The sequence below is a fragment of the Benincasa hispida genome, chromosome 12 (genome assembly GCF_009727055.1).
Source record: "Benincasa hispida cultivar B227 chromosome 12, ASM972705v1, whole genome shotgun sequence".
NCBI classification, from domain to species: domain Eukaryota; kingdom Viridiplantae; phylum Streptophyta; class Magnoliopsida; order Cucurbitales; family Cucurbitaceae; genus Benincasa; species Benincasa hispida.
The window spans coordinates 47,844,732-47,916,820 of record NC_052360.1 but is presented as its reverse complement, the minus strand read 5'-3'; the positions used below and the strand labels follow the sequence as shown (position 1 = coordinate 47,916,820).

Below are 72,089 nucleotides of genomic sequence, written 5' to 3'. Positions count from 1 at the left end.
TAGACGTGAAGGTTGCAGTGCGTTTCGATGGAGAAGACGAAACGGTGGTCACATCGTGTAGCTAGAGTTAAACGATCGTTTAGATTTTGCTACCGTTCATGTAGAGTTTTCTGTACGATTGTGTAGCATCTGCTAAACAATCGCATAGCTAATGCTACAGTGATCATGTAAAGCTGTTACTCGATCCAGTTGCATTGGTTGCATGATCGCGTAGACGCTCGAGGGATAAACGATCGTGCGGTATTTGATACTTGATGCAAGGCATGGATGCTAAACGATCGTGTGGACTATCATACTCATCGCATAGTCAATAACTACACGATCACATAGTATACGATACTCGGCGCATGCTATTTGATCGTGTAGACTATCATGCTCATCGCATGCTTCATGATTGCATGGTATGCGCTACTCGATGCACATTACACGATCGCATGGACTTTCATGCTCATTGCATAGTCCAAAGCTACGCAATCGTTGCTACACGATCGTTTATACTCGACGCTGGTTGGTCGACGATCAGGAGGTTTGCTACATTATCAAGCTTCAAGGCTTCAAGGCGGGTGGTTCAAGACCCAGTTCACTTATTCTAGACCAGAGGAGTCAAGTTTTTGTTATAGATTAGCTTTTTTTTTTTCCCGTTTTGGGATTTATTATCCCGATCCATCAACTTTAATAAAATATGCATATGATGTCTGTTTATCTTATATGCCATAATGTATGTCATATAATTTTAACACCACTATAGGTTATGCATTTTTTTCATGCATCATTTTATATTATAAATGTTATAATATATTAGTATGCATGATTAAATTACTTAAAGCATGCTTATGCATCATATAATATAAGAGTTATAATATATGCATGCATTATAACATATCCATGCACCATTTAAATTATAAATGTTATAATATAAGGTTGAATGTATGTGTGGATTGTATGCTATAGTTTAATTCATTACTTGTTTATATAAAAGTTATATATTAGTAATGAATGAACATTGCATGAAGCATGACACTACCTTAGGTTAATTTATAACTGTTATAAATAACTTATGTATGTATAACTTCCAATGTTGTTTGGTTTTAATTGTTTCATTTCTTATAAATATTATAATAAATGAAATTACAATTAAAATCAATAATAAAGAGTTGCATGAAAATCTTAGGCTTTAATCATCTTTTAAAAGTGTTTTAAAATTTGATTGAGATGGACCTAAGATCACGTTTCTAATAAGATTAGAAATCTAAGTTTAATCTTTTAAACCAGTTTAATAGGATTAAATTGATTCCCAATAAAAGATTAAATATGTAACAAATGTATCTATAAGAGATCTTTTGACTAAGGCTGGTTCTGGGTAGGCTGGGGTATTAAGTCGATGGAAACGTTGCACCTCTACATGGGAACCTATCTGGAAAGGTAAATTAGATAGAGTTGTTACATGCATGCAAATTTGATGAAAATTTGTTAAAGAGTTTAATAAGACTTGAATCAAAGTTGTTTAATCATCAAAAGCAAGTGTTTTTTTTTTTTAGCAAATTAAACAAATCACTTAGATAAAATCAGTAGCCGGATTTTCTAAGTTAATGACCCAAGGTAGAATATTTAATGGGAGGTAAATGAGGTATATGATACTTCACTTTAACCTCTACACGTTTCTCCTAAAAGTTCACACAGTGAGATCTATTCTCGGCCTCAAGGCACCCTGGGTGTTGTTGGGATTGGTGCCTAATTCTCCTGGAGTCTCGTTGTTTTGTAAAGATGCACATTGTTTAATGAATAAAATAATTGTTATTTATTTCTGGCATTTACTCATATCCAATAAACAAAGGTTCTTGGTTATCTTATGTGAACTTAAGCATGTATATGTGATATACAAGTGGATCATGACTTAAGTGATAAACTAAATAGGTCTGTAGTATAAGGATTAAGGTGGGATACCTGATCCTGGTGACATACGGATACGACCCGCTTTTTAGAGGTTTGCAAGTGTTGTAAACTACTACAGATGATTGATCCTGACCATTCATGTGGAGATGTGCGAGCGGGGGTGTCCTATACAAAGAGTTTGTATAAGACCTGGACCACGAGATGACTAGACTCTGTACAAAACGCCATTGATACTAGAGAATTACATCTCACCTAAACGACCATAGGTGACATGACCTCAATCCTGAGTGTTTTAGGAACTTCTGCCTTTGAGGGTGGTCCTTTGATAAGTATGGGTGAGAGTGGCAAGATTGCCAACTCAACATGCCTACCTTTTAGGGGACTTATCTGATCCGGGAGCTTGGAACTCAATCCCCAATATGGAATTCACTCCTTTCCCGAAGTAAGGATAAGTAGAGAGATTGCTCCCTTAAAGGCTGATTCTAGGGCTTGAACATAGTGGTCACAACTTCTCTTTGGAAGAGAAGACTTAGTCATAGTAGGACTATGACTTATGTTCATTAGAGGGATCAATGGTACTTAAGGAGACAGATGTAACTACAGGGGCATAACGGTTATTGGCTCAACTGTACTTACGAGCGATCTGTGAAGGGTTGTCGTACTGTTGATTGGTTAAGATGAACACATAATATATTTGTGGTAAGGAGAGTTCAACTGTCGGTCTTTAGTGGAGTGCCTGGCAGTTAACGGATGGTGGATCCCATGGCTAAAGAGTTTAGTCAGTTATTCACGTACCGTTGGAGCTTCGAGCTACAGGTCCATAAGGTCCCCTTGGTAGCTCAATCGATTCAGTTGAGGACAAGTTCTTGGTGTTTATTTGAAATGTTCAAATTGACAAGAGGTATTTTGATTATAAATGATATAATTGGTTTGATGTATGAGATACATCTAGTAGAGGATTGATGTAAATGAGATTACATTAAGTACCATGGAATATAAAAAGAACTATGGTTTATATGTTTCATGAGATGAAATATTAAAACTATAGGTCATAAATGTAGTATGATAAGTTGGTTATCATTTATATTTATAATAATATTAATTATTGGATACTTAATTCTTTTTCTTTAATAACAAATTGAGTGGGTGGTTATTGGATTCACAGTAACCGCGAGTTTAAAAGGAAAATGGTTTTCCTTATTTTAGTAAGATTTACAAAAGGTTTTTCATAAAAAGTTTTGATATTTCTCTCTCGACGAAAAATGGATCCCACGGTAGTCGTCAAGTAAATACGGATTTACTGAACGACGGCTAGACGAGCTAAACGATCGTGCAGTGCCGAGCTAAACGATCTTGCAATATTTACTAAACGATCGCATAGTTTTGCTAGACGATCGCTTGCCCTAAGTAAACGATCGTGTAGAGTCTGTAGGCGACAGGCCGAGCTAAACGATCACATAGCTTTTGCTAGACGATCGCTTGCCCTAAGTAAACGATCGTGTAGAGTCTGTAGGCGACAGGCCGAGCTAAACGATCACATAGCTTTTATCTAAATGACTTGGGCACATGCGACCTATACATAGGTCTCGCATCCTCCCACTTGCACACAGTCGTGTAACGCGATTGGTGTTTCTCCTATGTCTGCCATCATACCCATAGTTCATAAAGATCCTAACTCCTTGATTTCTCACACCTGAAATACCAAGGTATGCCTTGTTGGTGGTTCAGACTCAACTCGACACGTCAAGGTTTTCTACAAGGCCCGTCGTGCTGTTGCTTTTGAGGAGTTCGTTGACTGAGGCGATCGTGAGGGAGTTCATAAACAGTTGCAAAGTGTTCGTGTGCTTGTGTTCATATACTGTTTTGCAGTCGTGAGATCGAGCATTCGAGTTGCTGTTGTTCGAGCGAACGTGCGCAAAGAAGTGTGGAATGCAATCTTCAAATGTGCATAGATATTTTCTCTTTGTGCCAATTTGTATTTTTTCATGCTAATGAAAATTTTTGTATGATTTCGGCATAACACCACTTGTTTGAAAGTTGACTGTAAATGTATTGGTTATCACTGATTGTGATTTGAATAATCGTTCTTATGCTGCTACTCAATAGAAATCTCATATCAATTTCCTTCAATTGGTATCAGAGCCAGATTCTCTGATATTCCATATTACAGATCCTGAATTAAGAGCATGTTTTCAAATCCGCTGATGGATTTCTGCATTGTGAAAAATATAGAATGTTTGGGTTAAATTGGCCTTTTTTGTTAAAGCTTTCGGTAATTGACAGAAGTTGTAATTGTAAGGGTCCTTGTATTTTTTGGCGAAAATTAACATCAACAATCCAAGTATTAATTTCAAAAAGTTTGAGTTCTGTCGAGTCGTTCCGTGAATGAATGCTTTGGTGCATTGGGCGAGCATTCTTCACGAAGAAAGAAGATCTAAGGCGATGGTCGATTTGTAGCCTCAAAGGTAAAGTGATCATTGGATTTAACTAAGTGATTGTTTAGATATTTTTCTAGACGATCGTGCATATTTCTAAACGATCGTTGAGCACTATTGCCTAAGCGATCTGGGGTATATCAATTTTACGATATATCGCTGTTACGTGGTTGCGCGATCGCGTAGGCGTTTGAGGTAAGACCGGATCATAGCGGAGCGAAATGACGATGCTCGTCAATTTTAGTAGAAGGTGCGTGCTAGACGATCGTGTAGTTAGCAAGCTTCATTGTTTAGTTACTACCTATGCGATCGTGCATATGCGATACGGAGGCGCTAGCTAAGCGATCGCGCTTCATGGCATCGTAGTTGCTTAGACGATCGCGGAAGGCGGGCTATGTTTGGAGCGCGCTAAGCGATCGTGTACTTTAGGCTTCATCACTTAGTAAAGGTACACGATCGTATGGTAATATCTAAATGGTCGTATAGTGAATGCTAAACGATCGTTTAGCTATGGGAGAGCTGGTAAATGATAGAGCAAAATGTTTGTTTTATCGTGTAGACAATCGCGGGGTGCTTAATACACGATGGTTGGTTGGAGAAATGATGCTTTGCTCGAGCGGTTCAAGACCCGGTTCGCCTGTTTGAACCGGAGACTCCTTGTCTTTGTAATAGTTAGCTTTCCTTTTGTGTTTTTAAGGAAATTTTACACGGTTCATCAACATTGGTTGTTTATACATGTGATGTATGGTACTTATATGCCAAAGTGTTTGTCATATAGTTAAAACCCATCTTAGGTTGTGCAATTACTCATGCATCATATATTATAAATGTTATAATATTGCATGAAGAAATTACTTGAAGAAATGTTATATCATATATTATAAATGTTATAATATTGCATGAAGAAATTACTTTGAAGAAATGTTATATCATATATTATAAATGTTATAATATTGCATGAAGAAATTACTCATGCATCATCATGAAATATAAGAGTTATATTTTGCATGCAATGAGCATTATCATGCATCATCCTTTTATTATAAATGTTATAGCCTAAGGGTGAATGGAAGCATGTTTTTCTTGTTTCATTGTGGTTTTGTATAAGTGTTATATAAAAGAAGTAGCAATGAATGGACAACCCATTGAGCATGACACTTAGGCTATTTATAAGCGTTATGAATGCCTTGGATGTGTTAGCTTAGCATTGTGGTTATTTCCGTTTATAAATGTTATAAAGGAAATTAGACCTAAAATCAATAACTTAGAGTTGCATGCGGACTTAGGGTGAACTCAAGTTTTTTAAAAGGGTTTTAAAATTGGATTGAGATAGACCTAAGTTCAAGAGGTTCTAAAGAGTTTAGTAACCTAGATTAATCTTTTAAAATTGGTTTAATAGGATTGAATTGGTTAAAATAAAAGATTAAATTTGTTGTAAACCTATCTATTAGGGACCTTTTGTCTAAGGCGAGTTTTGGCTAGGCCGGGGTTCTTAAGTTGATAGAAACGTAACACCCTTACCTGGGAACCTACCTGGAAAGGTGAATTAGATAGATTTTCAATAACCTTACGACGATTTGTTCAAAGACTCCGTTAAAGAGTTTAATGGATGATGATCAAAAGTTGTTCAATTATCCAAGGTAAATGTTACTCTTGGGAAAACCTAAAAGTCACTTAGTTAAAATCCTTAGCCATGTTTTTTTCTAAGTAAGCAAAACCCTAGATTATAAAATACCTAGTGGAAAGAAGAGGCGTATCTGATATGTCTATGATTCCACTCACGTTTCTCCTTGTATGTACACACCGTGACATTCATGCTTGGCCTCGTGGTACCCAGGATGCATCCCCCTTCGGATGGTGTTTGTATGAGTCAATATCAAGGTGAACGGTGAGAGCGTTTATAATAAGTGGGTGAATGGTGTGTGTCAACACGTCCTATGGTCTCTGTCATTGGTTCATACCATGAGATCATTCTGTACGCCCTCATCTTGCCTTCAGACCGTCCCCCTTCGTATGGGTTTTGTGTAGTTGGTCAATATCAAGGTGAACTCCAGAAAGGATAGAGTCGCTTTAGGTTTTGCCTCAATCGGATTTTTCCCCTTCGGATTGGCCTTTTGGGACGGACCTCTAAGGCTTAAAATGGTGGGTCACACTTACGAGAGATTTTTAAGTAAGTTAATGATCTCATGGCCAAATCAATGATGGCTAGCCGTTATAGGAGCAAGAGTTGTTATGGTATTAATGACTTTTTGAGAACTTCTCAATTCAGAGGAGGGATAATTGACCTCCCTTCGGCGGCTTTTATCCTAAACCTTTGAAACGTTATTGCGAAACTAGATGTCACACGGGGTTCATGTTAGTTTTGCTAAAACCTTATTGGATGTTGTTTTGTTTTTACAACAGGTATTTACTTAAAACTTAACGTAGGTCATTGTGTTTTTCTTTTTAGCAACTCATTAGATTTTTCATTTAAAGCTTTTAAAAGGACCGGTTATTTACAGTGGAAAGAATCGTGTGAAACGAATTTCATGGCAAACGACCTCCATCCCACTACTTTCCAAAAGAGGAGACAAGACAGTAAATATGATTTGTTGGTTTTGGAGACATGTTTGGTAAAGAATGATGATTCTGCCTGGATCCTCGATTCAGGTGCTACCAATCATGTCAGTTCCTCTTACCAAGGATTCAGTTCCTGGCAAACGTTGCCATATGGAGAGATGACTCTTTGAGTCAGTACTGGTGAGGTTATGTCAGCTATTGCAATAGGCAGGCAGAAGTTATTTATTGACAGGAAACGTTATCTGTTGTTAGATAATGTTTTTGTAGTTCCTCATATATAGAGGAACTTGATCTCGGTTTCTTGTCTCATTGAACAAGGCTATACCGTCTTCTTTCTTAAAATAAAGTGTTTATTTTCAAGAATGGAATGGAGATTGGTTATGGTTCAATGGAAAATAACTTATATGTACTAAGGCCGTTAGTCATAAAAGCCTTGTTTAACACTGAAATGTTCAGTATGACAATAATAACTAAAAGGCCAAAAGTTTGTCCAAAGGAAAACACCCATCTTTGGCATCTTAGGTTTGGTCACATCAACCTCAATAGGATTGAGAAGTTGGTGAAAAGTGGACTTCTAAAGAGTTTAGAAGAAAACTTCTTGCGGGTATGTGAATCATGCCTCAAAGGCAAGATGACCAAACGACCTTTTACTGGAAAATTTTACAGAGCCAAGGAAGTTTTAGAGCTTGTACATTCAAACCTCTGTGATCCGATGAATGTTAGAGCTCGAGGCAAGTATGAATATTTCATCTCTTTCATAGATGATTATTCAAGGTTTGGGTATCTCTTCCAAATGCAACGTAAGTCTAAAGCCCTTAGCAAGTTCAAGGAGTATAAGGCTAAAGTTGAAAACTTGTTTGGTAAGAAGACAAAAACACTGCGATCTGATCGTGGTGGAGAGTATATGGATCTCCAATTCCCGAACTATATGATAAAACATGGAATTGTGTCCGAACTCTCGATCCTTTGTACACCTCCGCAGAATGGTGTATAAAAGGAGAAATAGAACCTTGTTAGACATGGTTCAGTCTATGATGAGTTATGCTCATCTTTCAGACTCGTTTTGGGGTTATGTAGTGCAGACTTCATATTATATCTTACACAACGTTCCCTCGAAAAGAACACCTCTTGAGTTATGGAGAGGCCGTAAAAGTAGTTTACGCCACTTTCGGATTTGGGGCTGTCCGGCACATGTGCTAGCGGCTAACTTGAAGAAGTTGGAACCATGTTCGAAGGTTTGCCTCTTTGTGGGCTATCCCAAGGAAATGAGAGGAGGATATTTCTATGATCCGAGTGAGAACAAAGTGTTTGTTTTCACTAATTCTATCTTCTTGGAAGAAGATCACATGAGGGATCATAAGCCACGAAGTAAGCTTGTTTTACGTGAGATCTCAAGTGAGACTGAGACTGTTGAGGGTTCAACAAGAGTCGTTGAGCAGCCCAACAAATCAACAATAGTTGTTGAGGTCAGAACGTCTAGTCAACCAGCTCAAGAGTTGAGAGTGCCTTGACGTAGTGGGAGGGTTATGAACTCACCGGATTGCTAAATGGGTTTGACTGAAGCCCATAACGTCATTACGAATGATAGGGTTGAGGATCCGTTGTCTTTTAAGAAAGCAATAGAGGATATTGCCAAAGATGAATGAGTTAAAACCATGAACTAAGAAATGGTGTCTATGTACTTCAATAATGTCTGGGAGCTTGTTGATCCACCTGATGGGGTAAGACTTATTGGGTGTAAGTGGATCTTTAAGAGAAAGAGAGGTGTAGATGGAAAGATGCAAACTTTTAAGGCTAGGCTCTTGGCAAAGGGTTGTACCCAGGTCGAGGGAGTTGACTATGAGGAAACTTTCTCACTTGTTTTCATGCTAAAGTCTATCTGGATTCTCCTGTTCATAGCCACATTTTATGATTATGAAATTTGGAAAATGGACATCAAGATTGCCTTTCTTAATGGTAATCTTGAGAAGGCCATCTATATGACTCAACCAGAGGGGTTCGTATTTCCAGATCAAGAGCAAAGAGTTTGCAAGCTTAATAGCTCCATTTATGGGCTGAAACAAGCTTCTAGATCTTGGAACATCATATTTGAGACTGCTGTTAAGTCATTTGGCTTTGACCAGAATGTTGATGAGCCTTGTGTTTACAAGAAGATCATCAACAACTTAGTAGCTTTCCATGTACTGTATGTGGATGCTATCCTATTCATTGGGAATGATGTAGGGTATCTGACAAACATTAGAGTTGGCTAGCTGCCCAGTTCCAAATGAAAGATTTGGGTGAGGCACAGTATGTTCTTGGGATCTAGATCATTCGGGATCGCAAAAACAAATGGTTAGCCCTATCTCAATCATCGTACATTGATCAAATGTTGATCAGGTACAAGATGCAGGATTTCAAGAGGGGTTTATTACCCTTCAGGCATGGAATCATTCTGTTTAAGGATCATTGTCCTAAGACACCTCAAGTAGTTGAGGAGATGAGACGGAATCCCTATGCTTCTTTTGTAGGAAGCTTGATGTATGCAATGTTGTGTAGCAGACCTAACATTTGCTATGCAGTAGAGATTGTCAGTCAGTATCAGTCCAATCAAGGATTTGATCACTGGATGACAGTTAAGACGATCCTCAAGTATCTTGGGGGAACGAGGGACTAAATGCTGGTGTATGGAGATAAGGATCTGATCCTTACAGGATACACGGACTCTAATTTTCAGACCGTTTGAGATTCTCGCAAATCGACATCGGGTTCAGTGTTTAATCTAAATGAAGGGGCTGTAGTCTGGCGAAGCATCAAACAAGGATGCATTGCGGACTCCACTATGGAAGTCGAATACGTAGCGGCTTGTTAAGTAGCTAAGGAGGTTGTTTGGCTGAGGAAGTTCCTTTCAGAATTGGAAGTTGTTCCAAATATGAATTTGCCTATCACTCTATATTGTGATAACAGCGGAGGTGTGGAAAATTCAAAAGAGCCTCAGAGTCATTGTCAGGGTAAGCTCATAGAACAGAAATATCTCTTGATCAGGGAGATTGTGCATCACGGTGATGTGATAGTCACGAAGATCACATCAGAGCACAACGTTGCTGATCCCTTTACAAAGGCCCTCACGGCTAAAGTGTTCAAGGGTCACCTGGAGAGTCTGGGTCTGCGGGACATGCGACATATTGTCTAGGGAAGTGGGAGATGATACTGGGGTATTCCCTAGTTTATTATATATTGTACATTTTTATATTATATTGTACATTAATCTCCCGAGTCATTAGGACAAGTGGGAGATTGTTGAGATTGGTGTCCTAATTCTCCCGAAGTCTCATTGTTTTGTAAAGATGCACATTGTTTAATGAATAAAATAATTGTTATTTAATTCTGGCATTTACTCATATCCAATAAACAAAGCTCCTTGGTTATATTATGTGAACTTAAGCATGTATATATGATATATAAGTGGATCATGCCTTAAGTGATAACCTAAATAAGTCATAGTATAAGGATTAAGGTGGGATACCTGATCCTGGTGAAACTACGGATACGACTCGCTTTGTAGAGGTTTGCAAGTGTTGTAAACTACTATAGATGGTTGATCCTGACCATTAATGTGGAGACGTGAAAATGAGGGTGTCCTATATAAAGAGTTTGTATAAGACCTAGACCACGAGATGACTAGATTCTATATATAACGCCGTTGATACTAGAGACTTACATCTCACCTAAACGACCATAAGTGACACGACCTCAATTCTGAGTGTTTTGGGAACTCCTACCTTTGAGGGCGGTCCTTTGATAAGTATAGGTGAGAGTGGTCAGATTGCCAACTCAACATGCCTACCTTTTTAGGAGCTTATCTGATCTGGGAGCTGGGAACTCAATCCACAATATGGAATTCACTTCTTTCCCGAAGTAGAGATAAGTAGAGAGATTGCTCCCTTAAGAGCTGATTCCAGGGCTTGAACATAGTGGCCACAACTTCTCTTTGGAAGAGAAGACTCTATCATAGTAGGACTATAACTTATGTTCATTAGAGGGATCAGTGGTACTTAAGGAGACAGATGTAACTACAGGGGCATAACGGTTATTGGCTCAGCTATACTTACGAGTGATCTATGAATGGTTCTCGCACTACTGATTGGTTAAGATGGACACATAATATATCTATGGTAAGGAGAGTTCAGCTGTCGGTTTTTAGTGGAGTGTCTGGCAGTTAATGGATGGTGGATCCCGTGACTAAAGAGTTTAGTCAGTTATTCACGTACTATTGGAGCTTCGAGCTACAGGTCCATAAGGTCCCCTTGGTAGCTCAATGGATACAGTTAAGGATCAGTTCTTGGTGTTGATTTGAAATGTTCAAATTGACAAGAGGTATTTTGATTATATATGATATAATTGGTTTGATGTATGAGATACATCTAGTGGAGGATTGATGTAAATGAGATTTACATTAAGTACCATGGAATATAAAAAGAACTATGGTTTATATGTTTCATGAGATGAAATATTAAAACTATAGGCTATAAATATAGTATGATAAGTTGTTTATCATTTATCTTTATAATAGTATTAATTATTGGAAATTAATTCTTTTTCTTTAATAACCAATTGAGTGGGTGGTTATTGGATTCATGGTAACCGTGAGTTTAAAAGAAAAATGGTTTTCCTTATTTTAGTAAGATTTACAAAAGGTTTTTCATAGAAAGTTTTGAGATTTCTCTCTCGAAGAAAAAGGGATCTCACGGTAGTCATTAAGTAAATACGGATTTACTAAACGAAAGCTGGATAAGCTAAACGATCGTGCAGTGGCGAGCTAAACGATCGTGTAGTATTTACTAAACGATCACATAGTTTTGCTAGACGATCGTTTGCGCTAAGTAAACGATCATGTAGCTGTAGGCGACAGACCTAGCTAAACGATCGTGTAGAGTCGTGTATGCAATCGGTGTTTCCTCCTTCATCTGCCTCATACCAAGTTCGAATAGAGCCCACCCTCTGGATTCTCACACCGAGAATACCAAGATAGCCTTGTTGGTGGTGTCAGACTCAACTCGACACGATCGAGGTTTTCTGGAGGCCATTCGTGTTGTTGCTGAGGAGTTCGTGACCGAGGCAATCGTTGAGGAATTTATGAACGAGCGCGAAGTGTTCGTGTTGTGTTCATTGCTTTGTTGCAGTCATGTAGATCGAGCATTCGAGGTTGCTGTTGTTCGAGCGATCGTGCGCAAAAGAGCATGGAGACACGTCTTCAAATGTGCGTAGAGTTTTTCTCTTTGTGCATTTGTATTTTTGCATGCTGTAATTTCTGTATGAATTACATAACTGCTTGTTGGAAGTCGACTGTAAATATATTGTTTATTTATGTTTGTGATTTGGAATAATCGTTCTTCCACTGGTCATGGAAAGCTCAAATTCGATTTCCTTCAAGTGTCCTCCTACAGGTGGCATTTGGGTAGGTCAATACCAAGGTGAATGGAGAGAATGTTCATAGTAAATGGGAGTGGAAGTGTGACAACATATCCCTCGGTCTCTCTCATTGGGTTGGATAAAGTTTTTGTGCATCACCTCGTGGAATCGTGGGTGTCCCCCTAAAGGATGGTAGTTTTGCACAACTCTTTATTTGATCTCCAGAATTTGTTAGGGTTGCTTTAGTCTCTTGTCCTAATCGACTTTTCCCTAAGGTTTGCCAATTCTGGCAGGACTCTATGACCTAAAATGATGAGTTACACTTACACAGAATTGTTAAGAATATTAACAAATTCTAGACCAAAAAATGGTGACTTCTAGATTCTGTTACAATGAGTTGTTTTTGTCTAATGGTTGAGAATGTCTCATTTCAACCATGTAGATTCCAGGAAATCCACTTCGGGGTCAGTATTTACTCTAAATGGAGGAGATATAGTATGAAGTAGTATAAAGCAAAGTTGTATTGCTGATTCCATCATGGAAGCGGAGTACGTAGCTGCATGTGAAGTAGCCAAAGAAGTAGTGTGGCTTAGAAAGTTCATGTCCAATTTGGAAGTTGTTCCAAATATGCATCTACCTATCACCCTCTATTGTGACAACAGTAGAGCAGTTGCAAATTCCACAGAACGAAGAAATCATAAGTGCGAAAAATATATCGGGAGCAAGTACCATATCATTAGGGAGATCGTACACTGAGAAAATGTGATTGTCACGTTGATAGCCTCAGAAGACAACTTAACTGATTCGTTTACAAAGGCTCTCCCAGTTAAAGTGTTCGATGGTCACCTAATGATACTAGGATTACGAGATAGATAGAACTAGGGCAAGTGGGAGAAATACGGGGTATCTGATACCCTAGTTTATTGCATTTTATCTCTCGTTACTCAACATTGTATATATTTGTATATATGTAAATTCACTGGAGTTTTAGTCTAAGTAGGAGTTTGTTGGGTTGTATGTCCTAAACTCACAGTTTGTAATATTAAACATATACTATTTACAATAAAGATATTATTGAGCTTTATTCAATAAAACTGTTATTGAATATGCAAATTGCACTTGTAAAGACATAATCCAATAAACTAAGATCAATGGCTATTAGATGAATAATGGACTTTATGTAGAGACATAAGAATGGACCAAGTTCTAGTATATAGCCAAAACAGTCTATAGTATACGAATAAGGTTGGGTACCTTATTCTGGTAACACTATTGGATGCAACCCATTTTGTCTTTAGTACAAACAATGTGATCCTAAATTATTCATGTGGAAACATGTGAGCGGGGGTATCCTATGCAATGAGTTTGTGTAATACCAGACTAAGAAACAAGTCACTCTTACTTTATAACATTGTTTACTGCTTAAGACTGATTATTTCAAAACAATGATTTAGGTAACTTGACCTTAATCCTGAGCTAACTATGAACTCCTGTTTATTTGGGATTATCCTTAGATTTGCATCGATGAGGGTTGGCTCAACAGTGCTAGCTCAATTAGCCTCCCATTTTAGGGGTAAGACTGGGTAGATAGCTGGGGACATAGGGTGCAAGATGGAATTCACCCCTATTCGCTATTAGGGATAGTAGAGAGGTTGTTATCTTAAGTTTTGATTCAGGTTTTGAACAAGGGGCCCCACCATCTTATTGGCCCGATAGGGACTCAGTTTGGTGATTGGATCACAAACCAATTGTCCATTAGAGGATCAACGAGATTTAAGGAGCAAGATGTAATTTCGGGGGTAAAACAACATTTGACCCAGTCGTTATTACGAACAACCTGTGAAGGGTCCACTTATTGATTACGGTTAAATCAAGTGGACAGAAATTTATCTACAGTGAGGGGAGTACAACTACTGGGTTTTAGTGAAGTGATCTGGTAGTTAATGAATATTGATTAATTCAGTTTAAAGAGTTTAGCCAATTAATCTCGGATCGTTGGAGCCCATGATCTGTAGGTTCATTAGGTCCCCCTACTAGCTCACAAACGGATTAAACTTTAGAATAAAGTGACAAGTTTAATTTGAAACGTTCAAATTCGAATTAAGGAAATTCGTAATTATATACGATATAATTACACGTTTAATTATTAACTTAAATGAAATTAGAGAATTGGATAATATTTAAATTCGATTTAAATATCAATTTCATGAATAGGAATTCATGATAGTGGAATTGGTGTTTTAATAATTTAATATTAGATATTGAATTATATTAATTAATTAATTAAAATTTTTAATTGATTAGATATATTTTATTTAAAATCAATTACTTAAATTAATTTTATCTAAAATTAAAATTTGAGTTTGGTGAAAATTCAAATGATAAAATAAATTTTTTATTTAATTTAAGTTTTTGAAATTTAAATTAAAAGATACATATTGATTTTAAATAAATAAAAAATGAAACAAAATTTATTTTTTTTAAAATTAATTTAATATTAAGTGGTTTTATCCCACATATGAAATTGGGACAACACCAAAATCCACCATTTTGCACAAGTAGATGCTGTCAATGAGATGTGCAATCTGATTGCATGAATCACATTATCAAAAACCCAGTCCTTCAACTGAGAGGAATGGAGAGGATACTGATTTTTTTTTAGATTTTGAATGAAGAGGAAGTTCTTCATTGCATGCATAAAAACTAGTCTTTTCCTTCTCCAAAATTCACAAGTTTCAGCTTATTTTGATTTTCACAAATAAATCTAAGGTCCAAGAGAATAGTAGGAAAGATCAAGTGGTGGTCTACAAGCTTTTGGATTGAAGATTGAAGCTGAATTTGAAGGTTGAAGTCTTCAAATGTGAGCTTTTCTGAAACCCTCTTTTTATGCTATGAACATGGTTAATTAGTTGCTAAAATTGATGGATTAGAGCGCTTAACGATCTTAATTTCTTTCATTAATTGCATGCTAACTTCATCAGAACTCTCAAATGCTATTGTGCTTACAACGTATTTATCGTCTCTCTCTGTTGTAATAACGATTCTGGATTTTGCGATTGCTGCAGTACTATTGCAATGGATCAATATGACTAGTATCGACTTTTTCCATAGGGGAATCTCTTATAACAGACTTCTAAGCTAGTCTGTTTCCTAACTAGATGTTGCTAGTGCTGTTAGTTTTTACTCCATCGTAGATTGGGCTAAAATAGTCTTTTTCTTGGACTTCCAAGAGACAACTTTGTCTATTATATTAAAGCTATAGCCACTTGTAGCCTTTGAATCATCCAAGAAGGAGTTTCAGTCAGCATCCTTGAACCCTTCCAAGACAACGGGAAACTTCTAATAATGTAATCCTAGGTTTTGAGTTTTCTTCAAGTACCTCACAACCCTTTCTATAGCATTCCAATGCTCTATATTAGGTCTGCTTGTAAACCTACAAAGTAATCCTACAACATAAGCTATATTAGGTCGAGTACAGTCAGCAACATATCTAAGATTGCATATAATGCTTACATGCTCTGATTAATTAACACTGTCACCGGTGTTCTTAGACAACTTAACACTAGGGTCATAAGGAGTACAAGCTGGTTTACATTGAAAGTAATTATATTTCTTTAGAATCTTTTCTACATAGTTAGATTGACCCAAAGAAATTTCCTTTTCAGACCTAGTCACTTTTATGCCTAAGACTACATTCGCTTCTCCTTAGTCTTTCATGTTGAAGTTTGCATTCAATGTAGGTTTTACATAATTTATGATCGGCAAGGTTGACCCAAAAATTAAGAAATTATCTACATATAGACATAGAATAGTGCACAGATTATTTTCAAACTTATAGTAGATACATTTGTCACTTTCATTCACCTTGAAACCTTTAGATAGGAATAGGTTATCAAACTTTTCATGTCATTGCTTAAAAGCTTACTTCAGACCATAAAGAGATTTATCTAGCTTATAAACCTTATTTTCTTGACCATGAACTATAAAGCCCTCAGGTTGTTCCATGTTAATTTCTTATTCAAATTCACCGTTTAGGAAGGCGATCTTTACATCCACCTGATGTATCTCGAGGTTACAAAGAGCAATGAGAGAAAACAAAACACGAATTGAGGTAATTCTGGTGATAGAGGAGAAAGTGCAAAGTAGTCTATGTTTTCTCTCTGTCTAAAGCCCTCTGCCACTAAACTGGCTTTAAACTTGTCAATTGTTCCATCAGGTCTAAGCTTCTTCCTTAGTATCTATTTGCACCCTATTACCTTGCAACCTGGGTGTAGGTCTACTAAGTGCCTAGTCTTATTTGACTCAAGAGAGTTCATTTCATCATTTATAGCTTCTTGCCATAATTTGGTATCTACAGAGGACATAAAATATTTTAGGTCTTTAGGATCTTCTTCTACATCATAGGTCTAGAAGTCATCCCCAAAATCCTTGACGGTCCTAGTTCTTTTGCTTTTTCTATGTTCTAGGTCGGCTTCGAGGTAGCATTTCTAACTAGGGTTAGATTACTAGATCCTGAATCCCCATTATTTCTCGATTTAAATGAAAATCTTGAAGGATCTCATTAAAGAGAACCATGAGTGGAAGCGGGATTGTCCCAATTCCCATTCCTCATAGAATGTAATTATTACATAAAAGAAAGAACATATTATGCATTTACATAAATTACAACATGCTTAATTAAAAAGAAACTTAGGGTTTCAGAAACCTTTACCTTCGAAGACTTTCTTCAAGTATCCCTTGATCAAATTACAAACACAACCACGATGGCTTCCTTGGTATTCTCTGGTAAAGAACCCATGAGTGGTGGGCTTTGGCTATTTTGGAATAGCAAGGGAAAATTTGGAGTAGAAAGGAGGATGAGGAATGTGACTATATCCTCTGAGACAATCTCACTGAATGTTTTTGTCTTCCTTGTGAAGTAGGAGACAATCCCATTTTCTAAAGCCAAATAACACATTTTTTTCACTTACGTGAGTGGAGAGAATAGAGGGGGAAGGAGTTATAACTTCCTCCGTTATTTAAATTAAAATAACAATTAATAGATATATAAATATGATAACTAACTTATCATATAATATATATATTAAATTATATGTTATATCAAATATAACATATGATCTATAGTTTTAATATTGTATTATATACAATATAACCTATAGTTTCTTTTCTCTCTTATTTGACATTTAATATAAATCACATTTATATCAAATTTAATTATTATGAATCCAATTTATATAATTAATATTTGAATTTTAATCAAATATTTATTTTCTCTCACAAATGCTATTGTGTATCAAATACATTATAATAATTATATCATATATAATTAAAATAACTTAATTATATCATATATAATTAAATCCCTGTTTTATCTAAATAATTTAAATTAATTCAAAACTTATTCTCATTTAATCCTATTGAGCTACCAAGGGAAACTCATGGACTTGTAGCTTGAAGCTCCAACGGTACATGAATAATTAATCAAACTCTTTATTTGAATTATTCACCATCCATTAATTGTCGGGTACTCCGTTAAAGACCGACAGTTGCACCCTTCATAGTACAGATATATTTCTGTGTCCATTAGATATAACTAATCAACAATACGATGACTTTTCACAAATTGCTCGTAAGTACAGCTAGGCCAAAATTACCGTTTTGCCCTTGTAGTTACATCTAACTCTTTAATTACCACTTATCCCTCTAATGAACAATAGATCATAGTCCAACTATTACTACAATCCTCTCGGGCCAGGAGAGCGTGTGACGCCACATTGTTCCAGCCCCGAAATCAACCTTTAAAGGAGCAATTTATCTATTTACCCTGACCTCGGGGAAGGAGTGAATTCCTTCTTGTGTAGTCGTGTTCCCAACTCCTAAATCAGACGAATCCCCAAAATGGCAGGCTTATTAAGTTGTCAATCTAGCCACTCTCACCCATACAAATCAATGGATCACCCTCATAGGTTCGCTCACAACTTACTCAGAATTCAGGTTACGTTACCTATGGTCATCCTAGTGCAATGTAAATCTCTATTATGAATGACATTATATAATGAAACTAAACATTTTGTGGTCCGATCTTATACAAACTTGTTTGTACAGAATATTCCCGCTCACATGTTTATACATGAATGATCAGGATTAGATCGTTTGTAACACTTTACAACAATTGTAACACCTACAAATTGGGTCATACTCGTAGTGTCACCACGATAAGGTACCCAACCTTATCCATCTACTACAGACCATTTAGGTTTTCACTTAAACATGATCCACCCGTATGTCTCTATATACATGTTTAAGTTACAAGATAACCTTGGATGTTAGTTTATTGATTTGTGGTTAATGCAACCAAAATATAAAATATCATATATTTAATAAATAAACAACGAGTTTGTTTAGAACATTTACAAACTATAGGACCCAACAAGATTTAGGGCATCAACCCTAACAAATCTATCCTCAAAGAAGTCAGCATCATTTGACTCAATGATCACTTGTTTTACTAGGTCATAAAACCTATAGGCTTTACTATTTATGGCAAAACTTATAAAGACACACTAATAGGCTCTGCTAGCTAGCTTTCTTCGTTTAGGTTCTCGAATCCTTACAAACACTAGACATCTCCATGTTCTAAAGTACGACAAGTTTGATTTCTTATTCTTGAGGACTTCGTAAGGTAAAATTGTGTTTTTAGACATTGGTATTCTATTTAGGACATAATACACGATAAGGATGATTTCACCCCATCAATAAGAAGCTCCTAAACTAAGTAAAATAGCAATTACTAGCTCAGCTAAAGTTTTGTTTTTCCTTTCGGCTTTTTCGTTCATTTCAGGAGAGTAAGGTACAATCTTTTTTGTATTATTCCATGTGAGTTAATATAATGACCCGACCCCCTAGGACTCAAATTAGGCTGTTACTAAATACATGCATGCATGAAACTTAAAACGACACCCTTTTATGGTAAAATAAATGCTAAATAAATAAGGTAAATTCTAAAGTCCTTCATTAAATTCAAATATTAAAAAAAAAAAACAATAGGGTACCCATAAATCGTAAATGATAATAAATAAGTTTGAAAACAATTCTTAATAGTAAGTTTAAAACATCAAAACTAAAGGAAAAAAAAAACATGAAAAGAAATCTAAATCTCAAGAGTGGAAGCATAAAGCTGGTCCTAGTGGCTCGATCATGGATTCCATTTGTCATTCGCCAGCACGTCCCTACTCTTACCTGAAAAATAAACATGAGAAAAGGTGAGTATAAAATACTCAGTAAGTAACCCCACTACTAGAGTCAGACTAGACATCTATGTTCTCTAGATGCCTACCTCTGGTGAAACATATAAATTGCTCTAGTCCTCATGGGACACATACATACATGAAAAACTGATTTCTATCCTACTGTAGTTAAGTATGTCCACTACCTCTAGAAAGTCCCGTAGGACCCAAAACCTCGGTGAATCCTAGAGGAAACATAACCTCTGGTGAATCCCGAAGGAAACACAACCCCTGGTGAATCCGGAAGGAAACACAATCACTTACGTACACATGGTTATGCATACATCTCTTTTGTATACACATAACCCACTTAATGTGTATCTCTTTCGTACACATGGTTATGTATACACCTCTTTCGTATACACATAACCCACTGAATGTGTACCTCTTTCGTACACCTAGTTATGTATATCCTCTTTCGTATACACATAATCCACTGAGTGTGTACCTCTTTTGTACACCCTAAATCCTTTCTATTAATGTAGGGATGCATACCTCTTTCGCACACATGGTTATGTATACACCTCTTTCGTATACACATAACCCACTTAGCATGTACCTCTTACGTACGCCCCAATACCCTCTAGGTATGTATCACTTTCATATATGTTGGATCGATATGGCAACCCTAGAGGGGGGTTGGGTAGGGTTTAATTAAACTTTTTTTTCTAAATTAACCCAATTAAACTAATTAATACACTTTTTATAAATAATAAGAAAAATTCAATTTATGCAACAAATAAGATGACAAAAATGTGATAATTTAATTCTATCAAATTTTAGCAAATAAATAAGAACAAACTAAAACATACAATAAATTGCATAAATTAATTGCAAAAATAAAAAGGAAAAAGTTAGAGAAGAAGACACCGTAATTTTTATAGTGGTTCAGTCACACTCGACCTACTCCACTCCCCAAGGACCTCTTGGAAATTTGAATAAAATCTTTCCGACTCTTTCCACAGATTAGAGCCCAACCATTACACCACCGCTCCTTCTATGGGTTCAAGAGTAAACCCGATCCTTTCCACGGTTTAGGATCAAACTGTTACAAATGTTGGAATTTTTGAAGAACACAATACAACTCTCACTAGGGTGGATTTACAAGTTTAAGCACTCAACAAGTTTATCCTCACAATACAATAACACTCTCTCAAGAATAAGGATTGAAAAGAAAAAATTGGGAACTTAGAGAGCAACAATGGAACTTTTGAATTTTGGATGATTATGAAATGTAAAATTTGTTGGTTTAAAATTTAGAGAGGAAATGGTTATATTAGAGATGGAAAAATTTTGAGAGAACCACAATTAATTTGGACCCTTGGATTTTGGAAAAGAAAAATCAATGGTGGAGATTTTAAACTAAACTAGTCGTTAGATACAAATAAAATATAATATTAAATTCATTTTCTTTTGACGTTATTTTCTTTTTAAAATTAATCCAAAAAAAAAAAAACATACATGTGTCAAAAACTAGCCGTTAGACACCAACATAAACTAATATTAAATTCATTTTTCTTTTAATTCATTTTCTTTTAAATTCATTCTCTTTAAAACCAATCCAAAAATAAAAAGTCCATCATATGTTAATCTCTTAATGATCCACTATTCAACCAATATGTTGCCGTATGTCTACATGCAAATGGTCTGGTTATGCCACGTCATCCACCACGGTATTTTCTCTATAGACTTATTTCGGTCATATCGTCTTCGTTTTAGCTCCGATTTAGAGTGATTCAGAGGTTGGAATCGTTGTTCCGAGCTCTACGGATGGACATATTAAAACACTAAGTTTTTCAGTAATTAAAAATTGAGTTTATTATCATCAAAATATTGATTAATTAATTAATTAATTGAGATTAAGGCCAAAAAGCCAACAATCTCCCCCTTTTTATGATGAGAAAACCATTCAAGAAAAATAGCTTGAAATACAGTAAACCATATGTAGCACATAATAAATTCAATATATCACCATAAAGATCATTCTTGAAATTCACTCAAAAAAATAATTCTCCCCCTAATTAATACAATCAAAATAGTAACAAATTTATAGCATATTTTCTTAAACTTCTCCCCCTTAAGAATACTAACACATGCTTTCCATATCTCCCCCTATCAAAATGCCTCTAAAAAATTTAACAAGTAAAATTTAAAATCAAGAGGCATCACAACGAATAATACCGAGCTCAAGCCTATTTTTGCAAAAGTTTCTTCATTCAAAGGCTTGTAAAAATATCCGCTAATTGATTATTAGAGCCTACAAATTCAAGAAGATATTATCATTTTGCACATGCTCTCTAATAAAGTGATACCTGATATCAATATACTTAGTCCTAGAATGATATATAGGATTTTTAGTCAAATTAATAGCAATAGTATTATCACAAAAATATAGGCACATTATCAAACTTTAATCCAAAATCACAAAGAGTTTGTTTCATCCAAAGAATTTGAGCACAACAACTAGCAACTGCAATATATTCCGCTTCGGTAGTGGATAAGGCAACCAAATTTTGCTTTTAGTAAACAAGAAACTAAGGAACTATCAGAAAATTGACAAGTCCCACTAGTACTCTTAAGGTCAAGTAAACTACCCATAAAATCCGCATCGGAATATCCTACCAAAGTAAATTCAATATTTCTAGGATACCATAAGCCTAAAATCAATAGTACCAAGCAAATATTTAAAAATTCTTTTAACGGCATGTAAATGTGATTCCTTAGGACAAGATTGAAATATAGCACAAAGACATACACTAAATATAATATCGGGTCTACTAGCGGTTAAATAAAGTAAAGATCCAATCATACCTCTATAAGTTTTTTATATCCACACACTTACCTTTTTCATCCTGTCAAGCTTAGTAGATGTGCTCATAGGAGTTTTTACAATTTTACCTTCATTGAATTTGAACCTTTTGAGCAAATCCCTTGTGTATTTTTCTTGACTTATGAAAATACCATCCTTGAGTTGTTTTGATTTGGAGTCCAAGGAAGAAGCTAAGTTCTCCCATCATACTCATCTCAAATTCACTATTGCATACACTTAGAAAAAATCTTCACACAAAGATGGATTAGTAGAACCAAAAATAATATCATACACAATATATTGTACTAAATGCATAATCATTTTCATTAGTCTTAATAAAAAAATAGTATCAATTTTACCCATTTTAAATCTCCATTCTCAAGCAAGAAATTACTAAGTCTATCATACCAAGCTCTTGGAACGTGTTTTAAGCCATAAAGAGCCTTTTTCAACTTAAATGACATGATTAGGAAAATCAAAACTTTCAAACCCAGAGGTTGTTCTACATAAACTTCCTCCATGATATAACCATCTAAAAATGCACTTTTCACATCCATTTGATACAAAATAAATTCTTATAAGAAGCAAAAGCAAGTAACATTCTAATAGCTTCTAATCAGCAACGGGTGCAAAAAATGCACTTTTCACATCTATTCCTTCCTCTTGACATAAAACCTTGAGCTACAAGTCTAGTTTTATTTCTAATGATATTTCCATTTTCATCCATTTTATTTCTAAAGACACATTTAGTTGTAATTATAGAAGCATGAGAGGGCCTAGGGACTAACTCCCAAACTTTATTCCTTTCAAATTGATTTAATTCTTTTGCATAACTAAATCCAAAAATTCATCATTTAGGCATCTTTAAAAACTTTTTGGTTCAATTGGAGAAACAAAAGCAAGATTATTAAACATATTAAGAGAGGAACAAGTTTTCACACTTGTTCGGGATCACCAAGAATTAATTCTTTGGGATGGGAAGGAGCATACCTCCACTCTTTAGGCATGGATGAAGAACCAACTTCGTTCTTTTCGATTAAGCTCACCTCTTACTTACTTGAAACAATTTCCTTGCCTTTGTCACTAACAAGTAAATCTCCAAAATTTCCTTCTAAAACATCACTATAAATAGGCTCATTAGAAATAACATTGCAAGATTCATCAAATACTACATGCATAGATTCCTCAATTACTGAAGTTCTTTTATTGAAAACTCTATAAGCTTTACTAGTAAGGAATAGCTAAGGAAAATACCAACATCCATCTTAGAATTAAAATTTTCCAAGTTTTTCTTTGTTATTCAAATAAAACATTGTGCAACCAAAAAACTTTTGAAATACCCAATATTTTGAATTTTGTTATGCCAAAGTTTATAAGGAGTTTATCCAAAGAGGATCTAATTAAAACTCTATTTAAAACATAACAAGCAGTGTTAACAGCTTTCGCCAAAAGTATGTAAGTAAACCATACTCATGAAAAATTGATCTAGCAAATTCTTGCAAACTACGATTTTGTCTTTCAACTTCACCGTTTTGTTGAAGAGTTCTTGGAGCGGAGAAATTATGAGAAAAAACTATTTTCTTCACAAAAAGTTTCAAAAGCATTGCTATCAAATTCTCCCCCATGATCACTCCTAATTTTAGAAATCAAAAAACCTTTTTCATTTTGAACTCTTTTTGCAAAACTAGAAAAAGCTTTTCAAAGCATCATCCTATGTTTTAGCATCAAAACCCAAGTAAATCTTGAAAAATCATCAACTATCACAAGGCATAATAGTTCCCTCCAAAACTAGCAATTCTAAAATGGCCAAATAAGTCCATGTGTAATAGTTGAAGGGGTCTAGTTGTAGAGATTACATTTTTAGATTTGAAAGAGGACTTAGTTTGCTTAACCCATTGACAAGCATCACAAACTGTCTTTTTTCAAATTTAAATTTGGGAAGACTTTAATCAAAGAATTCTTGGAAACATTTGAAATTAAGTGTATGATAGCATGCCCTAGTCTTCTATGCCATAACCAAGAATCATTATGCAAAGCCGATAAACATTTATCATTAATAGGACAATCATTCAAATCAATAATATAAATATTTCATCTCTTTTCCAACAAATATAACTTTTCTATCACTAGCATTTTCAACGATGCAATTCTTTTTATCAAACACAACTCTAAGCCTTTATCACACAATTGACTAATACTAAATAAAACATGTTTCAAACCATCAACAAAAGTACATTTTCAATTAAAATAGAAGATTCATTACCTATACTACATTTACCAATATTTTACCTTCTTGTTGTCACCAAAGGCTACAAGGCCTCCATCCTTTTGGAGAGAGAGACAAACTTGGATGGGTCTCCCGTCATGTGCCTCGAGCAACCACTATCCAAGTACACTTGTTTTTCTTAGAGGCTTTCAAACAAACCTACAAACACAAATGTTCAAGTTGATTCTTGGTACCCACATTTGTTTGGTCCTAGATAGTTAGCATTGACAAACTTGGGAATCCATTTCATTTTTGCATAGACATTTAAGGCATTGGATTTAGACAAGTAAACAAGAATAAGTTGTATGTCCAAACTTGCCACATGAGAAACAAACAACATTATGCAAAGATTTATCTCTTAAAACAAATTTATGCTCTCTACTTTTCTTGGAGAAAATTATTCCTTGGAACATTGTGAAACTTTGCCCTTTGAGAAAAAATTTCTCTTGGAGAAGTAGTACGAGCATATTTCAATTTAAAATACTTAGGTCTAATATGGCCTTCAACACCACAATAATGACATATAGGCACAAAGTTAGATTTAACATGCTTAGACACAACCTTAGGCATATTAAGCTTAGGCTTATTATGAGATGCTTTAACAAAGATATTTTAGAACTTGAAGGAGTGAACATTCATCAATATAGCCTAAACCTCCTTTATCACCAAAAGGCTTGCCTACTTCAATTATCTTGTCTAATCTTTGAGCACCTATTATCAACTTTTTAATAGATTCTTAGCCTTATCAATTTCTGCAAAGCACTAAATCCTTTTCTTTGAGTAATTTAATCAAATTATCTTTTTCACAACTATCATGCTCAAGAAATTAACTTTGTCAAGCAAGGCATTTTCTCATCACAATCAAAAGCATGCTTGTCACAAGAGATATTCATTCATCAATATGCATAGCATCATGCTCATTCTCTTTTAAGCAAGCAATTTCTTCAAGTAAAGACTTATTTTTACTAAATAAAATATTGTATTTCTTTTTAAGCATAACATACTTAGAATTAAGTTTTTCTAAATCATTTTGCATATTTTCAAAAGCTTCGAACAATTCATTATAAGAAAGAGGTTCTAGAGTTACCTCATCATTTTGTTCATCCTCTTTATCACTATGAGCCATGAAGCAAAAATTGGCCACTTCTTCATTATCACTCCCACTTTCGCTTTCATCACTATCATCCCAAGTAGCTTTCATTGCTTTCTTCTTGGATTTTTTGGATGATTTGAAAAAAAGGACAATCGGTTCTAATATGACCCGACTTCTTGCATTCATAGCATATTACCTCATCCTTTTTACTTTTCACTTTTTGACTCTTTTTGTTGGAGAGATGCTTCTTGAAATGCTTCTTTCTCTTGATAAAGTTCTTATACTTACGTGAAAGAAAGGCAACATCTTCATCTTGGGAGTCAACTTCTAAAGAGATGGTCTTTAAAGCTATACTCTTTTCTTTCTTTTTCTTCTCATCCTCCATGTTTTCTTTGATCTTTATCTCATGCGTCAACAACGAGCCCATGAATTCATCAATGGAGAGAGATTTGAGATCATTTGCCTCTTGAATGGCGGTGACTTTAGGCTCCCATTGTTTAGGCAAAGACCACAATAGCTTCTTTATCTTCTCAAGATTTGAGTACTTTTTCCCAAGTCCTTCTAAAGCATGACAATGTTAGATAAATCTACTAAACATATCAGAAATAGCTTCATTTTCATCAATTTTAAACATTTCATATTGATGAACTAACATGTCAATCTTTGTTTCTTTTATTTGACTAGTTCCTTCATGAGTAATTTCTAATTTATCCCATATCTCTTTAGCGGTTTTGGAAATAGACACTCTATTATACTCAACTTCATTCAAAGCACAAAATAAGCAATTAATAGCTTTGACATTCAAAGAGCATACTTTCTTTTCATTTATTGACCATTCGTCCTTAGGTTTTATAGTGCTAACACCATCAACATCTTTTGTTGGAATTTCAAAACTTTCCTCAACAATATCCCATAAATCATAATCAATAGAAAGCAAGAAAAATCTCATTCTATATTTCCAATAACTATAATTAGTACTATTAAAGAAAAGAAGCTTTATAATAGATTGACTATCGGTAAAAGAGATAAAACCTAAAGTTGCCATAGCTCAAAAACAATTAAGTTTATCAAGAAATAAATATTTCAAGAAGGGCAACCCGCTCTGATACCAATTGTTGGATCGATATGGCAACCCTAGAGGAGTGAATAAGGTTTAATTAAACTTTTTTTTTTCTAAATTAACCTAATTAAACTAATTAATACACTTTTTATAAATAATAAGAAAAATTCAATTTATGCAACAAATAAGATGAAAAAAATGTGATAATTTAATTCTATCAAATTTTAGCAAATAAATAAGAACAAACTAAACATACAATAAATTACTTAAATTAATTGCAAAAATAAAAAGGAAAGAGTTAGAAAAGAAGACACCATAATTTTTATAGTGGTTCAGTCAAACTCGATCTACTCCATTCCCCAAGCGCCTCTTGGGAATTTGAATAAAATATTTCCGATTCTTTCCACGGATTAGAGTCCAACCGTTACACCACCGCTCCTTTTACGGGTTCAAAAGCAAACTCGATCTTTTTCACGGTTTAGGATCAAACTGTTATAAATGTTGGAATTTTTGAAGAACACAATACAACTCTGTTTATCCTCACAATACATTAACACTCTCTCGAGAATAAGATGAAAAGAAAAACTGGGAACTTAGAGAGAGCAACAATGAAACTTTTGAGTTTTGGAGGATTATGAAATGTAAAATTTGTTGGTTTAAAATTTGGAGAGGAAGATGATTTATATAGAGATTGAAAAATTTTTAGAAACCACAATTAATTTGGACCCTTGGATTTTGGAAAAGAAAAATCAATAGTTGAGATTTTTAAACTAAACTAGTCGTTAGATACAAACAAAATATAATATTTTCTTTTGAAATTCATTTTCTTTTTTAAAATTAATCCAAAAAAAAAAACATACATGTGTCAAAAACTAGCCGTTAGACACCAACATAAACTAATATTAAATTCATTTTTCTTTTAATTCATTTTCTTTTTAAATTCATTCTCTTTAAAGTTAATCCAAACATAAAAAGTCTATCATATGTTAATCTCTTAATGATCTACCATTCAACCAATATGCTGCCAAATGTCTACATGCAAATGGTTTGGTTATGCCACGTTATCCATCACGGTATTTTCTCTATAGACTTGTTTCGGTCATATCGTCTTCGTTTTAGCTTCGATTTGAGTGATTCAAGAGGTGTTGGAATCGTTGTTCCAAGCTCTACGCTATGGACATATTAAAAAACTAAGATTTTCAATAATTAAAAATTGAGTTGTTATCATCAAAACATTGATTAATTAATTAATTAAAATTAATTAGTTTGAGATTAAGGGCTAAAAAGTCAACAATACACACCAGCCCTAGTACATCTCTTTCATGTACTAGCGCCCTTGGACATGCATCACTTTCATGCAGTCACATAGTCTTTAAAGGATAAGAGATTGCATCTAACTTGATTTTACATATAACATTCACATAATCATGAGTCCTCTAAAATCTCCTCATCAAGGTCATGTTAATTAACCTTAACGTACGTGTTTAATCTAGTTTTAATGGATCAACTCTAGTACATCATTTTCAGCACTAACTCATGTAAACAATCAAATATTTGAAATTTCATAATATAGCATATAGCCTACTCACTTTCATAATAAATCACATAAATATGTACATCAACAAATGCTCCAACTTTCACCTAGCTTCAAGATATTCCAGTGTCGCTTAACTCATAATTTAGGGTTATGCTCAATCTGACTTTTAATATGTCTCATAAAATTCTAAATCATGCTCATACATTAAAATACTTCAGACATATTATCACATGCTCATATATCTTTTCTGAATAGTCCATTAAATCTAGGAACAGTCAAAATTATCCTTGTAACTAGTCTTAAAATCCTCAAAATAAATCATAAATTTATCGTCTGGCACAAAGGCGATTCCAGTAGTAAGATTACTTACCTCATATTTGGTCACGAACAACAGTCCACGAAAATAGTGTCCTTAAAGCTTTTGAATAAACTTGAATTTGCCCTATAACATAAATTACTAAATTTAATTTAGCAGCCATGGCCTAAAATGAAGAGTCCAAAATTTAAATTAATCCTTGGGATCTAAATCCAATTTAGTCCAAATGTACCCAATTTACTTACCAAGGAAAATTTACCACAATCTAACCATCTTTGTCAAAATTGGTCTTGAATTTGTTGGCCACCTCAAAACTTCCAAGCCCTGAATCTAAAGCTCACCCAAATAAGGTTCCGGCGGCTGAATGGCAGTAGGTGACGTCGGACGACCGAACTGACATGTGGCAGCGACCGACGTTGTCGACGACGTCTCAAACATGCAATTGGACAGGGCGACAGAGACGACTGGAGCACGCGGTGACTTTGGGCGGTCCGACGCCAGATAGATCTGACGCGCGCTGCTGGATGGGCGAGCTGCGGATGAAAAATGCGACACGAGCGATGGCTTCTGCGTGGGCGACAACCTACCAACGAGCTACCATCAGTGAGAACGAGCGATGGTTAGCAAGGCGCGGTTGGCGAAGCGCAGGCAGCTGACAGCGAGGGTCGGAAAGGGGAGGGGCGCGTGCGAGGCTAAAGGGGAAAGGCTCTTCGATTTTTGTGCCAGAGGGGATAAAGAAGAGATAAATAATCAAATAAATAAATAAATAAATAAAACTTTACTTTATTTTGTTCTAAACTATTTTATTTTATAATAAATTATGTTTATCTTATCATTTTCTTCCATATATATTCTTAAAATTCTTTCCTTTTTCTCTTCAAATTCCAAAAATCAAAACAATTTTCTCAGGATTTAAATTCCATTCTCGATATTAACTTAAAATTAAATTAATGCGACATAGATCCAAATATTTCCTTTAAACAAAACTGAATTTCAAAAATTAACAAAATTGTCCTTAAATTTTACGAAAATACAAAATTTGAATTATGAAAAAAACTCGAGATGTTACCGTTAAAGAACTTATTGAAGTTGTCTAAGTCGTACTCAGTTCTCCTATCTCTACGATGTCTTTTAAACTTTCTGTTAAACTGATTTTCTACTTCATTACAAACAATTTCAAAGCATCAATCACATCACTTTTGTTTTTCAACAGATATACAAAGGTGAAATCAGAGCAATTATCAATAAAAGTAATAAAATATTTTTTGTTGTTCCTAGTCAAGATGCCATCAAATTCACATAAGTTAGAATGAATTAAATCTAGAGACTCAGATTCTCTAGATACAGATTTATGTGGTGTCTTAGTTATTTTAGCTTGATTACAATACTCAAATTTATCAAAATCATTCATGGATAACTTAGGTATCATTTTCAACCTAATCATGTTACTAATTGATCTTTTATTAACATGACAAAGTCTAGCATGTCAAACATTCAAAGAAACAACATATAAATAGAAGATTTCATTTTATTTATGTCTATGTTTAATTTGGGCATTCCCTTAGTTGCATAACCTTTCCCTATGAATACATCATTCTTAGTAAGGGTATATAAATCTTCCTTAATTGTTTGAGTAAATCCAACCTTGTTAAGGAGATAGTCCGAGACCAAATCTTTCTTATCTCTAGAGCGTGCAGGACATCCTTCAAGGTGAGAGTCTTGCCAATTGTAAACTTTAGCTCCACCTCACCGATTCTAGCAACTTTCCTTGAGTGATAATCCCCCAACAAAATGTTTTTATCCTTAGTTTCAGTATAAGTTTTAAATAGACTAAGGTCGTGATAGATTTGGCGCATAGCGCCAGTGTCTATTCACTACCCCTTAGAACCACCGATTACATTTACTTTTGTGATCATGGCAACTAACGGTTCTTCTATCAGGTTCATTTGACCAGCAGGATGACGTCTGTTCCTATAGTTCCTAGACATGTATCCATGTTTATTACAGTTAGAGCAAAAGAACTGTACCATTTCTCTTGGGGGGGGGGGGGGGGGGTTTCTACTTCTTCAGATTGTTCTAGTTGCTGGAACCACAGTTCTGACCTTTCCTCTTAGTTCTTTTAGACTTTGGGTCAGGCTTTATCACGACAGAGGTGGATCTCCCAGGAACGATGTTCACCTCCTTCCTTTAGTCCTGCTTCTGGGCATCCTCCTTAATTCTTAGCCAGGTGATAAGACTCGATAAGACTCTCCAAGGAAAACTCCTTGGTCTTATGCCTCAAAGTGTTCTTAAAATCCTTCCACAATGGGGAAATTTTTCAATAATAACGGCAACTTGGAATTGTTCGTCTAAAGCCATACCAACAGTTATTATTTCATGGGCTATCTTCTATAGTTCATGGGACTAGGCATCCATAAATTTATCATCCGTCATTTGGAGCTTTAGGTTATGGCTAACGGCATACTTTTTGGATCCAACCTCCTTGGTATTGTACCTCTTTTGTAGGGCGTCCCAAACTTCCTTTGTTGTGTTGTAGTAATCATACAAATCATCAGTCAAACTATTTAATATGAAATTTTTACAAAAAATCTTTTTCTTCCCAATCAGCAGCTTCTTTTATTTGTTTTTCAATCGGATCTTCTTCCGTTACAGTTGGCTTCCTTGTTGTACAAACGTTGACAACCTTTTTTACTGTAAGATAAAACAACATCTTTTGCTTCCACTATTTAAAGCTCGCTCCTTCGAACTGAAACGGACGGTTGAGGTCAAAGGTCATGATGTTGTTGTAATTTAAAAGGGCCATGACAGAATCGGCCGATGGAATTGTCTTTTGACTACCCTTCGATGGAAAAATTTGACAACAGTGAACAGTCATGAATGATAGTCGTCAGAAAGATAGAACCTGTAAAACAGAAACTCATTACAAGTTGAGTCACGGATCTCGTTCTCTTTAGGAAGTTTCGTGGCTCTGCCCAAGTGTGCAAGTAGTTTTACGTATCTAGGATAAAACAACCCATAATATAAAATTTTCTCGATCGGAGATGCACTGTATTCGATCAGAAAACACACACTCTTCAGGACTGAGATGCTCAGAAACCAAAACGTAAAGTGAAGGAATCGAGAGGGATGGTGAGAAAATGAATTGTCTAAATGCCAAAAAGGCTTGTGCCCGCCAAACATGCAGAGGACTTGACCGACACCCTTTGCTCGCATCACGTAAAGAATTAAATAAAAGAAAATAATAATAATAATAATAATAATACATTTTTAATGAAAAATAATCACACATGTGCCTCGTCACACCCCATTTGATCGAACGGAGACAGCAGTTAGCGGGTAGGATGTCCACCCTACCCACATTTGTGTATCTCACTCCCTCTAAAATATGAAAGTATAAGAAGGAATGAGGGGACTCTTCTTTTAAAATTAAGCAATTTGGGATTATCACCGAAAGGTTTTTTTGTCTTTTTATTTTAAAAACTTGAATTTTCACCAACACCTGTTCTGCAGCAAACTACGTGTTGGGTTGAGAATTAGGAAAGATATTAAAGATTTTTTTCAATTGACGCCATTGTTAAATGCTTGTTTGTATTTGTTCAGAATTTGTATTAGAGAATGGAGATATGAGAAAACAAAAAGAAGATGACGAAGCTTTGAGAAAGAGAGTTTCCAACTCTTGAAAATTGTTGTGTCAATTTTTCATTCTCTAATCTTTCACTAAAATTCTCTAATTTTCGTCTCTTATTCAATCTGAATATTCTTAGAAGAATAGAGACGATCGGTCATCATGGGATTCGTGATGGAAGAATAGAAGAAAAGGAATACCATTCTGCTTCTTGATTGATTCTTCCATAACCGACAATCACAACTCTTCTGTAATCGCAGACACAATCAACTTTAATGGCGGCCAGTCCCCCAATACGCTTTCGACCGTCATTAATGGTGGAGGTTCCGGTCGCTGTTTGTTCGTTAGTGATGAGAGAGATGATTCCTTTTCCAGTTCTATTAATTTAAAGAGGAAGTACGGATCAGAAAGCGGAAATTGTAGTCCCGGTGAGGAAGATGGTTGAACTGTTTGCGTGAGAGGTTAAATTCTAATATATTGTTGTGTAAAGATTTTGATAAATTTTAAAGATTTGATTTCCTAATTTAGTATACATATATTTAATTTTTAATTCAGGCTAGGATTAGATTTATTTTCAACTTTATTATTATAGGTTGAATTATTCAACTATCCATTCAATTTAAATTTTAAATTAAATTTTATTATTACTTTTATTTTTCTATTAATTATTTAGGCTTTTGAATTATGTTTCTTTTATTTTATATTTTTTTCATTATTATTATTAAAGCTTTTGAAAAAAAAATTATTGCAATATATGAGAGTTTCATCCATACATGAAAATACTCTTCTATTGCAATATTTGCATTTTTTATATCATAGATTTTCTTTGTTCATCACTTGAATAATAGTTGCCTTGAATGAACAGTATGTATGATTTCTTTTATTTAAATAATTTCCTCCGATGTCATCTTTGGTGCATCTAGAGGTGTTAAAAAAGTCCTGATGACTCGAAAAAAACCCATCAACCCAACTCAATCCATGCAGTTTGGATTGGGTTATCAACTCATTTGAGTTGGGTTGAGTTCAAATAAATGAAGTTTTTTTTGGATTAGGTTGGTTCATGAATTCACCTAAAATGACTCAACTCAACCCGAACTTATTATTAACTTTATAAAGTATATTTTTTACCTATCATACAGTCATATATACATATATTTATTTAAGTTTTATCATTTTTTTAGACAATTTATTTTCTAGCAACTCCTAAAAATAGTTTTTTAGCACATTGGAAAGAAAATATTCATTATATAAATTGAAATTGAGTTGTTAATCTTAATCAAATATATGAAAATAATTAAATCAAATTTTTACATGTTAACATCTTACTTTCTTTTACAAAAAAAATAATAATAATTCAAACCAACCCAACCCAAATGTTTTATGGTTAGATTCATCTTTTAAGAAGAGTTATTTGGGTTGAAGAAATGAACAACCCGAACAATTGAGTTCGATCCAAAAAGTCATTCAGCCCAACCCATCCAAACCTACGAACACTCCTAGATGCATCCATCATTTTTTTTTTTTTTGAGGTATCATTTGCTTGATGTTTTTTTCATTCAATCCGTTCTCGATTTTGGCGAGTAATTGTCCTAAAATTAAATTTAGGACATTTAAAATATGCAATAATGTAATCGATTTTTTTTTTTTTTTTTTTTTACTACCTTTCACTAAGTTCTGTTGTTTCTCGTAATTTGGGTTCAATAGTAACATGGGACTTGGATGTGGAAGAAAGACTTATTTTTCCTAAGATGAATATGCAATAAAGATAAATTTAGTGACTTAATTAATATAACGAATGACATAAACATAAACATAATTTATCAAATAACAAATGACAATAATATGACTAAAAATAAATAATACCTTGATAAAAAGATGTTTCCAAATTTGAAGCAATAATAATTGAAAAATTATCGATATTGTCTTCTATCTCTTATCCTTCATTTTCGCCCGGATCTCCCCAGAATGTCATTTTCATGGTATACATTCTATATTATTTTATAAATATATTAAATATATTAAATTTAGAAGTTAAATTATTATAAAATAAAATATAGAAAGGCTTATAAATTTAAAACAAACCTATTATTCATTAGAATGACTTTTTTTTTTTTTTTTTTCTTTTGTACAATCCTATTTGATTGTTTTTGTTTGATCGATGAAGTAGATGTTTGTGAAACAAGCATAGCGATCATGGCTGTAAGGGACAAAAAAAAATTAGTAATTGAGGAACAATTATTGCATACATATATATTGAAAAAAAATCATTTCTTTAGTGGTTGAAAATTGTTTCAAATTCTAAACTATTGAAATAATATGAATTGATTCATCAGTCTTAGTAATTTTAGTAGCGGAAGATAGTATCAATTCCAACTTTTCATGCACATTGATATATTGGTTCTTTACTGATTTTACCATTTCATTCTTTATTATATAAGTTTTGTCCTTTTCAAGCATATTGGTAATTTGTAGAAATATAAGTTATTTAACCTTTTTATTTAAAACAATTCGAAAAAATCATAGAAAATGCGTTAATTTGATATGAAAATCTTGCAATTTATTACATTATGCAATCATAAGCATGCGAAACTCATAATCCTTAAAAGTTATAAAAATTGCACTCTATGAATGCAGAGAGCTACTTAAAACAAGGCAACGAAGTAAGCTGCCGCCGCATGAACGCATAGAAAAATCATGATACCTGATCTGGAATTGGGGGGCCTATGCAATAAAAGGAGACATGATATTAAATGCAACTGATGAATGGCGGTGGAGGTCAAATAAAAAAGATCAAGTTGGTAGCAGAAGTGAAAGGTTCGTGACAAAACTAATGAACTTTTGACTTGAGGCATGGGGCGCGACAGGACATGGAATTTAATGCATGGTGTTAGCATCATTATTAGTGAGAGATGCAGAAGATTTCTTTTTTATGCCTATAGATAGCCGACATGGTTTCTTGTGAAACCCCGAATTTTATCTAAATTAGGTTAAAGCTTGGTTAATTAAGAAGCTTGTGGGGGAATAAAAGAGGGGGAGAATGCCTTAACTATTGGAAAATGAATCTTAAGGACTAAACGTTAAGTTAGTGAAGTGGAAGTTTTGGGTAATAAAAATTCAACCAAGTGTTGTAACATACAAATACCATGTGTTGATGTATCGTATGCGACCAAGGTCAATTGAAGTTCAAATATGGTGCTTAGCAAGGCCCATGTTGGATGCATGAAAGCCCCATGTGTTGGTAAGAGGTGTGGCTAAGCCAGGCATCATGCATTGGAATGTGATGCTTGGCAAAGCAAAGTGTGAGCGCCAGGTAGCTGTGCGATGGCATGAGGGCACTGGCCAAACGTTGGCATGAGTGGGTTGCTCATGCGGTGGAATGTGCTCAAGCATTAGCGACAACCTAAAACAAAGTGATGAGTTAGGCAGGCGCTAGTGTAGGGGCATGCAGCCAGGCGAGGCGCTGGCAGACGCACACGAGCAGGCCGATTGGCACAAGGAAATGTGCGCAAGGAGTGAGCGCTCGGACGCATGCGTGGAGTCGAGCAAGCAAGGGCACAAGGTGTCGAATGTGGGGGCATTGGGGCATTGCACGAGGAGTGAACGCATGGTCTCACGAGGGGTTGTAAGGATATGAGCGCAAGCGATGAGTGCAAGGCACTGAGTGTACAATGAAGCTATGCGATGGCTAGGTTGTTTTGAGGTTAGGAGAGAACCCATGTGTGCATATAGCAAGAATGACATAGACGTGAAGGTTTCCGATGGATGTGTGGTATGCAATAGCCTAGGGGGAGAAGTTGAACGTATGATTATGCGATGAATGCCATCGTGCACTAAGTAAAAGCCATCGTTCATCAAGTAAAGGCTATCGTGTATCAAGTAAAATCCATCAAAGCACTTGGTTACTCTTTTAAAAATATTGAGAAAATGAGCGACTTGAACGAAATTAAGGGGAGAAGGGGGAAATTCAAGAAGGATAAGATAAAACTAAGTTTTTTTATAAAGCTTGAGAAATCCAAGGTATTGGGTTGTTAATTTGTGCTTTAAGGGACAAAAGGTGGGAGATGCATCAGCTAAGTGTTGGACTAATTGAAATTCGGAGCTGTCATCTGGAAATTGAAGGGTGGAATGGAAAGAGTTGAAGTTCTCGCCCTATAAAAGCGGAAGAAGGGAAATGAGTTGAAACAAACTCAATTGGAGGAATTCCTTGACGGAAAAGTAAGTTAAACCTTTGGAGAGTTAATAAGAAAGAATTTGGGGGAAGAAATTGTGGCAGAACGAGCAAGAAAACAGAGGAAAACACTACTGGCCAGAGGTCACACGAAATTCATGGTGTTGTACAACTTTTGAGTAAATTCGTGGACTTTAAGAGTTATTTCATACTCCAAATTTCAAGTTAAGATACTTATAGGGTTCCTTGGGAATTTTGTGACTTCTAATTTGATTATTTTAAGTTGGAATTAAAAATTAAGTTATGAGATTTCTCGCGGAAAAATAGGTACCCACGGGAAGTTTGGTCGATTTCAGGTATTTTAGGGCAAATCAGACGTTCAAAATCATTAAGTTCGGAGTCTTGTGTAGATTAAGTCGAGTGGGTATGTAATGACCCAACCCCCTAGGACTCAAGTTAGGCCATTACTAAATAAATGCATGCATGGAACTTAAAACGACACCATTTTATGGTGAAATAAATGCTAAATAAATAAGGTAAAATCTTGAAGGAAACACAACCCCAGGTGAATCCCGAAGGAAACACAATCCCTAGTGAATCCCGAAGGAAACAAAATCCCTGGTGAATCCCAAAGGAAACACAACCCCTGGTGAATCCCCTAGGAAACGGAATCTTTGGTGAATCCCGAAGGAAACTCAACATCTAGTAGGCATCTAACTAATCAGTAAGGACACTATCACAGTCTCAACATCACAAGTATCATAACAAGGTTCTATAACATACATATACACCTCGACATCATGGCTCTACAACATGCATATATGCCTCAATATCCTCATATCAAATACAACCTCATTGAATCAAGTATCATCTCATACTAGCATGCAAGTATCTACGTGCACAAATAAATCTTTCAGATCCTTATACAAGAACATATATCGGTCATACTATACTATCCGTCTATCATGCTATCGTTCTATCATAATATTCATCTATCATGCTAGCATATATCTAGTCCCTGGCTCGTGGGCAGTTCCAGTAATAAGATTATTTACCTCAAATCGCAAGTCTAAATATTTCCCTCCAAGCAACTACTCGATAATGAAACTTAAACTAAACCTACAACATAAACCCAACATTTAATTCACACTAAGGCCCAATTCCACCCACCAATTCATACGATCAACCCCAAAAATAATTGACCTAAAGTGTGGCTTGATCAACGGTCACTTCCAGACTTTGGCTCCAAAATCTTCACTAAAATCCACAAAGAAAAACAATCTCTAATTCTAAATAGACAGTAACCTTAAACCTTCAAAATACAATAGTTAAGTCATTACTTAATCCAATCATTAGTGGATGTTCGAAGATCAACTTCAAGGACCACAAATGTTACCAAATTTCTTGTTGGAAACGAACTCGAGCCCGTTGAACAGCACGTTGCGCACTCCAAACTACTCTAATCTTAAATCTAAATTCCAAATTTAATAGGTATCAACCAAAACGGAAATCCAAAATTTAATGGGCAAACCAAAACCTTCAAAACTCAACCGATCTTACCCAGAACTTACCAACACTTGCCAAAAGCCGACGAACGGTCGTGAAGGAAGGCAGTGACTGGCAGAGTTCGATGGCTGGGCTCGGGCGAGGGGCTGGACGAGCGGCGAATGAGGCTGGGTTTCTGGTCCCATAGGTCTGCAGCTAGAGAGAACGTGAAGCGATGGCTAAAACGGTGCGGTTGGAGCGACAGGATCTGGTCGGCCGAAACCCATGAACGATAAGTGACGCAGCTGGAATGTAGATCGACGGCTGGGGCGACTGGCGACAGGCGTTGCTCGGATCGGGGTGACTACTCGTGGGTGCTAGGCTCAACGAAAGACGCGGCAGCTGGGAGGTTCGGCTGCGAGGGGTTAAGGTTTCGGGTAGGGAGGGGCACGAGGAAGAAGAAAGGGAAGAATTTGTTTTATATAATAATAATAATAATAATGAAAACTTAGAAGGAAATATAATAAATTTTTATTTTATTCTTTTCCTTATTCTACTTTATTTTATTAACTTCCTTTCCTTCCCAAAATGAAATTAATTCCTGCCATTAATTTTCAAATTGAATAATTTCAACGTCAATCCATTAATTTCCAAATTGAATAATTTCAACGTCAATAATTAAATTCTCGCAATTACACTCAAGTCCAAAAGTTCCAAAAAATGCCCTCAATTAAAAAATTACTGAAATTACATAAATAATAAAAATTCAGATCCTTCCCTCCTTAAACAACTTTCGTCCTCAAAAGTTCATTCCTGAAAAAGCTCTGGGTACTGGGCCTTCATCTCATCCTCTTGCTCCCAAGTAGCCTCCTTGAACTGGTGATTCTGCCATAGAACTTTCACAAATGCAATCTCTCTGTGGTACAATGTCTTTACCTCTCTGGTGAGAATCTCTACAGGTTTCTCCTCGTAGCTCAAGTTGTCATTGAACTGCAAGGGCTCAAAGTCAACTATATGGGACGGGTCTATCTCATACTTTCTCAGCATCGAACATGAAAAACATTATGAATTGAAGACAGTGCTAGAGGAAATGCCAAATGGTAAGCTACAGCACCAACTCGTTCCAAGACTTCGAAAGGCCTAATGAATCTCAGACTCAACTTCCCTTTCCTGCCAAACCTCATAATACCTTTCATAGGTGCCACTTTTAAGAACACTTTAACACCAGTCTCAAATTCCTGGTCCTTATGTCTCACATCGACATAGCTCTTCTGTCTGTTCTGAGTTATTTGCATACGAGCACTGATCTTTTGTATTGCCTCATTCGTGGTCTGCACTAGTTCAGGTCCTAACAATTTCCTCTCTCCTACCTCATCCCAACACACAGGAGACCTGCAACTCTTTCCATATAGGGCCTCAAATAGTGACATCCCAATAGTGGACTGATAGTTGTTATTATAAGCAAACTCCATTAAATGCAAGTGAGCATCGCAACATCTTGAAAACTCTATGGCACAGGCACGCAACATGTCTTCCAATATATGATTCAATCATTTTGTCTGCCCATCAGTCTGTGGTTGAAAAGCTGTACTGAAATCCAACCGGGTCCCCAAAGTTGTCTGAAAACTTTTCCAGAAGTTAGAAGTGAAACGAGGGTCTCTGTCCGACACAATGGACATAGGCACTCCATGCAATCTCACCACCTTCTTCATGTATATCTGTTCCCACATATTTACTGAAAAGGTGGATTTTCCAGGTATAAAATGTGTTAATTTTGTAACTCTGTCTACCATAACCCAAATTACAGTGAAACCTTTGACTGTCCGTGGAAACCCTACGATGAAGTCCATAGACACATGCTTCCACTTCCATTCTGGCACACTCAATGGCTATAACAAGCATGTTGGTTTCTGCCTCGGGGCTTTCACTTGTTGGTACACCAAGCACTTATTGACAAACTCTGCAATCTTTCTTTTCAAATCATTCCACTAGTTATACCGTTTCAAGTTCTGATACATCTTGGTGCTGCCGAGATGAATCGAAAATAAGGAACTGTGAGCCTCTAACAACAACTCATTTTTAATATCATTATCTGTTGGCACGTACAAACATCCCTGATAGAGGAGACCACCTTCCGCTGATACCGAGAATTTGCCATCCTAGCCTGACTCCGCCCTACGAAGTCTCTCCTCTAGATAAGGGTCACGTCATTGCGCATCAATAATTCTCTGCTTTAGACTCGGTCGCATTGACAACTGCGCTAACTATGTCGTGACCTTCCCCATTGCCACTGCAATTTATGCCTGCTCTAGCTCCTTGCACAAATGAGTCTGTCTAGAAATGAGGGCTATTAAATGAGCCACCTTTCTGCTTAGGGCATCTGCCACTACATTTTCCTTTCCTGGGTGGTACAAAATTTCGCAATCATAATGCTTCACCAGCTCTAACCACCTTCTTTGCCTGATGTTCAACTTCTTCTAAGTGAAAAAGTACTTTAAACTCTTGTGGTCGGTGAATATTTGTATCTTCTCTCCCTATAAATAGTGCCTCCAGATCTTGAGAGCGAAAACCACTGCTGCTAATCCATCTGGTACTATAAAAACTGGGGCTGAAACACCCATCTGCTTAAGATCTTGGAAACTTCTCTCACAAACCTCATTCCAGACAAAAGAGGCTACATTCTGGGTCAACTGATTCAATGGGGCGGCTATGCGAGAGAAGTCCTTTACAAATCGTCTATAGTAGCCTGCTAGCCCCAAAAACTGTGTAACTGCCTCAATCTTTGCTGGATCCATAGAGACACCTTCCTTCGATACTACATGCCCTAGAAAAGACACCTGCCTCAGCCAAAACTCACATTTAGAAAACTTAGCATACAAATTATTGGCCCTCAACGTCTCCAGAACTTTTCGCAAATGCTTCTCATGTTCGGCCTTTGTCTTAAAATAAACCAAGATGTCATCAATAAAAACAATCACAAAGGTGTCAAGGAATTCCTTGAACACCCTATTCATCAAATCTATGAACACTGTTGGGGCATTCGTCAGACCGAATGACATCACTATGAACTCATAATGCCCATATCTCGAACGAAAAGCTGTCTTGGGTATGTCACTATCCTTTATTCTCAGCTGATGGTATCCTGACCAGAGATCAATATTTGAGAACACCGTAGATCCCTGCAACTGGTCGAACGAGTCATCAATCCTGAGGAGGGGATACTTGTTCTTGATGGTCACCTTCCCTGCAACTGGTTGAACAAGTCATCAATCCTGGGGAGGAGATACTTGTTCTTGATGGTCACCTTGTTCAGCTCTTTGTAATCAATCCACAAACGTAATGATCCATCCTTCTTTTTCACAAACAAAATGAGTGCACCCCATGGTGACACACTAGAGCATATGAAACCCTTATCCAACAACTCCTGCAATTGGACCTTAAGTTCCTTTTGCCATTATGTACGGAGCCTTTGGAATAGGGGTTCTTCTTGGCTCCAACTCAATAGCAAAATCTATCTCCCGCTGCAAGGGTAGTCTAGGAAGATCCTTTGGAAAAATGTCTAGAAAAACTTTTATTGTTGGCTCTGAAGTCAAGGTGACTTCAGCCTCTCTAGGGTCGACCACACTGGCCATAAAGCCTTCGGCTCCTTGGTCAAATAGTCTATTGGCCTTTAATGTTAAATTCACTTTGGATAGGACCACGGTCCCAACCCCTTTAAACTTAAAATTGGCTCCTATAAGAGGGTTAAAGATGACCTCCTTACAAGAGAAATCTATGATGGCATGATTAGCAACTAACCAATCCATGCCCAATATCACATCAGAATCACGCATATCTAAAATTATCAAGGTCACATCTAATGCGTGATTTGCTATCTCTACCTGACATGCTTTATCTTTTTTTGTAGCTAACATGATCTCTCCTGATGGAGTGGAAATAGACAGTGCAAAGGGCAAAGGTTCTGACCTTAACATGGCATGCTTTATAAATATGGAGGATATAAATGAGTGCGAAGAGTCAGAGTCAAACAAAACTAAAGCATAGTGCCCCAAAATGGGAAACGTACCTGTCACCATTATGCCTAACTTCTTGGCCTTGTGTCGAGTGGTAAAAAACACACTACCCTGCTGCTGCTGATGACTCGGGCCTCCCTGAAACAAGCTTACGGGTTGGCTTCTAAGTTCAGGCATGTTTCTCCTTGCGCATTTCTTTGACATATGCCCCTTCTGACCATATAAAAAAACAAACCTCAGAGCCAGCTAGGCAACGTCCCCAATGTCGCCTACCACAAGTAGTACAGATCGACCTATCCTTCTTGGCAGTCACAACTTGGGAGCCCTGTTGTCCCTATTGACGTGGAGCATTAACTGTGTTCTGGTTCCTTTTCTGATGCTTAGGAGCCCTTAGCTCAGCCTTCCTTTTCTGACCTGCAGAGGTCCCAATCCTGAGCGACTTCCTGTACTCTTCTCCCACCTGGGAGTCAACATCAATCCTCACGGCAGCCTGCAGTGCCGCAGCATATGTCTTAAGGTCCAAGGCATGTACCATACCTCGCAGTCTACTCCATAGACCTTGGATGAATCTCTCTATGCTTGGTGCTTCGATGGCTACTTGTTCATGAGCAAAGTGGGACAACTTATCAAATTCCTGCTCATATTTCTCCATCGACATAACTCCCTGTTTCAAGTTCAAGAATTCTGCCTGCTTGTTATACTAGGTGTTAGCCGAAATATACTTCTCATAAAAACGCTCCTGGAACTGCTCCCAGGTTGAAAATTCCCCACCAGTATCAATCATTTTCTCTACTAAACGCCACTAGATTTCTGCGTTGCCAGTCAACGTGAATACTGCACATTAGAGCTTATGCTCTTTCGGGCACCTCAAAAAACGGAAAATTATCTTGATAGATGACAACCACATCTCTGATTTAGTTGGGTCCCCCAACGATCCATCAAAGGAGCAAGGGTTAAACTTTCTGAAATCCCTCAAATGCTTAGCCAGTAGAGACAGGCCCTACATGTCTCTATTCTGCGGTCAGGCCTGCTATAACTTCTCAGGTGGCACATGTTCCTCTTGAGCCTGGTTTTGGGCAGTCTGTCCTACGATGACTAGGTTGTTTTGAGGTTAAGAGAGGCCTCATGAGTGCATATAGCAAGAATGACCTAGACGTGAGGGTTGTCGATGGATGTGTGGTATGCAACAACCTAGGTGGAGGAGTTCAGCGTATGATTATGCGATGAATGAAATCGTGCACTAAGTAAAAGCTATCGTCCATCAAGTAAAGGCTATCGTGTATCAAGTAAAGGCCATCAAAGCACTTGGTTACTCTTTTAAAAATCTTAAGAAAATGAGGGATTTGAATAAAGTTTAGGGGATGAAGGGGAAATTCAAGAAGGATAAGATAAAACTAAGTTTTTTATAAAGCTTGAGAAATCCAAGGTATTAGGCTGTTAATTTGTGATTTGAGGGACAAAAGGTGGGAGATGCATCGACTAAGTATTGGACTGATTGAAATTAGGAGTTGTTTTCTGGAAATTGAAGGGTGGAATTGAAAGAGTTGAAGTTCTCGACCTATAAAAGGGGAAGAAGGGAAATGAGTTGAAACAGGCTCAATTGGAGCAATTCCTTGACGGAAAAGTAAGTTAAACCTTTGGGGAGTTAATAAGAAAGAATTTGGGAGAAGAAATTGTGGCAGAACGAGCAAGAAAACAGAGGAAAACACTACTGGCCAGAGGTCACACGGAATTCATGGTGTTGTACAACTTTTGAGTAAATTTGTGGACTTAAAGAGTTATTTGAGACTCCAAATTTCAAGGTAAGATACTTATAGGGTTCCCTGGGAATTTTGTGGCTTCTAATTTGATTATTTTAAGTTAGAATTAAAAAAATTAAGTTATGAGATTTCTCGCCAGAAAATAGGTACCCACGGGAAGTTTGGTCGATTTCAGGCATTTTAGGGCAAATTAGGCGTTCAAAATCATTAAGTTTTGAGTCTTGTGTAGATTAAGTTGAGTGGGTATGTAATAACCTGACCCCCTAGGACTCAAGTTAGGCCATTACTAGATAAATGCATGCATGGAACTTAAAACGACACCCTTTTATGGTGAAATAAATGCTAAATAAATAAGGTAAATTGGAAAGTCATTCATTAAAATCAAATATTAAAAACAAACAATAGTGTACCCATAAATCATAAATGATAATAAATAAGTCTGAAAACAATTCTTAATACTAAGTTTCAAACATCAAAACTGAAAGTTGAAAAAAAAACATTAAAAGAAATCTAAATCTCATGAGCGGAAGCATAAAATTGGTCCCAGTGGCTCGATCACGAATTTTGCTTGTCAATCGTCTGTGCATCTCTATCTTTACCTGAAATAACAACATGAGAAAAGATGAGTATAAAATACTCAGTAAGTAACCCTGCTACTGGGGTCAGGCTAGGCATCTATGTCCTCTAGATGCCTACCTCTAGTCGAACATGTAAACTTCTCTAGTCCTCATAGGATATATACATACATGAAAAATTGATTTCTATCCTATTGTTGTTAAGTATACCCACTACCTCTAGTAAATCCCATAGGACCCATAACCTCTGGTGAATCCCGAAGGAGACACAACCCCTGGTGAATCCCGAAGGAGACACAACCCCTGGTGAATCTTGAAGGAAACACAATCTCTGGTGAATTCCGAAGGAAACACAATCTCTGGTAAATGCCGAAGGAAACACAACATCTAGTGGACATTTAACTAACCAGTAAAGACACTATCACAGTCTTAACATCACAAGTATCACAACATGGTTCTATAACATACATATACACCTCAACATCATGGCTCTACAACATGCATATATGCCTCAATATCCTCATATCAAATATAACTTCATTGAATCAAGTATCATCTCATACTAGCATGCAAGTATCTACGTGCAAAAATAAAGGTTTCAGATCCTCATACAAGAACATATATCGGTCATACTATATTGTCTATCATGCTATTGTTCTGTCATAATATTCATCTATCATGCTAGCATATATCTAGTCCCTGGCCTGTGGGCAGTTCCAGTAGTAAGATTACTTACCTCAAATCGCAAGTCCAAATATTTTCCTCAAGCAACTACTCGATAATGAAACTCAAATTAAACCTATAACATAAACCCAACATTTAATTCACACTAAGGCCCAATTCCACCCATCAATTCATACAATCAACCCCAAAAATAATTTATCTAAAGTGTTGCTTGATCAACGGTCACTTCCAGACTTTGGCTCTAAAATCTCCATTAAAATCCACAAAGAAAAACAACCTCTAATTCTGATGGATAGCAACCTTAAATCTTCGAAATACAATAATTAGGTCATTACTTAATCCAATCATTAGTGGGTGTTCGAAGATCAACTTCAAAGACCCAAATGTTACCAAATTTCTTGTTGGAAACGAACTCGAACCTGCTAGACAGCACGTTGCACACTCCAAACAACTCCAATCTTGGATCTAAATTCCAAATATAATAGGTATCAACCAAAAAGGAAATCCAAAATTTAATGTGCAAACCACAACCTTCAAAACTCAACTGATCTTACCTAGAACTTACCAACAATTGTCGAAATCCGACAAACGACCGCGAAGGAAGGCAGTGACCGGCGGAGTTCGGTGGCTGGGCTCGGGCGGCGGGCTGAACGAGTGGCGAACGAGCCTGGTTTTTGGTCGCGTGGGTCTGCAGCTGGGAGAGAACGTGAAATCGACGGCTGAAGCAGCGCGGCTAGAGCGGCGGGATCTGGTCGACCGTTACCCATGAATAATGAGCGGCGCGGTTGGAGTGCAGATCGATGGCTGGGGCGACTGGCGGCACGCGTTGCTCACGGATCGGGGCAACTGCTCACTAATGTTGGGCTCGACAGAAGACGTGGCAGTTGGGCGGTTTGGCAGCGAGGGGTTGGGGTTTCGGGAAGGGAGGCGCACGAGGAAGAAGAAATTGATGAATTTTTTTTATATAAAATAATAATAATAATAATAATAACAACAACTTAGAAGGAAATAGAATAAATTTTTATTTTATTCTTTTCCTTATTCTACTTTATTTTACTAACTTCCTTTCTCTCCCAAAATGAAATTAATTCCTACCATTAATTTTTAATTGAATAATTTCAACGTCAATCCATTAATTTTCAAATTAAATAATTTCAACGTCAATAATTAAATTCCCGCAATTACACTTAGGTCCAAAAATTCCAAAAATGTCCTCAATTAAAAAATTACTGAAATTACATAAATAACAAAAATTCGAGGTGTTACAGGGTATGACCATAAATGAATAACTTAGCCACTGAAAATAAGAAAAATAAAGCTGGCCGAAATTCTTGATTTTAGGGTGACTAAAGATTGAAGATGAAGTTGACTTTTTGGGTTGACTAATTGACCAAGTTTGACTTTTAATTTTAAGCTTGATTAAGGTGTTTTTAAGCATAATTAGGAATCCAATTGGTATTATTATGATGCTTAAAACCTAAAATTTGAAGAAATTGGAATCTTAAGTTGATTTCAAGATAATTTGAGTGTGAAAGTGTAAAGTAAAACCCTAAAATTGGATGGTATTAGGGTTTGGGAAATATTAAGTCCTTTTAAGCCAAATTAATTGGTTTGTGACTATGCAAAGAATAAATAGGAGAATATTAACTAAATTTCAGGATTTATCAAAAACCTGTAGGACAACAGTTCAAAAGGAAAAAAAATTGATGGTCGCACGAGGAGTGAACGCATGGTCGCACGTGGGGTTGCACGAATATGAGCGCAAGACGGTGAGCGTACGATGAAGCTATGGAATGGCTAGATTGTTTTGAGGTTAGGAGAGGCCTCATGAGCACATATAGCAAGAGTGGCCTAGACGTGAAGGTTGTCGATGGATGTGTGATATGCAACAACCTAAGTGAAGGAGTTTAGCGCACTAAGTAAAAGCCATCGTGCATCAAGTAAAGGCCATCAAAGCACTTGGCCACTCTTTAAAAAATCTTGAGAAATTGAGGGATTTGAACGAAATTAAGGAGAAAGAGGGAAATTGAAGAAGGATAAGATAAAACTAAGTTTTTTGGGTTGTTAATTTGTGATTTGAGGGACAAAAGGTGGGAGATGCATCAGCTAAATGTTGGACTGATTGAAATTAGTTGTTGTCAGTTGGAGATTGAAGGATGGAATGGAAAGAGTTGAGGTTCTCAGCCTATAAAATGGGAAGAAGGGAAATGAGTTAAAAAAGGCTCAATTGGAGAAATTCCTTGAAGGAAAAGTAAATTAAACCTCCGGGGAGTTAGTAGGAAAGAATTTGGGAGAAGAAATTGTGGCAGAACGAGCAACAAAATAGAGGAAAACGCTGCTGGCCAGAGGTCACACGGAATTCATGGTGTTGTACAACTTTTGATTAAATTCATGGACTTAAAAGAGTGATTTGAGACTCCAAATGTCAAGGTAAGATACTTATAGGGTTCTTGGGAATTTTGTGGGTTCTAATTTGATTTTTTTAAGTTGGAATTAAAGAAATTAAATTCTAAGATTTCTCACCAGAAAATAGGTACCCGCGGTAAGTTTGGTCGATTTCAGGCATTTTAGGGCAAATTGGACGTTCAAGCTTTAAGGTAAGATACTTTAGATGATGGATAAGAGTCTTATATAGAATAAGTCGAGTGAGTATGACTATAAATGAATAATTTAGCCACTGAAAGTAAGAAAATAAAGCTAGTCGAAATTCTGGATTTTAGGGTGACGAGAGGTTGAAGATGAAGTTGACTTTTTAGGTTGACTGGTTGACCAAGTTTGACTTTTAATTTTAAGCTTAATTAAGGCATTTTTAAGCATGATTAGGAATCTAATTGGTATTATTATGATGCTTAAAACCTAAAATTTGAAGAAATTGGAATCTTAAGTTGATTTTAAGACAATTTGAGTGTGAAAGTGTATAGTAAAACCCTAAAATTGGATGGTATTAGGGTTTGAAAAATCTTAAGTCCTTTTAAGCAAAATTGATTGGTTTGTGACTATGTTAAGAATAAATAAGAGAATATTAACTAAATTTCAGGATTTATCAAAAACCTTTGGGACGGGAGTTCAAAAGGAAAACAATTTGACGGTGAATGGTTTGTATTTTTGAATGTTTTGATGTATTATATATTTGTACCAGTTTGGTAAATTTGGATGATCTGAAAATATGTTTTCTTGGATTATAATTATTGTTCTTATGTTTAGATGACTGTTTTCTCTGTGAGTCATGGTTTGGATGTTTGTTCCTATTGGTTTGACTGGAAACTGGAAATTATACCCATACATTATTAGCATACTTCATGGATGTTGGACTGGAATTGTCAGTATATCTGGTTGGAGTTATCCACGTGCCCAAGTATGTCTAGCAGAAATTTCCGACACGTGCACATTCGACCGATTGATTGGGGTACTGAAAATTGTTTCCTCAAACCGGTTTATAGGATTTGCTACATAATTGGAGTATTATGTAATCATGCCAACTTTGTCTCATTTATTAACTGAATGTATATATATTTGATGGTCGTATATGCAGTGATACTGCTTTCCCAAAAATGTTTTGGAAGCAAATATTATTTTAATTTTAACTTATCACTCACTGAGCACTCTCGCTCATGTTTTCCAAATGTTTTCCTAAACTTCCTCCCCCCCACCCCTTCCCCTTCCCCCCTAAGTATCAGAAGAGGATGATGGAATTGGCTTATGACCAGTCGATAAGTGATTGCGGAAATCATCCTATCTTGACAGCTGTATTAGAAGGGTTCAAGCACATGGTAGCAATGTAACTTCATAATTGATAAACGATAATGTATTGTATAAAATACTCTTGACTGAAGTAACGCAATATGTTTTGTAATAAATAAAAAAAAAATCCTAGATAGTAGAAGTTCCTAATATCTGTAGTCCTCACACTTCCTTCCGGGTTATAGTGGTCTGCTCGGGAGGGGTGTGACATTTCTATACAACCACATAAGAGACTAAATGGAGAAATTAGACAAGCTCTGCAAAAATCTCCATTCCACATCTACAAACACTTTCTTCCAAGCTTTCCCTTTGAGAAACCTGGAATGAGAGCTCAAGATTTCTATGTGTAGAAGAGGAAGAACAACATCACCATCCTCACAACCACTGACTGTGAAGCATTCATCTAAGGAACCGGAGGGCGCAAGAGATTGCAACCTACGGCTTGACTCTCTATCCTTATCTTTTTATTTTACACATTCTCACCATTATTTGTATTATTGTGTAAAGTTGAAAAGCTTCCATTATCAATATGAATGTCATCATATTTTCATATATATCCATCTTCTTAACATTCAATCATGAGCAACTAATTTTATAATGGGTTGAGAAAAGAAAATGAAACTAATATGTACCAAGTAAAGCATAAACCTTTGTTCAACTTATTTAATACGTGCTTCATAAACTATTTTCATCGTGTTGAGAGATTGCTCTAAATAGAATTAATTACTGTTTGAAAATGCAAGAGATTTTAGATCTCATTAAACGAGAAAATAAATACCTTTAGAAATAAAGATATGTCTTTTGCATGAAACACTCGTCGCATGCATCCTAGAAATAGGATATTATGGCTAAACGCACTGAGAAGTGTAGTTGTTTCATTCCATGTTATGATAATCATTGCATCCACTTTCACTTATTTTAGTATTAGTGATAAAATAGATAAACGAATCCACCGCATATTTGTTAACAAACCGTGTTAAAATCGAAACAAACACTTCATCCCATCATTAGAAAGAAATCCCTGAGTTCGACCTTGGATTCACCAGAACTCTAGTTAAACTTAATGGAACATACAAGTATGCAACGGAAGCAATCAGAATCAATAAGCACTCTAATTACACTTACTTTGAGTTCTAAATGCATCCAAAGTAACAACTTACCAAAGAAGATGGTTTCAGAACTTATACCTTTGATGAATCCTCCAAATCCAAGTTGCTCTCCACGAATTTGACCTTCAAATTAATAGTAGACCATCATTAGTGTCTTTTCTACTATTCTTAGCCTTGAATTTGAGTGGTGGAACTTTAGAAATAAAGAAAATTGAGTATGAAATAGGAGAAGGTTTGAGAGATTGAGAGAGTTTCTGCAGAAAATCAAAATTCTTGCCGCCTTTCTTTTTTTTTTCAATCTAAAAAATTAGATGTTTTTATGTTTCAAATATATGCAATCCCAAATTGATCAACCTCTTGACACTTCAAGAAGCAACATGGAGGTGGGCTAGGTGTTGGATTGTGTTTAATCTACCAAACAATAAAAAAAAAAAAAAAAAAAAAAAAAAAAAAAAAAAAATTGGATTTTTCCACTATCCAAAATATTGATTTTCAGTTTCTTTTTTATTTAATTCAAAATTAATCAATTCCATAATTCAATTTTCTAAAATTGAATTGAAAATTGAAAATTAATTTTATTTTAATTAATTAAACAAATTTAATTAATTAAATAATAATTTAATATCAAATATTAAATTAATTAAACACCTAATTTTAAAATTGAATCCTATTCATGTAGTCAATATTTATATCAATATTTATATATTCTAAACTCTTCAATTTCGTTTAATTTCGAAAAAATTAAACGTTAATTATATCAAATATAATTATCCAAACCCTAATTGGAAATTTGAACACCAAATTGAAAACCTTAAATTCAATTTGAACATTTCAAATTGAAAATTTTAAATTTGATTTTGAACATTTCAAAATCACTCAATTCACTCATCCAATGTGTTAATGTTTTACGAGCTAGTAGAGAGACCTTATGGACCTACAGATCTTGAGCTCCAACGATTTGAGATTAATTGGCTAAACTCTTTAGACCAAATTAATAATATTCTTTAACTACCAAGTCACGCCACTATAGCTTGATAGCTGCACTCTCCTCACTGTAGATATATCTCCACTTGATTTAACTATAATTAGTAAGTCGACCTTTCACAGGTAGTTCGTAATAACGGTTGGGTCAAACGTTGTTTTACCCCCGAAATTACATTTGACTCCTTATGTCTCACTAATCCTCTAATGAACAATTGGTTTGTGATCCAATTCACTAAACCGAGCAGCTCTCAGGCTAATGAGAGGGTGAGGCTCCTTGTTTAAGACCTGGATTCAATACTTAAGAGAACAATCTTTCTACTATCCCTAAATCGAGTAGGTATGAATTTCATCTTGCATCCTATGTCCCTAACAATCTACCCAATTTTACTTCTGAAATGGGAGGCTTATTGAGTCAGCGTTGTTAATCCAACCCTCACCAAATCTAAAGATAATCCCAAAAAAACAAGAGTTCATAGTTAGCTCAGGATTAAAGTCAAGTTACCTAGGTCATCTATTCGAAACAGTCAATCTTTAAATAGTAAACAACGTTATAAATTTAGAGTGACTTATTTCTTGGTCCGATCTTTCACAAACTCATTGCATAGGATGCTTCCACTACTCATGTCTCTACATGAACGATTTAGTATCACATCGTTTGTACTATCTACAAAGCATGTTGTATCCAAAAGTGTTACTAGAATAAGGTACCCAACCTTATTCATATACTATAGACCGTTTTGACTATTCACTCGAACTTAATCCATCTTTATGTCTCCGCATAAAGTTCAAATATTCATATAATAACCAAGGATCTTAGTTTATTGGATTTAGTCTTTACAAGTGCAATTCACATATTCAACAACAACTTTATTAAATAAATGTCAATAACATATTTTATTGATAATAGAATATGTTTAACTTTACAGACTACGAGTTTTAGGACATACAATCCAACAAAACTTACACTTGGGTTTTACTAGATAAAACCATGCATTTATAAGTTCAAGAGGGCATATCACACACTTATTTTCATTGCATCAATAGAAATGCATCAAGTTTTTGGCGCGTTGCCAGGGATTGCGATAAATAAGTTGCGTTGAAATTATTGTTTTTGATTTTCACAAATTTCAATTTTTTGCATATTGTATCCCTATTTGTGAAAACAGTGCAAACATTTATAAGTGAAGGTTCAATACTTGAGCTATTATATGACCTAGAGATCGAGAGAACTTTTCACAAAAGAAGAAGAGCAAACTAGAAAATGAGACAAAGTAACAAGGCTAAGAATATGGCAGACCAACAAAACGATCTGGTACCAAATGCAGTGGCCAATGCAAGAAACAATGAAAAGGAAATCTTGCCAATCCCATACTTCTAGTCAACGATCGCAACAGAGCAATAAGAGACTATGCCTCACCAATTGTGTATGATTTCTCATCAGGAATCATGTGTCCAGCATTGGATGGTTCCAAATTTGAAATGAAACCAGTCATGCTCTAGATGATTTGAACCACTGGACAATTTGGAAGAAGGCCAGGCGAAGACCCTCACGTTCACTTCAAGAGTTCCATTGAAATATCCAACACGTTCGTATTCCCGAATATCATTCCTGAAGAAGTCAGACTTACTCTATTTCCATTTTCACTATATGAAAATGCTAGGAAGTGGGCTTACTCACTTGAACCCGGTGGAATCACATCATGATAGAAAATTGTGAAGAAATTCATGAAGAAATATTTTCCACCTACTGAGAATTCAAAAGGGAGGGGGGAAAATTTTAATTTCTAGCAAGGAGAAAATGAAACCTTGAGCAACACGTAGGCAAAGTTCAAACGATTTGTGAGAAATTGTCCATATAATGAACTATCTGATTGTTTACAAATGAAGATCTTCTATGATGGCCTAAATGAAGCATCTCAAACTGTTGCAGATGCTATCACAACAGGAGGACTACTAGACAGAACTTATCCTAAAGCCAAAAATGTCCTTGATCACATTTCAAGGAATCATGAAGACTAGAAAAAGAATGAATACGGATCAAGATCAAGAAAAAGAGAAAGAAAAGAAAGCTCACGTATCACACCGTTACAGGCATAGATGAACGCGATGACAAATTTATTTCAAGCAATGACAATGAAAAAAAAATGGCGTTAAAAATGGACAAGTGAAAATGGTGACTCAGGTGGATAATGAGATTTGCATTATATGCGAAAAAGCACACTCATTTGAGATGTGCTCGCATAATCCACAATTTGTTTGCTTCATAAAAAACAATTCGTTTTCAAATACTTACAATCCCAGTTGGAGAAACCACCCAAAGAGAAATTTGGGTGGAAATCAACAAGTACACACCAACTATAATGGCATCCCAAATATGTCTAGAGATGGACCACCTAGGTTCCATGAAGGACAAAACAGAAACCAACAAATGCCAAGCTCGTCGCAGCAACCATCAACTTCCTCACCCTTGGAGAATCATCTAAAAGAATATACTAAAAAAAAATGAGGTGGTTTTACAGAGCCAAGCATCGTCTATACGGAATCTTGAACTTCAAATAGGGTAGATCGCCGAAGAATTAAAAAACATACCATGAGCAATACTGAAGTTCCTCGCAATACGAGAAGCTTGGGAAAAGAACAATGTCATGTGGTGACATTGAGGAGTGGTCGCACAATGAAAAAGGATCCAAAAAGAGAGAATTCAATCAACAAGTCTGCCAATGAAGTAAATGAACAATATTTTGATCAACAACTCGACAAGCAACCGATAAAGACTCTGAAAACACAAACACCATCGTGTGAAAGTCAAGAACAACACAGAGACTTGTCTGCGGCAACTTCAACTTCGAATGCGTCAGTTGAAGAACAACACCCTCTTAATCCACAACGGTTGAAGAGAAAGAATGATGAGGGTCAATTTTAACGCTTCCTTAGAGTGTTAAAATAGTTACTCATCAACATTACACTAATCAAGGCATTGGAATAAATGTCATCTTATGCGAAATTTTTTAAGGATATTCCCTTAAAGAAAAAAAAAGATGGGAAGCTAAGAAAAGTAGCGCTGACGCAAGAGAGTAGTGCCATCATACAAGAAAATGTTCCTCTTAAGATGAAAGATTCGAGAAATTTTACCATTCTTTGTTCGATTGGAGGAGTCTACATAGGGAAAGCCCTATACGAATTAGGAGCCAGTATTAATCTAATGCCATTATCAGTCTTCAAACAATTGGGAATAGAAGAGCTTGCACCCACAATGGTTACTCTGCAACTGGTAGATCGTTCATTCGTGCACTCGAAAGGAAAATTGGAGGATGTGCAAGTAAAGGAGGATAAATTTATACTACCTGCTGATTTCATAATACTGAATTATGAAGCTGATAAAGATGTATCTATTATTTTGGGAAGACCCTTCCTATCCATGAAAAGGACAAAAATTGATGTGTACAAAAGAGAAATCAACATACAGGTAAATGGATAGAATATGAAGTTTAATATTTTCAAAGCGATGGAATATCCCATGAAGCCAACGCATGTCATGCAACTGATTTGAAAGAAGATTGACCTTATAAGCTTGAGTTTGAAATGAATGAAGTGATGGAAGATGTGAATGCTCAACAACTTGAATCGTGCTATGCGATAAAATAAATTCAGAGGAATTTTGAGCCTCCGAGCTTAGAAAATCGAGAAAGCAAGATCATGCCTTCACTCAAGCAATCACCTGTTTTGAAATTAAAGGCACTCCCTACTCATTTAAAGTATGTGTTTCTTAGTGAAAATGAAATTCTACCTGTAATCATTTCAACAACCTCTCTGAAGAAAATGAAGATGCTCTTTTATAAATTCTGAAGAAGTATGTTAAAACGATAGGATGGACTTTAGCAGATATCAGGGGAATCAACCCCTCTTACTGCATGTATAAAATTTGACTCGAAGATGGAAAAAAAGGACCTATTGGACATCTACACAGGCTCAATCCTGCGACGAAGGAGGTTGTAAAGAAAGAAATCGTTAAATGGTAGATGCATAGGTTATTTTCCCATTTTAGATAGTAAAAAAGTAAATGCAGTACAATGTGTTCCTAAGAAAGGCGGAATCACTGTAGTCCTCAACCAAAACAATGAACTCATCCCTACACGTACAGTCACAGGGTGAATGGTCTGTATGGACTACATAAAACTCAATGCAGTGACAAAGAAGGACCACTTTCCCTTACCATTTATTGATTTCATGTTGGAAAGATTGGTAGGGAATGACTTTTTTTTTTGCTTTCTAGACGACTATGTAGGTTACAATCAAATCATGATTGTGCCTGAAGATCATGAGAAAACAACATTTACTTACCCATATGGGACATTCGCCTTTCGACACATGCCCTTCGGGCTTTGTAATGCCCCTAGCACATTTCAGGGGTGCATGATGGCTATCTTCTCTGACTATTTGGAAGAATAAGTTGAAATGTTTATAGATGATTTTTCAGTTTATGGCAAAACATATGACGTGTGTTTGACTAATCTTGAAAAAAATATTGAGAAGATGTGAAGACACCTATCTAGTCTTAAATTGGAAAAAGTCCCATTTCATGGTAACAGAAGGAATTGTACTTGGGCACAAGGTATTTAAGCTGGGGCTAGAGGTTGATAAGGTAAAGATAGAAGCCATGGAAAAGCTGCCACCACCTATGAATGTGAAAACACTCCGAAGCTTTCTTGGACATGTCGGGTTCTATTACTGATTTGTCAAAGACTTCTCGAAGAACACACAACCTTTGAACATGCTGTTGGAAATCAATAGGCCATTTGAATTTGATCATGAATGCTTGAGAACATTTGAGACACTAAGACAAGCGTTGCTCACAATTGTAGGAACTGGTAAAGGTCCAGTGCGGAAGCGGGGATCGGTCCCAAAAAAATATTTTCACAAAAAAAAGAATTTTACAAAAATAAACAGGGAAAATTATGCATACAATCAAAATTTATAGTATGTCAAAATTAAAAGCGATAAGGAAAAATAGGGTTTCAAGAAGACCTTAACCTTGAAGAACCTATTCTTCACGTATTTCTCTTTTCTCCAAAATGGATCACGAACTGCAACGAACTCGAAACCCTAATGGCTACCACCACGAAAAGAACCTCTTGTCTCTATTGGGATGAGAATCACTGAGGAGTTTTGTGGGCTCTTAGGTTTTTGAATGAGAGGGAAAAAGATGGAGAGGAAATTAATAGGGTGTGTGTTCTTTATGGGAATAAAAATTGCAGAGAGATCTCTGTATTTTTTTTTTTCCTCACAAAATTTGTGAAAAACAACCAAAACCCATAACCACCACATCGTAGTGAGTTGAGAAAGATTAGAGGAGGGAAGTTATTTCCCTCCCATTAATTCAAAAATTAAAATATAGATAAAAAATTAATTAATTTTAATTTAAAATAAAACTCTTATATATATATATATATATATATATATATATATATATATATATATATATATATTACCTTATTTTCCTCCCATATTACGATCTTCTGTAGCTCATTGAGCAAAGTGGTCAGGTTGTAGTCAATCCTGTTCATAATAGCATTGCTACGGAATTGTAGGAAACTTTCAGGCAAAGATTTCAAAATGAAACTAACCTGACTGGTCTCATCAATGACAGACCCATTCATCTCCGCCATATTGAAGTGTACCATCATGTTGAGAATTTGTCCCCTCTTGCATACGGATATTAAAGATGTGTTTTAGAGCATCATGCCTGAGTTGTGTGAATGGTTATTCGAACATCCCCCTAGGGACACCATGATTTTAAGGGCAATGATCATAGGCTCATGTTTCTTGGCAAAGACTTCAAAAAGACTAGCCAAGATATATGCTCGGGCCCTCAGATTTGCCTACACCCAACGCTCATATGCCTCTCGAACGTTTCGAGTGACATTTTGAGCCGATACAAGAGGACAATCCTCTATTAGGAAAAATCTAAAGTCATCGATGATTAAAATGTGTTGATTGTGTTTTTCCATGTAGTATAATTTTCGCCAGTAAGTTTGTCGACAGCCAGTAAGTTTGTTGTTGTGGAAGTCATAAATCAATTTACTGAAACCATACAATTTATTTATAGTAGTAATCTATGCATTAATCCATTTGCAAAAACCAATCAAATTTAGCAAAATAATCTAATGCACATTAAGTGACATCTATTTTGCAATGATGTTTCAATGAGACAAGACAAAAGCCATCGTAGGGTAATCAGGTGCCCTTTTACTGAAATGAGAGTATCTCAACATAAAAAGAACAACTCCTTGTTACTATAATTATCAATCACCATTGTTCGATCCAAAAATTGTTAAACTCGATTAACATTTTCTTGTAAGTGTAACCCCTCATTTTAGATTCTAGATTTCCGCCCCAATGAGCAAACCATAGGAAAAAATCGATTAGGGCAAAAACTAAAGCAACTCTATCCATTTCTGGAGTTTGAAGTAAAGAATCATACAAATGTCATCCGTAGGGGGACACAAGCAAAGATGCCTTGAGGCCCGTCATGAAACTTTACTACAAACTAATAAGAGAGACCGTGGGATGTGTTGACACACGTCCTGCTCCCACTTACTATAAATACTCTCTCCATTCACCTTGATATTAACTTATACAAACACCATCCGTAAGGGGACACAAGCAAAGGTGCGTCGAGATCGAGTATAGATCTCACGGTGTGAATTTTTAAGGAGAAACGTGAAAAGGTAAAATAAAATATCATATACCTTGTTTTCCTCCCACTGAGTGTTTTACCTAGGGTTATTTAACTTAGGAAAATTCGGCTACTGATTTTAACTAAATGATTGTTTAATTTGCTCAAAAGTAACACTTACTTTAGATGATTAAACAGCTTTAATTAAAGTTTATTAAACAATTTAATAAGCCTCAATCAACCATTGCATGCTTATAGAAAATCTATCTAATTCATCTTTCCAAGTAAATTCCCAGGTAGGGTAGTTACGTTTCCGTCAACTTAAATACCCCAACCTAGTCCAAAACTAGCCTTAGATAAAAGGTCCCTTATAGATACATTTGCTAGAAATTTAATCTTTTAATTAAGAATCAATTTAATCCTATTGAACTAATTAAAAGACTAAACTTAATTTCTAATCTTATTTAGAAATGTGATTTCTAATCTTATTTAGAAATGTGATTTCTAATCTTATTTAGAAATGTGATCTTAGGTCTATGTGAATCATATTGTAAAACTATTTTAAAAAATGATTTTAACCTAAGGTTTGCATGCAATTCTGAATTATTGATTTTAATTTCTAATTTCATTTAATTATAACTTTTATAAAATAAATGAAATTAATTAAAACTATTCAGTTGTATTCATTGACACACTTAGTAAAAATATAACAATTATAAAATTATCTAAAGTAGTGTCATGCTTCATGCAATTCCATTTCATTACTAACCATATATAACACTTACATAATAAAATAATGAAATAACATCCATACATAAATTCAACTACATATTATAATATTTACAATATTAATAATGCATGGCCATGTTACTAATGCATGCAAACATATACTATAACACTTATATTATATGATGCATGAGCATGTTATAAAATTAAATCATGCAACTATATATAATAACATTTATAATATAAATGATGCATAAATAATGCATAATCTATGATGAGATTTTTACTATATGACATACATTATGACATATATAAAATGAAAAATAAATCATACATCAAATGCATAATTTAAAACAATTATTAGACTGGGATTGGACTCCTAAACTATTAATTAAATTAATATAATAATTATATTAATTTAATTAATTAAAACAACTAACTATTACATAATTAATGGTCAATCAGTTCAAAACAAACGAATCGGGTCATGAACCGCACGAAGCGAACCATTTAGCACTAGAGTCGACCACGAACTGCTTGAACCGGGCGTAAACCAACTGAGCTACAAACCGAACTAGGTGCGAACCAATTTGTTCTTTCCATCTTGTAGCATTGTAACACTGTGATTTAGCGTTGCAATGCTACGGAAAGATCATCTTGATCCGTCTTTCGCAGCATTGCAACGCTAGGGCACAGCGTTGCAATGCTACAGTAAATAAGCCATTGTATAGTTGCGAACTCCTTCGATTCTCCTCCGATTTTGGCCTCGTTTTCTCTAGAAATCCACCGAAACCACCATGAACGACTCAAAACAGTACAAATACGGAATCTATAACATACATTGCCAAAAAAAAAGGGCCCTTTCAAATCAAATTTGTAAAAATTAAAAGCTGTAAAACTAAGATCCAATCCCAAAATTATCCAAAAATTGTAAACCATTCAAACATTCCATACATTCGTCACATGAAATCACAAAATGCAAAACCCACCATGAATGTGTCAAATTAATTATGGAAAAATTTGGACCAAAACCTCTACTCTAATACCAATTGTAGGAACTTATGAAGGTCCCGTGCGGAAGTGAGGAACGGTCCAAAATAATATTTTTACAGAACAAAGAGTTTTACAGAAACAAACAGAAACATTTATGCATAAAATCATAATTAACAGCATGCCAAAGTTAAAAGCGAAAAGGAAAAATAGATCACGAATTGCAAAATGGATTGAAGAATCTATTCTTTACATATTTCTCTTTTCTCCAAAATGGATCACGAATTGCAACGAACTCGAAACCCTAATGGCCACCACCTTGAAAAGAACCTCCTATATTCTCTATTGGGATGAGAATCACCAAGGAGTTTTGTAGGCTCTTAGGTGTTTGGAAGAGAGGGAAAGAGATGGAGAGGAAATTGATAGAGTGTGTATTCTTTCTGGAAAAAAGAGAAAAATTTTAGAGAGATCCCTGTACTTTTTTTTCTCACAAAATTTGTGAACAACTAAAGCCCATAACCACCAAACTCACACATAGTGAGTTGAGAGAGATTAGAAGAGGGACCTTATGAACCTGTGGTTCAAAGCTCTAACAGTACGTGAATAGATGACTAAACTTTTTAGCCACGAGATCTATCATCCATTAACTGTCAGGCATTCCAATAAAGACCAACAGCTGAACTCTTTTTACCAAGATATATTTCTGTGTCCATCGAATATAACCAACCATGAGTACGATGACCCTTCACAGATGCTCGTAAGTACAGTTGGGCCAATTTACCATTTTGGCCCTGTAGTTACATCTCACTCTTTAAGTGCCACTAATTCCTCTAATGAGCAATACAACATAGTCCAACTATGTGTGAAAACCTCTCGGGCCAAGAGAAGGTATGTGGCGCCACATCGTTCAAGCCCTGGAATCAGGCCCTTAAGGGATGCTCCTGCTTTGGGGAAAGAGTGAATTCCATCTTGTGTAGCTGAGTTCCCATCTTCCAAAATCAGACGAATCCCCAAAATGATAAGTTTAAATCGGCGACCTGGCCAATTGCACCCATAAAAATCAAAAGACCGCCCTCAGTGGTAGGAGTTCCCAACTCACTAAGGATTGAGGTCATGTTACCTATGGTTATCCTAGTGAAGTAAAGTCTCTGTCATGAACGGTGTTATATAACGAGATGTTAACACTTCGTGTTCAGGTCTTGTACATACTCTTTGTAGAGGATGCCCCCGCTCGAATGTCCCTTACACAAATGATTAGGATCAGACCATCTGTCACAAGTTATAACACTTATGACCATTCCACAAAGCGGGCCACATCCGTAGCGTTACCAGGATAAGGTTTTTCTCCTATATCCATATACTATAGACCATTTTGGTTATCACTATAGACCTATATCCATACAACACTTATGGTCGTGTAGGTTTTACTAAGCAATCGTCTAGTAATAGGTAAACGATCGTTTAGAAAATGCGGCACGCTAGGTGATCGTTTAGGAAAGCTAAGCGATCATTTATAGAAAGGCGTGCGATCGTTTAGATGCAAGTGTGCGATCGTTTAGATGATGAAGCTCTATCGTATAGGCTTTCAGTTAAGCAATCAAGACGTTTCCACACTGATTGCGATTTTTCCGAACTCTTTGCCAAATGAAACAAATTTTTATTTTATTCTTCGGTTACAATAACCAAATACTGATTCTCCCACTAACGCACGATTGAGGAGAAGATTTCGGCCAATTATCACATAATTAACCAATTTAATTAATAAATGAATATAGTCATATTATATTCTTACCCTATAGTTTGATATCACATATCTACTATAGTAATTTCTCCTTCACTAAAAATAAATCATATTTATATTTAATTTCCTACAATATAATGTATCTCATACATTTAGTCAATTATATCATATATAATTAACTGGTTCAATTATATCATATACAATCGAACTCCCTCTTGTCAATTTGAACATTTCAAACGGATCCAAAAATTGATTCTCGACTTTATCCAAGCTACCTAGGGGACCTTATGGACCTGTGGCTCGAAGCTCCAATGGTACGTGAATAGCTGACTAAAATATTTAGCCACGAGATCCACCATCCGTTAGCTGTCAGGCATTCCACTAAAGATCAACAGCTGAACTCTTCTTACCACAGATATATTTCTATGTCCATCGAATATAACCAATCATGAGTACGATAACCCTTCACAGATGCTCATAAGTACAGCTGGGCCAATTTGTTTTGCCCCTGTGGTTACATCTCACTCCTTAAGTACCACTAATTCCTCTAATGAACAATACAACATAGTCCAACTATATGTGAACACCTCTCGGGCCAAGAGAAGGTCTGTGGCGCCACATTGTTCAAGTCCTAGAATTAGCTCTTAAGGGAGCTATCTATCTACTTGCCCCTACTTCGAGGAAGGATGAATACCATCTTATGTAGCTGAGTTCCCAACTCCCAAAATCAGACGACTCCCGAAAATGATAGATTTGAATCAACGACCTGGCCACTCACACCCATACAAATCAAAGGACCACCCTCAATGGTAGGAGTTCCCAACTCACTCAGGATTAAGGTCATGTTACCTATGGTCATCCTAGTGAAGTGAAGTCTCTGTCATGAATGGTGTTATATAACAAGACGTTAACATTTCGTTGTCAAGTCTTATACAAACTCTTTGTATAGGACGCCCCCACTCGTATGTCCCCTATACGAATGATTAGGATTAGACCATCTGTGACAAGGCACAACACTATTGACCATTCCACACAACGAGCCGCATTCAAGCGTTACCAGGATAAGGTTTTCCTCCTATATCCATATACTACAGACCATTTTGGTTATCACTCAAGACATGATCCACTTATATGTCACCACATACATGCTTTAGTTACATGCAGATAACCAGGGATTTTATGTTCATTATTTTGTGGTAAAGCAAATAAAACATACAACTGAGCAAAATCAAGATGTGAAGTAAAATATCGTATATTTTACAACACAAGTGTTCGTACAAACTGTTTACGTACAGGACACGAGACTTTAGGGAATCAATCACAAAAATCTTCCACTTATCCTTAAGCGAAGTGGGGTGTACATGAAACTAGTACAAAAGAATAAACTAGGGCATAAAAGCCCAATACAAGAAAATCTCCTACTTTCCCTAGTCCAACCATGGGCGATCCTGTAAACCCATACTCTGAAGGTGACCCTCAAACACTGTAGCCGTGAAAGCCTTCGTAAATGGGTCAGCAACATTGTGCTTCAAAGAGATCTTCGTGACGATCGCGTCCCTTGATGCACTATCTCGCAGATCAGATGATACTTCCATTCTTTGTGTTTGTTGCGCCTGTGACTCCTAGGCTCCTTGGAGTTTGCCACTGCCCCACTATTATCACAATAGAGTGTAATGGGTCTAGATATATCTGGAACAACTTCTAGTTCTGTCAAGAACTTTTTTAGCCAGACGGCCTCTTTAGCAGCTTCGCAAGCCGCTAACGTACTCCGCCTCAATAGTGGAGTCGGCGATGCACCCTCTGCTTAGTGTTTCGCCATACTACAGCTCCTCTGTTAAGAGTAAGAATGACCCTGATGTGGACTTGTGAGAGTCCTTATCAGTCTGAAAGTCAAATCCCTGTATCCAATAAGAATCAAATCCCTAAGATCCATACACGAGCATGTAGTCCCTCGTTCTCCGAAGATACTTGAGGATGTTCTTCACTATGGTCCAGTGACCCTAGCCTGGGTTAGACTGATACCTTTCTGACTATGCCACACGTAGCAGATGTTCTGATGAATACGACATTGGTTAACATCCAATTTGCCAACGGCAAGATGCATAAGTGACTCATCTCTCATCTCGTCAACCTCTTTGAGGCGTCTTAGGACACGTCTTTAGACAAAGTGACTCCATGCTTGAATGGCAATAAGGCCCCTCTTGGAGTCCTACATCGAGTACTTGAGCAACATCTTGTCAATGTATGATGCCTAAGACAGTGCTAGCACTTTGTTCTTCGATCCCGAAAGATCTGTACATACCCATAACAAACTAGCCTCTTCTCAAATCTTTCATTTGGAATTGGGTCGCTAGCCAGTTCTTAACTATGTCTGTAGACCTACATCATTCTCAATGAGTAGATATATCGTCTACATACAAACAATAAGAAGACTACAAAAGCGTTTGATGATCTTCTTGTAGACACAAGGTTCATCAACGTCTTGGTCAAACGATAGCTAAGAGGGGGTTCACAGGCGAACTGGGTCTTGAACCGACAGAAGAACTCCATCAAGTAATGTCGAAGGTAAATGATCGCCCAATGCACACTAAACGATAGGCGTAAAAGCTATACGATCACTTAGATCGACAACGAGGTGAGAAGTCTGATCGTCTAGTGTGATCGCTTAACGCGCGAAAGGTAAACAATTTTTGTGTGTTTGCTAAGCCATCGTTTAGTCAGTTACTAAGCGATGAACGCTTGCTGAGCTGAAACGATCGTCTTAATGCGCGCACGCGTTAAATGATACGCCGAGCTCCCATCGTCTACACGACTCGATACTCAGCGATCGCTTACCCCATCGTCTACACAACCCGATCAACCCTTGCTCCGATCTTTTTTACGAACGACTCAAGACTCAAACTAACTATGAATTACAGACTCGATAACGAATAATAATGCCCAAAACGCAGGGGCCTTTACAATCAACCGAAAATGTAAAAGAATTAAATCAAACCGAGGCTAAAAGCCCAGAAAACTCCATTAATCCACACATCCACAACAATTTAACGATTAAACAAAGCAGATATGCACCCAACAAGAATGTATATGCAATTCGTTGCAACAATGAAATTGGAATATAAGAACCTGGCTTTGATACCAATTAAAGGAACTCTTAACGAAGAGCATCCGTGAGCGCGTTCGGATCTTTTTGATTTCAGTGTGACCGAAATTACCACACATACATTCTATCAAATAGTTATGCAATTTACACTATCAACGATATGCTTTGATAAATAAAACACAAGGGATTAAGTTCACATACCAGTTGAAGACTCTCTTCATTTTCGAACTCAACGCAGCGAAAGAACCTCTATGTTCTCTATCTCCCAACAAAACAGTCGGGTACGGCAGAACAATCGACTACACGAACAACAGCAACACGAACAAGCACGAGCAAGTAGGAGCGAGGACGACACCACCACTTCCCTTTGGTATTCTCGGAGTGGGAATCTAAAGCATGGTGTTTGGTGAGAATCTAAACTGTGATCTTTTGTGAATTTAGTAGAGGTCGAAGGAACGGGCTGATTGTGTAGACGATAAGCAAGTGGGAGAGAATGCTATCGTATAGTGGGGATGCTTATCGTTTAGATAAAGCTACATGGTCGTGTTGGTTTTATTAAGCGATCGTCTAGTAATAGGTTAACGATCGTATAGAAAATGCGGCACGCTAGATGATCGTTTAGGAAAGCTAAGCGATCATTTATAGAAAGGCGTGCGATCGTTTAGACGCGAGTGTACGATCGTTTAGACAATGAAGCTCTATCATATGGCTCTCAGCTAAGTGATCAAGAAGTTTTCACACCGACTGCGATTTTTTCGAACTCTTTGCCAAATGAAACAAATTTTCATTTTATTCTTCGGTTACAATAACCGAATACTGATTCTTCCACTAACGCACGATTGAGGAGAAGATTTCGGCCAATTATTACCCTATAGTTCGATATCACATATCTACTATAGTAATTTCTCCTCCACTTGATATAAATCATATTTATATCTGATTTCCTCCAATATTATATATCTCATACATTTAGTCAATTATATCATATATAATTAACCAGTTCAATTATATCATATATAATCGAACTCCCTCTTGTCAATTTGAACATTTCAAACTGACCCAAAAACGAATTCTCGACTTTATCAAAGCTACCTATGAGACCTTATGGACTCGTGGCTTGAAGCTCCAACAGTACGTGAATAGTTGACTAAACTCTCTAGCCACGAGATCCACCATCCGTTAATTGTCAGGTATTCCACTAAAGACCAACAGCTAAACTCTTCTTAGCATAAACATATTTCTGTGTCCATCGGATATAACCAATCATGAGTACAATGACCCTTCACAGATGCTCATGAGTACAACTTGGCCAATTAACCATTTTGCCCCTATAGTTACATCTCACTCCTTAAATACCACCGATTCTTCTAATGAACAATACAACGTAGTCCAACTATGTGTGAACACCTCTTGGGCAAAGAGAAGGTATGTGGCGCCACATCATTCAAGCCCTGGAATCAACCCTTAAGAGAGCTATCTATCTACTTGCTCTTGCTTCGGGGAAGGAGTGAATTTCATCATGTGTAGCTGAGTTCCCAGCTCCTAAATCAGACGAATCTCCAAAATGATAAGTTTGAATCGGTGACCTGGAAATCGCACCCGTACAAATCAAAGGACCGCCCTCAATGGCAAGAGTTCCTGACTCACTCAAGATTGAGGTGATGTTACCTATGGTCATCCTAATGAAGTGAAGTCTCTGTCATGAACGGTATTATATAACGAGACGTTAACACTTCGTGGTCCAGTATTATACAAGCTCTGTATAGGACTCCCCTGCTTGCATGTCCCCTATACGAATGATCAGGATCAGATCGTCTGTGACAAGTCACAACACTTGTGACCATTCCACAAAGCGGGCCGCATCCGTAGCGTTACCAGGATAAAGTTTCCCTCTTATATCCATATACTACAGACCATTTTGGTTATCACTCAATACATGATCCACTTGTATGTCACCACATACATGCTTAAGTTACATACAAATAACCATGGATTTTATGTTTATCGGTTTGTGGTAAAGCAAATAAAACATACAACTGAGTAAAATGAAGATGTGAAGTAAAATATCATATATTATACAAACAAGCGTTCGTACAAACTGTTTACAATCTACAGAACATGAGACTTTAGTGCATCAACCCCAATACAAACCTCTCTCGGGCCAAGAGAGGGTGTTGCGCCACATTGTTCAAGCCCCAGAATCAGTCCTTAAAGGGGCAATTTATCTACTTACCCCGACGTTGGGGAAGAAGTATTTCGTCTTATGTAGCTATGTTCTCAGCTTCCCAATCAGACGAATCTTCAAAATGGTAGGCCTATTGAGTCGACGAACTGGCCACTCTCACCCATACAAATCAAAAGACCGCCCTCATAGGTAGGAAGAGTTCACAAGTCACTCAGGATTCAGATCATGTCACCTATGGTCATCCTGGTGAAATGTAAATCTCTATTATAAATGGTGTTATATAATGAGACTAGTCATTGCATGGTTCGGTATTATACAAACTCCTTTGTATAGAATACCCTTGCTCACACGTCTCTACATGAGTAATCAGGATCATGTCGTTTGTAGCACTTTATAACAATTGTAACACCTACAAAGCGAGTCGTATTGTAATGTCACCAAGATAAAGTATCCAGCCTTATCCATCTACTTTAGACCATTTGGTTATCACTTAAACATGATCCACCCGTATGTCTCTACATACATGTTTAAGCTACAAATGATAACCTTGGATGTTAGTTTATTGGTTAGTGTGTTTAATGCAATTAAATGTCAAATAAAATATATCATATTTTATTAAATAAATAAAATGTTTGTACAATACAATTACAAACTAAAGAACCCTACGAGATTTAGGGCATCAACCCCAACAATCTTCTACTTATCCTAAAGCTAATGGGGTGTACAATATACAAGTTATACTAATATACAAGTACATAAAGCAATAAACGATGGCATAAAACGTGCCTAGTACAAAATCTCCTACTTGCCCTAATCTATATGCGAGCGGTCCCGTAGACCCATACTCTACAGGTGACCCTCAAACACCTTAGTCGTGAGGGCCTTTTGTAAACGGATCAACAACGTTGTGCAACCAAGCTATCTACGTGACAATCACGTCCCCTCGATGCACAATCTCTCAGATGAGATGATACTTTCGCTCTATATGCTTCTTGCACTTGTGACTCTGAGGCTCTAAAAATTAGCCACGACACTACTATGATCACAGTAAAAGGTGATGGGTTTTGACATGTATGGAACCACTTTCAGATCAATCAAACATTTTATGAGCCACATAGCTTCCTTAGCAGCTTCACAAGTTCCTACGTACTCAGCCTCCATGGTGGAGTCAGCAATGCACCACTGTTTGGTGTTCCTCCAGAATACTGCTCTTCCGTTAAGAGTGAACACTGATTCTGATGTGGATTTCCTAGAATCCTTATCAGTCTGGAAATCATAGTCTGTGTATCCTAAAAGGATCAAATCCTTAGAACCATACACGAGCATGCAGTCCCTAATTCTCCATAGATACTTGAGGATGTTCTTAATGGCAATCTAGTGATCAAATCCTAGATTAAACTGATATCTACTGACTTTCTCCACTGTATAACAGATGTCAGATCTAGCACATAACATCGCATACATCAGGCTGCCAACAGTCGATGCATAGGGGATCCGTCTCATTTCCTCAACCTCTTGAGGTATCTTAAGACACTATTCCTTAGACAATTAACTCCATGCCTGAAAGAGAGTAAGCGCCTCTTGGAGTTCGACATCAAAAATTTGATAAGCATCTTGTCAATATACGTGCCTAAGATAGAGCTAGCGTCTTGTTCTTTCGATCTCTAAAGATCTGAATGCCCAGAACAAATTGAGCCTCTCTCAAATCTTTCATTTTGAATTGGGTTGCTAGCTAATTCTTAATTTTAGTCAGTAGATCTACATCATTCCCAATGAGTAGGATATCGCCAACATACAACACTAGAAAAACTACTAAACTATTGATGATTCTATTAAATGTCAAATAAAATATCTCATGTTTTATTAAATAATAAAATGTTTATACAATATAATTACAAATTACAGGACCCTACGAGATTTAGGGCATCAACCCCAACAACAACGCTTATCTTGTGTATTTTATATATATTATTTTAATTAAATTAATCGCATTGTCAGCAAGATTTTATTAAATTAAGTACCGACTATGAGGGCATCAATCGCTTATGAGGGCATCCACTTCATCAATCGCATTGTCAGCAAGCTTTGATCAAATATAACGTCCATCACAAAATTGCGACAGCTTACCATCCCCAAACCAATGGGCAAGCTAAAGTGTCTAGTAGAGAAATCAAGTCCATACTTGAGAAAGTTGTCAATGCAACGCGGAAGGATTGAGCGCATAAATTGGACGAGGCATTGTGGGCCTACTATACGGCATACAAAATGCCTATTAAAATGTCCTCCTATATGTTTGTGTTTAGTAAAGCTTGTCATTTACCCTTGGAACTTGAGCATAAATCATTTTAGACTACTAAGAAGCTCAATTTCAATATCAACATAGAAGGGGAAGCAAGAAAACTATAGCTGCATGAGCTGGATGAATGGAAATTGCAAGCATACGAGAACACCAAAATATATAAAGAGTACATGAAGCGTTGGCACGACCAACACATCAGTAAGAAAAATTTTGAGATCGGATAAAAGGTTGTTTTATTTAACTCTCGTCTTCATTTGTTCCCAGGAAAATTGAAATCACGTTGATCAAGACCCTTTATAATTAAAGAGATTTACCCTCATGGTACAGTGGAATTGATGCATGAGGACGAATCTAATGCATTCAAGGATAACGGCCATAGAATCAAGCCATATTATCGAGGCGACGTTGATCGCGAGAAAGCCTCCATAGACTTGGGAAAGCCTGAATGATGCGGTTAGAAAGTCCCTGTAATGATAAAGATGACATCTTTTTTAGAGACGTATCATATCCTTTTGTATTTTCTTCTTTAGTTTGTACTTTTGCCTTTTGCCTATTTTATTGTTTTTTTTTGAATTTTTGTGAAAAATGATTGCTTTTTGTCATTGGAATTATTTTATTCATTTAAAATTAGGTATGAAAATCACTGAGCATTGTGATGAGTATAGGATGTGTTGGGGTACAACTCAACGCATCCGAGAAACTCATCGCATGAAAGGGTACCTCAAACGTCTAGGGGTAAGGTACCTCAAACGTTAATCTGAGCGTTAGTGGTCAGTGTAAGGACGTTCATCACATGGCATTGCTTGACTCCCTGTCACATCACACTTTTAATAAATGCACCATCATTAAGATGACGTCAGATCTTAAAACACGCATCTGCCTCACGTCTATTTAAACTCATCCCTCCCTTTCATCTTCTCACACTCTTAAGAACCCTAAACCCTACGATTTCCGACGAAATTTTCGATGATCTTCAAGCTCCCTACCGACCCTTTATTATAACCTTTATTTTCTTCCCAAAATTTTGCCAATGGCTCATCAACCCAGGCCCTCTTAATCTAACCCCAGGCTGCCTTTTCATCTTCATATGAACTGGTAGTACCATTAGTCAGACTCAACCCCATCGAAATATCATTTGTTGTTGCACCTTTGTACACACCACAACCTACGGTAGTAGCCAATATGCCATTCAACCCCACTCTTCTCACAACAGCGAATGAAACTCACCAAAAGCTGGCATTATCACGGTTCAAATCTTCGTAAGAAATGGTGTAGCCACCGACATTATGCACCAGTAAATTGGAGGGCGCTATCGAAGCAAGAAGGTGTCGGGGATGATGTTCTAAACTCTCGTGTCTTGTAGTTTGTAAACACTACTTGTGATTTATAATATATGATATTTTCTTCACTACTTATCTTTGAACATTTGATGTTTTATTTGCTTTACCACAAACCAATAAACTAAAATCCCTGGTTTTCATTATGTAACTTAAGCATGTAGGTAGTGACATACAAGTGGATCATGTCTTAAGTGATAACTAAAATGGTCTGTAGTATATGGATATAGGAGGGAAACCTTATCCTGGTAATGCTATGGATGCGGCCCACTTTGTAGAATAGTTACAAGTGTTGTGACTTGCTACAGATAGTCTGATCCTGATCATTTGTGTGGGGACACACGAGTGGGGGCATCCTATACAAAGAGTTTGTATAAGACCTAACCACGAAGTGTTCACGTCTCGTTATATAATGTCGTTCATGGTAGAGACTTCACCTCACTAGGATGACCATAGGTAACATGACCTCAATCCTAAGTGAATTAACAACTCCTGCCTCTGAGGGTGGTCTTTTGATTTGAATGAGTGCGAGTGTCCAAGTCGCCGACTCAAACTTACTACTTTAGGGATTCGTCTAATTTGGAAGCTGGGAACTCAACTACATAAGATGAAATTCACTCCTTCCCCGAAGCAGAGATAAGTAAATAGATTGCTCCCTTAAGGGCTGATCCCAGGGTTTGAACGATGTGGCACCACACACCTTCTCATGGCCCGAGAGATGTCCACACATAGTAGGACTATGTCATATTGTTCATTAGAGGAATCAGTGGTACTTAATGAGTTAGATGTAACTATAGGGACAAAACGGTAAATTGGCTTAGCTGTACTTACGAGCATCTGTTAAGGGTTATCATATTGTTAATTAGTTATATCCGATGGACACAGAAATATATTTGTGGTAAGAAGAGTTCAGCTGTCAGTCTTTAGTGGAATGCCTGCCAATTAACGGATGGTGGATCTCGTGGCTAAAAAGTTTAGTTAGCTATTCACGTACCATTGGAGCTTCGAGCCAAAGGTTCATAAGGTCCTCTTGGTAGCTTAATGGATTCAAGTTGAGAATCAACTTTTAGGTCAGTTTGAAATGTTTAGATTGACAAGAGGAAGTTCGATTATATATGATATGATTGAACTGGTTAACTATATTTGATATGATTGACTTTATGTATGAGATACATTATTGGAGAAAATTGTATATAAATATGATTTATATCTAGTGGAGGAGAAAACACTATGGTTAGCATGTGATATTAAACTATAGGTTAATGAATATAATATGATTATATTTAATATATTTAATTGGACAATTATGGGATAATTGGCCCGCGTTTTTTCCGTAACCGTGTGTTAGTGGGAAGTTGCAATCAATTTTCATAACTGAAGAATAAAATGAAAATCGTTTTCATTTTGATAAAGTAATCATGAAATTCGCTCAAGTAAAGTGTATGCAGCCCATCGCTTGGTAAACTGAGAGACTATACGATAGCTCGAATTTACTACACGATCGCTTACACACGCGCGAATCTTTCTAAACGATCGTCTACATTTTATTAAACGATTGTCTAGCACTAAGCGTTTACTAAACGATCATATAGATGATCGCTGCCTCTTTCCTACACGATCGTGTACTTCTTCTAAATGATCAAGCATTTTGTCTATACAATAAACTCAGCCTTCTCCCACTTACTTGGTCGTGCTATATGATCTTTATATCCTCCTCCCCTCTACCAAATTCCAACAGAGCCCACTCTTTGGATTCTCACACCGAGAATACCGAGGATTCCAAGTGGTGGTGTTGTCCTCATGTGTTCTGTTCATGTGGAGACCATTCGTGAGTAGACAATTGGGTATTAATGAACGATTGCTTGACGTTCCAGCGAGAGCAAGAGCACCAGTTTTCTTGGAGAGAACAAGATTTTTTGTGGAGAAAGGTTCTTCAACTAGTACATATCTCTTATCTTAATTGTTTATTGTTCTAAGCATGCCAGTGATTTGTAGTTTAATGCATATCTGTCTGTTTCAATGTAAATGTGGTAATTCTATCACAATGTTTTTGGAAAGATCCGCTTCCACTCAAAGGTACTCTTGTATAAGAGTTCCTTCAGAAGGAGTGGTAAACTAGCCCAACAAGAAGGCGACTGGAAGTGGCTCTGAGGCGCTGGCTTCCAATGTGTCAAGCCCAGCTACCGTCAAGGAGGGGTCCCTGAGAAAAATGTTTGCAACATTCGAACAAAAGAAGGAGATCA

General features: G+C 36.3%; 2 protein-coding genes and 1 long non-coding RNA gene across 6 annotated transcripts; all 3 read right to left on the bottom strand.

The window, feature by feature from the left end:
• Nucleotides 1-26,234: 26,234 nt before the first annotated feature.
• Nucleotides 26,235-29,359, bottom strand: LOC120068239. The gene is made up of 3 exons (XR_005479132.1): nt 28,891-29,359; nt 28,700-28,771; nt 26,235-26,293 (listed from the first exon to the last, which is right to left on the bottom strand). It is a non-coding gene; the product is annotated as an uncharacterized LOC120068239 (long non-coding RNA).
• An 11,098-nt stretch (nt 29,360-40,457) lies between these two features.
• Nucleotides 40,458-42,113, bottom strand: LOC120067526. The gene is made up of 2 exons (XM_039019077.1): nt 41,376-42,113; nt 40,458-40,862 (listed from the first exon to the last, which is right to left on the bottom strand). The coding sequence occupies exons 1-2, from the start codon at nt 42,111-42,113 to the stop codon at nt 40,458-40,460; spliced, it is 1,143 nt and encodes a 380-aa protein (XP_038875005.1).
• A 2,026-nt stretch (nt 42,114-44,139) lies between these two features.
• On the bottom strand, nt 44,140-45,910 carry LOC120068017. 4 transcript variants are annotated; one of them, XR_005479072.1, is made up of 3 exons: nt 45,510-45,910; nt 45,346-45,420; nt 44,140-44,295 (listed from the first exon to the last, which is right to left on the bottom strand). XR_005479072.1 is itself a non-coding variant. In XM_039019682.1 (3 exons), the coding sequence occupies exons 1-3, from the start codon at nt 45,720-45,722 to the stop codon at nt 44,252-44,254; spliced, it is 321 nt and encodes a 106-aa protein (XP_038875610.1). In that variant the 5' UTR covers nt 45,723-45,910; the 3' UTR covers nt 44,140-44,251. The 4 variants fall into 4 exon arrangements, 2 of the variants coding, with proteins under 2 accessions (XP_038875610.1, XP_038875611.1); XR_005479071.1 differs by having other exon boundaries at nt 45,375-45,420; XM_039019682.1 differs by having other exon boundaries at nt 45,521-45,910.
• Nucleotides 45,911-72,089: the final 26,179 nt, after the last annotated feature.

Coding starts and splice junctions, on each gene's coding strand:
- LOC120067526 (XM_039019077.1), bottom strand. CDS start 42,113: ATGCCTGAACTTAGAAGCCAACCCGTAAGCTTGTTTCAGGGAGGCCCG. Junction 40,863..41,375: donor CAAAGGCTCCGTACATAATG/GCAAAAGGAACT, acceptor GTTTATTTTAAG/ACAAAGGCCGAACATGAGAA.
- LOC120068017 (XM_039019682.1), bottom strand. CDS start 45,722: ATGGGTAACGGTCGACCAGATCCCGCCGCTCTAGCCGCGCTGCTTCAG. Junction 45,421..45,520: donor TCGGATTTCGACAATTGTTG/GTAAGTTCTAGG, acceptor TTTGGAATTTAG/ATCCAAGATTGGAGTTGTTT. Junction 44,296..45,345: donor CGTTTCCAACAAGAAATTTG/GTAACATTTGGG, acceptor TTGTTATTTCAG/GTAAAGATAGAGATGCACAG.